Below are 72089 nucleotides of genomic sequence, written 5' to 3'. Positions count from 1 at the left end.
CCTTTTATGTCCATATATGGAGATATATATCTGTCTTTGTCTTTTTATGTCCATATATGGAGATATATATCTGTCCTTGTCCCTTTTATGTTCATATATGGAGATATATATCTATCCTGTTCCTTTTATGTTTATATATGGAGGTATATATCTATCCTGTTCCTTTTATGTTCATATATGGAGATATATATCTGTCCTGTTCCTTTTATGTTCATATATGGAGATATATATCTGCCCTGTTCCTTTTATGTTCATAATATGAACATACATATATGGAGATCCCTGATGCTATCAACGTATTCCCATCGTATAAGCATACACCGAGTTTGAAGGTCGGGCGTTACTAGAGATGTGGGAAAAAAAGAATAATGGAACAAAAAAGAATAATTGGGAAAAAGAAAGTGAGGGTCAAGCCGGCTGGCGAGCTTTCTTTTTGGGAATATATTCTGAATTCTACACTGTCTGACCGTCCAAAGACAAACATACATAATGAATTAATAATTTAAGAAATTTAGAAAAAAAAAAGAAAAAAAAAACTAAATTAGGTGTAGAGGGTCCCGCAACGTGACGCATTGCCAGCGAAGTCGTCTCTGTTTAAGGAGTGCGTACACGTTCACAGGCCAGGACATCCCTGTTAGGCACCTTGTCTTCCCAAGAGATGCAGAGTATTCGCCAAAGTGGAAGATGCCTTCAGTAGACCGGCCAAAAGCCTGCTTGAGGAGTACAGCAAAGAAAGTGCCACCATAGGGTGGGGGCGAGTACACAGCCTTGCTTTACTCCGCTGCGGGTGTCAAATGCCTCTGAGGTGGATCGATCATGTATGACAGTCCCCTTCATGTTGTCATAGAAGGACCTCACAATGCTCAGGAGTGTTGGAGGACAGCCGATTCTCTCAAGTACCTGGAATAGACCTTCTCTGCTCACCGGGTCTTTGTGAGATCGATGAAGGCCAGGTAGAGAGATTTCCCTTCTCTCTGCACTTCTCCTGTATTTGTCTCACTGCAAACACCATGTAAAATATGGACCTTCTAGACCTAAATCCCCACTCAGCAAGACCCTGGAAAGAGCAGTAGCTGCACAGCTCCATCAGCACATGTCCAACCATGAACTTTTCGAACCTCTTCAGTCTGGCTACAGAGCCCACCATAGCACAGAGACCGCCTTGATCAAGATCACGAATGATCTCCTCAGGGCAGCTGATCTAGGCCACATCAGTATCCTGGTTCTTCTGGATCTCTCTGCAGCCTTCGACACCATCTCCCACTCCATCCTCCTAGACCGCCTCTCCACCCACCTCAGACTCACCGGATCCGTTCTCTCCTGGTTCCACTCATATCTCACCAACAGGCAACAGTTTGTCTCCATAAACGGATCCAACTCCCACCCAGTCCCAGTTAACCATGGTGTGCCACAGGGTTCTGTACTTGGTCCCATCCTTTTCACCATTTACATGCTCCCGCTCGGTCAGATCATCTGCCACCATGGTCTACATTTCCACTGCTATGCTGACGACACCCAGTTGTATCTCAGCACCACACCAACCACTCCGCTACCTCCACAATCCATCGTCAACTGCCTCCATGAAATAAAGACCTGGATGACCACCAACCTACTCAAACTCAACAGCAAAAAAACAGAGCTCATGGTAATGGGTCCCAAGGCACAGCTTCAGAGGATTGGCGACTTCCTCCTCCATGTGGATGACGGCTCCATCTCTCCATCCCCTGAGGTTCGCAACCTGGGTGTTATCTTGGACTCTACCCTCTCCTATCGATCCCACATCAAATCCGTCACCAAATCCGCCTTCTTCCACCTCAAAAACATTTCCAGACTCCGGCCGTCACTCTCAGACTCTACTGCTGAGACCCTCATCCACTCTTTCATCTCCTCCCGCCTGGATTACTGTAATGGTGTCCTGTTCGGGCTCCCCAATAAAACCCTGGACAGATTGCAGTATGTGCAAAACTCAGCTGCCAGAGTGCTCACCCGCACCAAACGCTGGCAGCACATCACCCCCACCCTCAAACACCTCCACTGGCTTCCGGTCAAGTTCCGCATCAATTACAAACTACTCCTCCTCACCTATAAAGCCCGCCATGCCCTGGCCCCAGGGTACCTCTCGGACCTCCTGGACGATTACATCCCAGAGCGGGACCTGAGGTCTTCCGACTTGGGGCTTCTCACCACCCCTCGTAGCAACAAGCGGACCCTTGGCGATAGAGCTTTCAGCGTGGCAGCCCCTGACCTCTGGAACTCTCTCCCAATGGAGATCCGCCAGATGCAAACACTGGACTCCTTCAAGTCCGCACTGAAGAGACACTTATTTACTCAAGCTTTTGGCAATTAATGTGTTTATTGTGTGTACTGTAAAGCGTCCTTGGGTTTCTGAAAGGCGCTATATAAATCCAAGTTATTATTATTATTATTATTACTGTGACTCTCGCCTGCGGCCTGTGGCTGACATAAGTGGGGCAGTTTTCTTCTGGGTGGAACCAAGCCTCCTTAATGCCATGGTATTAATACTCTGATTTCTTAATTTATTTTTTTGAAAAAACATCCTGGAAATCTTTTCATTTTATTTTTCTTATTTTGTATTTCCTTTGCCAGACCCAGGGTGTCGGCCTACAGGAGGCTTTGTCGGTCGGTCGGTCGGTCTGTCCCTCTTTTCCTCCCCAGACATGTGCTGTGATTGGCTAGCCAATCACAGCGCGTCCTGCAAAGCTTAGCCTATGGGCGTGTTTTCCGCAGCATTGGGTCTGGCAGAACCAGGTCTCCTGGTCTTGTTTGTTTAGGCACAACGTTTAAACAATGACTCCATCCAGGGAGACTATTGTTCCTATCTTGCATGTAGAGTCCAGAAGCTCAGCTAGTTCCTTCATAGTGGCGTCTTTCAGTTGTTTTAGACTTTTGAAAATGGGAAGCTTGTAGTCTGCCCTCGCTTGGATGCCGTTAACACATTTCAGGAACCGTACCTTTTCTTTTGATGCATCTGGTATGAAGCACATGGCAAGTACCTTGTCCCTCAGCACCTGGTCCTCGAGCCGATAGCAGAAATGGTACATAATAAGTCTGCAGCTACCATCGTCCTCAGGCAGACCGTTTCTCAACTTTACCATGTAATCCTGACCTTCTCCACCAGCATTGTTCATTAAAAGCTGATAATTTTGAACAAGCGCTCTACCACTACCTTGAAAACACAGGACTATCGCCTTTCTCTGTATGGCCACCATCTCTCCGTAGATTCTATTCATCTGGGCATTTGCCATTTTGACTACTGTAGGTGGGAATATTACAGTATATAGTGTCTGCCAATGAATAACGCAGTGAGAATCTTGTCGACAGCCAATTTATACTTTAGTATCTGTGACATCACTTGTAATGCAGGTGTCCATATTTGGACATTGTGGTTTTGAGGATCTCCATATATGGGCAAAACATGACACGTGTTTCACTGATCAGAGAAGCCGTACAATACCGTTGTCAGGTAACCAGGCATGGCCGCTTTTCGCAGTTCTGCCTTAGCCGTGCAGTTTTTTACAAAAAACTTGGATTTGTATTATTATTACAAAACATACATTAATCACTTCAGCCCCATATACATTTCGGCCATTTGAAAATAGCCGATCTACAAGCTCACAATATGTCGCGATACGACGCATTGTGAGCTTAGATCAGCTATTTTCAAATGATTTGTATACATTTGAAAACTGGGTAATGGCACATTCTGCATAATGAGTACTTTTACTTTTGGTAATGTCGTGTAATTTGAGGCAGTAAACTGCGGTTACCAGGCTGGTAGTTGTAATAAAGTAGAGGAGAGGAGAAGACGTCAGGTTTCCAGGTTCTATCATGATTCGGTTTATTCAGCATCAACAGCATCATAGCAACAGCAGAAGGAGACAGAGGCAGAAGCCCCTGTCCACCCCCCAGCAGCCTCACGTCGTGTGTGACTGTACTAGTTCTGAGCTACATCTTAGTTCAGCTTTTATAGCACAATAGCTTCACATTAGAATGCAAACGGTTCATGTGGGGTGGGGGTCAATGAGAGCCCCCACCTGTTGATCAACTTCTTTGATCAGTGCCTTTATCTGATTAGCAGCTGTTTGTGAGGAGGCTTGGGTGTGAAGACAATGCCAGACCTGACGTCGCCAGGTTTAACGATAGAATATAAATGCCACTCACACCTGACAGCAGGCTTCCTCTTGAACAACAGTTCAGCATTAACATCATATGAATAGCCCAGACAGACTGTATCTGTCTGTGACTGTAGTACAATAACTTAAAACAACTTCTGTCATTATATGATTTTTACTTGCATACTGTTGTATAAAATATAAGGAAATAAGGACCAATATACGACAGTACTTTACGTACATTTTGACGCCAATACTTTTGTACTTTTATACATTTTGAATTCTGTACTTTTACTCGTAACAGAGTATTTCTACATTGCAGTATTGATACTTTTACTTAAGTAAAACATTTGAGTACTTTTTCCACCACTGGTCCCCAGCCCCTCCCTGCTCCTCTTTGGTCTCTGATTGGCTAGAGTGGACTCAGCTGCGGGTGGCAGCCGTGCCCAGTTGGCTAACGAGCCTCAGAGACTATTTAACTGTCGGTGACTGGTCACTGTGTTAGTTCATTATGTAGTGTCAGGTAATCAGTTCTTAGCCTGGTAAACCCTCCCTCCGGATATCTCATTTCCATTTGATTTCAAATGGAAATGAGATTTCCGGAGGGAGGGTTTACCAGGCTAATCAGTTCTGGGTTTGTCTGTAAAGTATTTCGCCCGGTGTGGTGTACTTTGTTTTGTATTGTTATTCATTGTCGTTAACTGGTTGGTTTCCTGAGTCTACTTTAATGTTGAGTTCTGCATACGGGTCCAGAGACACCTGGGTCCCTGACAGTTATGTTTAATTTTACTATCACAAAAAGATCACAATATAGAGCTATTTAACACTGTCACTGAACAAGCACTCTGCAAGGGAAGAGCAGTGGTGGCCATTTTGTGGTTCCGGAGATAGAAAGCCCATTAATTCCTTTTTCCACTAGAGATTTCTGAAAATATTTCTATAAATGATCTTATGCCTGAAACCAAGCCATCCAGCCTCCTGGTGAATCGTGACCATCATTTGACCATTCTGTGTCAAAAAGTAATCATATTCTATTATTTAATAAATACCCTTTTTGTTGTGGTTTTCAAATATGTTTTGACAGAATCAAATGTTTTATGGTGGTAGGTCTAGTGGAGGTCACTGGTTTTAGGTCCTCATCTGGAGAGAGGTGAGAGAAGGAGGACAGGCAATCAGGCATGATATGTTGGGGTTGGTATTGGGTCAGTCTTGATTAGTGGGAAGGAGCAGTGGCATGCACAGACATTTTGAGGGGCATGTGCTCAAGTAAATTATACTTTCTTTTGTTTACTTGTTCTGCTCTTTTTTCCCTCTACACCTATACCTCTTTGCCAAAAATAGCCGATCTACAAGCCCACAACGCCTCGCAGCGCGAGGCGTTGTGAGCTTGTAGATCTGCTATTTTTATGGTTATGGTAAAAAGACAAATCATATCACAAAGATTTGGCGGAGCCCCTGTAGTAACTCTGAGGACCCCCTAGGGGTCCCGGACCCCCTGTTGAAGACCCCTGCTGTAAACTGAAAAAAAAAGGGCACTTCTGGTCAAGAGGGCTAAGGGAAGGTGCTCTAGCACCACCTAGAGTCTATCTGTGCACGTCCCTGAGAAGGAGGACGAGAGAGAGTTGAAGTTCTCAAGAATCCCAGGGTGACGATAGAGCACAATGATGGTGATGGTGAGAGGGACCGGTTGTGTTATTGAAATAGCTTGACATGTGGAAAGAGAAAGGTGAGAGAGATATTCCATATATGGGACAGACAGACAGACAGACAGACAGACAGACAGATGGTACTACTCCGACCGGGCCGAATAACACACGAGAGTGAGTGTGGTGCCCGGTGTCAAATCGGTTGGCTTGGATGTTCTGTATCTGTCTGTCTCTTTCCTGTTTATGCCCATATATGGACATCCCTGATGTCATCAATATGACATCATGGTGTTGACATCAGTCGGGCGGTTGTTCAGGGATCTCCATTTCATCCATCCATATTTACAAAACAATTTTCTTTATAAACCGAACCGGTTATACCAAGTCTCACCCTTATCGTCTCCGGCAGGCTGAAAGGCATGGCGAGAGAGGATGTTTTGCACCGTGTCCGTCCGTCCGTCCGTCACAAACACGTCTTCCGATTAGCGTGGAATATTGCAAGCACACTTCCAGCTGCCCAAACGAAGATCTGGCACCCCGAAAGTTTCAAATGGACCTCGTGGAGTTGCACAACACCACCCTCGGTAGGCAAAGTGGCCTGGCACACAGAGCTGCCAAGTCTCACCCTTTGAGAGTGAGAGTCACGCAATTTAACCTCTTCACACGCCTCACGCCACACTTGCCATTTCGCACACTTTTTCCCCCTCTCACAGCAAAAAAAAACAGCAACTGTGTGGAAAACGGAACGCTCGTCCTAAAACACACTGCCCACATGACACAAAGTATCATCATCACTGCTCACACACTAGCAGTGGACACAAAGTATCATCGCTGCTCACACACTAGTGGACACAAAGTATCATCATCACTGCTCACACACTAGTGGACACAAAGTATCATCATCACTGCTCACACACTAGTGGACACAAAGTATCATCATCACTGCTCACACACTAGTGGACACAAAGTATCATCATCACTGCTCACACACTAGTGGACACAAAGTATCATCACTGCTCACACACTAGTGGACACAAAGTATCATCACTGCTCACACACTAGTGGACACAAAGTATCATCACTGCTCACACAGCAGCAGTGGTGGAAAAAGGTACCAGTAGATTTGTCAAAGCTTTCAAAATGGTGCTATAATAATAGAACCATCACAGAAGTGTCTGTGGAAGGTTTTTGGGTTCTTTGTAAAGTTGTAAAAGAAGAAAAAAGGGCCATAACCGTACCATGTGACCTGACCTACATGCTGTGTGTTCAGACTTATATGACAGGAGTCAACTCTGTTACTTGATAAGCTCTCAGTAGACAAGTGATGTTTTCTACTGTTTATCCATTTGATAACAATCTTGGAAAGTAATAATCTTATACTTTTTAATATCAATACTTTTGTACTTTTACTCAAGTACATTTTTAATTAATGTAACAGAGTACTTCTATCTTGCAGTATTGATACTTTTACTTAACCCATTTAGACCTGAGGCCAATTCTAAATTCTAAGTTTTCTGAAGAACTTCAAATATTTATTCAAACATTACAACACATGTATGTTGCTTTATACTGTACATAGCAACAGGAACCCCAAAAGGGGTTCCCATCCTGAAAGGAGTACTTTTTTCACCACTGATTGTGACAGGCCTAGGAATGGAAATAACTCAAGTAAAAGTAAATGTACTCGGTTACTTTCCTTGGTACTCTTTGCTCTCATAGACAACTGCTGCTGTTGTGTGTCAGAGGTGAACCAACCTTAAGTACACACCATGACACAGGAAAACATAAGTACTCACTTTGTTTTACTTAAGTAAAAGTAGCAATACGTAAAAGTGAAATTTAGCTTGAGTGTATTTGGCCACGGACCCCCATCTGAAATTATTTTCTGCCAGGGACCCCCACAGAAGATTTGCATTGTTGAAATATAAATGCAAAAATGTTTTCTAAAGTTCAATAGTTTTCTAGAATAGCAGATCTACAGTACAAGCTCACAACGCGTCACATTGCAGCACACTGTCATTTTGTAGATCGGCTATTTACTTTTGTAACGTCAAATCTTTTGTACTTTTACTCTCAAGTCAATTTTTTAACACAGGACTCTGCAAAGAAAATATTCCCACTTCCACTTCCACAAATAGCATATATACAAGCTCCATTTTGGGTTGTTTTAAGATTTTTTTTGCAAATCTTTGAAAAATATAATATATATATATTGTTTTAAAGCAAACATTTGTAACTCAAATCTTTGCTTCTGGGGGATAGCCTCTTAAATGATACGGTCATCTACTTATATACATAATGTACATAGCCTCTTAAATGATCAGGGTTTTAGCGGTTTATTATATCTTTAAATATATAGGAAATGACATACTTCAGTGTTTTTAATGGCACGTTTCTTTTTTAATGAAAACGAATAGAATAGGCACATCACTTCATTGAGGTGCTGGGTTGGAAAGTAATATGAAGAAAAGGAATAAACCCGCAATAAACACACTCATCTGCTCCAATGTACATGTTTACATTGGAGCAGATGAGTGTGCAGGTTTCTTCTTCTTCTTCTTCTTCTTCTTCTTCTTCTTCTTCTTCTTCTTCTCATTCTTCTTCTTCTTCTTCTTCACGTTTATTTTTAAACCTGTGATCATACTGAAAGCTGAGAAAACATAAACATAATGTTCACACAGGTGTGAGGCAACCACACTCCTGTGTGTGTGTGTGTGTGTGTGTGTGTGTGTGTGTGTGTGTGTGTGTGTGTGTGTGTGTGTGTGTGAGACTAAATCACTCTTAACCAGACAGTTCCAGACATGGACACACATGATACAGGACTTTGATTTGGAACAAATAAAGTAAGTATTTCTACATGGTGGGTATTATTGCTATACTTTTACTTAAGTAAACATAATAATCAGAGTACTTCTGCCTCTTCCTCCAGCGGTACAGCTGACTGGGCAGGGCGACTCTGACCCGGTTGTTACCGGTTGTGGCCAACCACATCTCAGCCTGCAGAACTGGACCGGCCAATCACAGGAGGAGGAGGTGACTGACTCGGCGGCCAAACAGAAAAACAACTCTGTGTGGGTGGTGTGGGCAGAGTATATATACTCAAGTAAAAATACTTCGAAGTATTTAAATGCTGTGGTGTAAGAAGTACTCAGATATTTAACTTAAGTAAAAGTACGAATACCACAATATATTCTCTGTTACAAGTAAAAGGCCTGTGTTCAAAATGTTACTTGAGTGAAAGTACAAAAGTATTGGCATCAAAATATACTTAAAGTATCAAAAGTAAAAGTGCTCATTATGCAGAATGTCCCATTTCATGTTTTCAAATGTATAATTAGCTTTTTTTGAAAATAGCAGATCTACAAGCTCACAATGCGTCGCATCGCGACGCATTGTGAGCTTGTAGATCGGCTATTTTCAAATGGCCGAAATGTACATACTGTCTGTAGGGCTGAGGTGGTTGAGGTATGTTTTGTAATAATACAATACAGTACAATATTTACCTCTGCAATGTAGTGGAGTAGAAGTAAAAGTATTGCAAATTGGAAATACTACTTGAGTAAATGTACTTACAGTAGTTACTTTCCACCACTGCACACCAAAAGGTAGATAGTGATCTATTAGTAGATCACAAAGGCTATGCAGGTAGACCACATGACACGCCCCTAAAAAATACCAATTAAAATATAAAAATTCACACCCTGTGTGAAGGTAGCGGCGCCTTTGATACATTTTGTCATCGATATGTGTTTATAATGTGTTTATAGCCACGTGTCACGTGAAGCTTGACCAATCACTTTGTTGACGTGACCAATCAGAACGTTGACGGTGAACACGGACAAAGTCAGGTATAGAGCAGGATCCGCTCTATACCTAAAGGTATAGAGCGACTAGCGCCGCTAAAAATGCATATTTATAAACAAAAATCACAAAACTAACTCTTTTTGTCAACTGACACTTGAATTAGTGCTGCGCGCAAACATCAGTAATATTACAAGTTATAAAAAATGTGCATGGCAAAAAATAACCCAAAAACCTACCACTACCATACAGAATGGGAGGAAGGACTTTTTTCTCCCATTATTTCCCTTTCCAAGTTCGTTTGTCTTATATGCAACGCCAGCGCTGCTATTCCAAAGCCCCCTCAGGTACATTCTTCAAGTATTTTCAGCAATGGGATAATACTTTTTTGGGGGTGGGTAGATCTGGTTGAACTGGTCATTTTAAAAGTAGTTCTTTACTAGTTACTTTGCAGCTATAAATTATAATATTATAGTGTGTGTGTGTGTGTGTGTGTGTGTGTGTGTGTGTGTGTGTGTGTGTGTGTGTGTGTGTGTGTGTGTGTGTGTGTGTGTGTGTGTGTGTGTGTGTGTGTGTGTGTGTGTGTGTGTGTGTGTTTTCCCCCATTTCATGCCATTTACATTATTCTTGGAATAATTAATTGGCTTCATACAAATGACCCATTCACATCAACACCTTATCTGCATATATAGCCTATCACCTGGTCATTGCATAATGCAGGCACATGACCCATTAATCAACACCTCATTGTAATGGATGTTTCATTGAATAGGAGTAAGTGCTCATCTTCCTATAAAGTGAGCTTGTAGATCGGCTACTTTCAAAATGTCTCATTTTATTTAAAAAATAAATAAAATGTGCCTCACCTTGTAAAATAACATCTAATTATTTAGGTATAACTTTATATCAAAATAGATGTTCATTGTCTACAGTTTACAATTAACAACACTTTCCTATGCATTTCACAGTCCCAAAGTTATGTATATAACTACTATTTATCCAACAGTGGATTAATCACATTGGTGCATTCATTGCATTCATCACAAGGTTGCATTCATTGCATGATGATGGACCAACAGTTTATTTTAGCTGTCCCATGTTTACATTTAAATTTAAATAGCTAAATAATCTGATTTACCAGTTTTAAGTATGCGAAGATAAATTGACCCAAACATTTTTTCAGATTCCAGCCAGGCTAGAACACACGACAAGGGGTTAAAGATTAACACTGGATGGGTTGTCAAAAACTGTATTTATTTGTGCTAAATACATTTACAAATTCCTAACAAATTCCTCAATATTGTACTTAATTCCTCAATATTGTACTTAAGCACAAATGTCTTCCTCAATAATAATTTGTGGAGTGAGTTGTGCAAATTAAATTTGTGGAGTGAGTTGGCCAAGTGTGTGGAGGGAGTTGGCCAAGTGTGTGGAGTGAGTTAGGCAAGTGTGTGGAGTGAGTTGGGCTCTGCTGTGGAGGGAGATGTCTGGAGTGAGTTGGGCGCGATTTGGAGTGAGTTGGGCTGTTACCTGCTTGCGTGCCTGCGTGACCACGTTTGACCTGTAGGAAGTCTATCTTAATACGCTGCCTGTTACACTAACATTGGTGACCTATGGAATTGTGTGGGGGTAGAGGTCGCCCTTTCCTGTCAGAGCATGGTATGGTAGCTTCCGAATAGTAAAAAAATACAACAACCCAAACATCCTATTTATTTACTTTATAACTACAAACCGCTTTACCTTTGATCTGATTGGAACATGTTCTGAGCTCAAGAATTCATAAAGGAATCGGGAAAATAAATCCAACAACTGAACCTTCACCGGGTGTATAATTTTGCAGCATTTTTACTTTACAGGGGTATTTCCCAATAATTCTCAGTACTTTTACTTCTACTCCACTACATGTGAGACAATGTTGTACTTTTTCCTGCCCCTCTGTTGAATTAACCTAACAGGTGCTGAAGTAGGCTACCTTGAGGAGGGTATCCGCTCCAGACAGTTAAATGGTAGCTTGCCTATAACTGGTCCACACGCAAACATCAGTGGATCTGAGTCTGACAGAGGAACAACACTGTGGGCATTGTAGATCAGAGCATAATGTGGGTGGATTGTGAGACATTGGGCTCCTGCACGGCACAGACCTGATGATCTACAAGCTCACAAATCTACACTCGGCGTGGAGTTCTACACAGAGGAAGAATTCTTTCAACTTCAAATGCATGCGTTCAAGTTCAAGAGAGTTTGGAAAAATTCTGTTCTCCTGAACGCTGCCTTTGGGTACGGGGCATGGAGATGAGAGGGGGGCATGGAGAGGAAAGGGGGGGGGGGGGCATGGAGAGGAAAGGGGGGGGGGGGGCATGGAGAGGAAAGGGGGGGGGGGGGGGGGCATGGAGAGGAAAGGGGGGGCATTTGCATTTATTTCACCATTATAGTAAATGCTGCATTCATGGTCTGGAGTGAGGGCAGTTTTTTTTTACAGACGGGTAAAAGGGTATGAGGGGCTCAACCACCCCTTTGATGTCTATGTGTGCACTGTGCACGGGCCTGCACTCACCCACATCTCTGTGTGGGGGGGGGGGGGGGGGCACAAATCTTTTGAAAATGGCCGATCTACAAGCTCACAATGCGTCGCATCGCGAAGCATTGTGAGCTTGTAGATTGACTATTTCCAAATGGCTGAAATACATACAGGACTGAAGTGGTTAATGTATATGTTTTGTAATAATAATCTAAATCTGCAAAGTAACTACTAGAGTAAAGAATTGAAAATACTCCGGTAAAAGTAAAACTTCCTCAAAAGTGTACTTAAGTACAGAACTTGAGTAAATGTATTTAAATAATTTACACCACCGGATATATATGTATATATATATATATTTGTATTTATTTTTTGGCCACGGACCCCCATCTGAACATATTTTGTGCCTGGGAACACACCAGCACAATAGTACAGTGGCTGATAGTGGGAAATGATGGCTTAAATAGTTTTATATAAAATAGGCTAAAAATGTACTTTGACATTTTTTTTAATTATTCAGATTTGTTTTTTTTCCCTAAATGTTTTGAAAATAGCAGATGTACAAGCTCACAACATGTCGCTACGCCTGTCATTTAGCTGGGGACCCCCTGGAACCTGCAATACAGAAATGGATATATATTTAATGTATTATAGATAATGTATTATATAGATAATACATTATCGATATAACACATTATCAATATAATACAATTCAAAGGGCTTTATTGGCATGAGAAAATAATACATTATCTATATAATGCATTATATAGATAATATATTATTATACCCAACTCTCAATGACTTCAATGCATTCCATCTGCAGTTTCACCATCCAGAAATGTAAACTGGGATCAATTGCTTTGCAGTGTGCATATCCGGTCTACAGCGGATACAGAAACTGCGCGCGCGCTTGTATTGTGAGCATGGAAATTACCAGATGTAGTAGGCGGGCTCTAAACCGGATGTGCATGCTGAGCAGTGAATAGAAACCACCACGGTGTGCTGCTGACGCAACATTAAGGACATGTGTCACACGCGCAATAAACATCCGGGGTGACGCTTTTCCGCCGAGTCACCAAACTCGGCGCGACAGCCGTCTCTCTCTCTCCTCCAACCACCAGAGGAGGGCGTTGGGCGCAGCGCGGCGCGCGATTGGCTCAAAGTTTGTCCACGTAGGGGGGGAGGCGCGGCGTCGTGGCCCAAACTTTTCAGACCAATCCACGCTCCGCGCGACCAAGCCACGCCCCCTCTCCGCGTAGTAAACGCCCCTCAGGGCTTTATAAACAAACAAACCAAAAACTCGTGTCACACAGAAAGTTGTTCCCCTACGTTCAGCGGTGTTCTCTCTCTCTCTCTGAAACATTCCACAGTTCTTCCTCGCCTCCAGGGTCTTCTGTTAGGAACCAGGCGGGTCTTCATCCATCATGTCTGTGGACAGTGTGTTCAGGACGCGGTCCCTGGGGGTCGCGGCGGTGGGCCTGCCGGACCAGTACGCGGACGGCAAGGCGGCCAAGGTGTGGCAGCTGTACATCGGAGACACTGACCCTGCGTTTTAACAGCGGGCAATACTGGGCGATTCTCGGGCGATATTGCCCAAAATATAAAGAAAGTCTATGAGAGCCGGCGATCGGGCGAAGCCGGGCGATATCGTCCAAAAGATGGATTTTCTTTATCTTTTTGGGCGATATCGCCCGGCATCGCCCAGAGTTGCCCGCTGTTAAAACGCACCGTCAGAGCCGCACCGCCGAGTACAAGAGCTGGGTGGTCCGCCTGCTGCGGGAGCAAGGGGTCCGCAGCGTGCTGGACGTGGCCTGCGGGACGGGGTGGGTAACTGCAGTCACTGCGTGTGTGTGTGTGTGTGTGTGTGTGTGTGTGTGTGTGTGTGTGTGTGTGTGTGTGTGTGTGTGTGTGTGTGTGTGTGTGTGTGTGTGTGTGTGTCTTATTTCATTGGTTCTCAAAGTGGGGTCCAAAGTGGGGACCCCCTGGGGTACTTGAGGGGGTTCCAGGGGGTCCCCAGCTAAATGATGGATAGGAACTAAATGATGGATGAGAGTGTACAAATGGAACCAAATGGACCCTAACGGGTCCATTTGGTTCCATTTGTACACTCAGAGTTACATACCCATAAGGGTCCATTTGGTTCCATTTGTACACTCTCAGAGTTACAGACCCATAAGGGTCCATTTGGTTACATTTGTACACTTTTAGAGTTAAATTAACATTGGTTTTATAATATAAATTGGGGTCCCAGAGATAGAAATGCCATTAAATGGGGGTCCGTAGCCCTAATGCATGTCAAACTGGGGGTCCTTGAAATTAAAATCGTTGAGAATAACTGCTAGAGCCGTAAACATCGTCTCTTATGGGGGGTCCCTGAGGCATATCGAAAAAGTTTGAGAACCACTGTCTTATTTAGCCCTGAAACATGACTTTCATACCATGACAGTCATGTCATGGAACCACTTGTTCCTGGTTTGCGAATTTCTTACATTTACAACTCGTACATCTACATAAACGTTCAGATTTCAAATATAAAGTGCTGACCCCAAGGCCACGGATGTAGCATGTTAAAACGCACGGGTATAAGTACCCGTAGCTTCGGCATTGTTCAATAAAAATCATTTTAATCCGATTGGTGGCCATTTTTTATACTTTTTTTCTGTAATGTATCATAGTGCAATATACTTCCCAACCGATAGGGGCTTGCAGTTGAAAGCATCGGAGAATATTCGAAGACAATGGCCGGCGATCGGATTAAAAAGCTTTTTATTGAACAATACGGAAGATACGGGTACTTAGACCGCTGCGTTTTAACCTGTTACATCCGTGGCCATGGGGGTCAGTGCTTTATATTTGAAATCTGAACGTTTATGTAGATGTAAGAGTTGTAAATGTAAGACATTCGCAAACCAGGAACAAGTGGTTCCATGACGCCTGTGACCGACGAGCGTCATGTGAACCATGGCTATAACTGTGTGTGTGTGTGTGTGTGTGTGTGTGTGTGTGTGTGTGTGTGTGTGTGTGTGTGTGTGTGTGTGTGTGTGTGTGTGTGTGTGTGTGTGTGTGTGTGTGTGTGTGTGTGTGTGTCGGGTCCATTTGGTTCCATCTGGCACCCTGGCTGAGTTAAAACACAGATCATTGTGGTTGACATGTGAGGGTCCATTTGGTTAAATGTTGTACCCTGCCAGAGGTACAACATTGATTATTACTATGGTTAATTTGTGAGGGTCCATTTGGTTCCATATGATCTTGCACACTCTCAGAGTTACGCTATATGATGAATGAATATATCAAAATGTGGTTCTTCCATTTAGGACCCTCAACAAATGGAATGAGTTCATTTTGTGAGGGTCCATTTGGTTCCATCTGGTACCCTCCTGGAGTAAAGACATTGATTACATGATTAATCTGTGGGGGTCCATTTGGTTAGATTTTGTACCCTGCCGGAGGTACAACATTGATCATAATGGTTAATCTGTGAGGGTCCATTTGGTTACCTTTTGATGTCGCACACTCTCAGAGTTAACACATTGATAATTAAAATATGGTTCTTAAATTTAGGACCCCCAGCAAATGAAATGGGTTCCATATGTGAGGGTCCATTTGGTTCCATATGGTACTCTCCTAGAGTTAGAACATAGATCATAATGGTTAATATGTGTACCCTGACAGAGTAAAAACATTGATGGTCATAAAGGTTCATTTCTGACTGAGGGTCCATTTGGTTCCATAATGCTTCTATTGAGACATGAATATGTACATGGATTGAATGGTGATCATTTCAACTCTCTATTAAACATGGTTCTTATTTAAGAGGATCCTCATAACCGCTTAATTTGTGAGACTCAGAGAATATTTTGCTAATCTTTGAATATATATATATTTTAAAGTGAACATTTGTAACTCAAATCTTTGCTTATGGGGGATTCTACTAATGTCTTCTAAACAGTTTTTTTTAAAACTCTGTGCCGCGCTTTGAGCTTGTAGATCTGCTATTTTTGAATGGCCAAAGTATAAAATAATGGATAAAGTGGTTACACAGATGCATTCCCGGTTTTAGTCGGTTAAGAGGGGTTTGATCCAGTTAGACAGACAGACAGACAGACAGACAGACAGACAGACAGACAGACAGACGGACGTGTTTATTACTGTATACATAGTTGACTGGGGTCCCCCAGGGCTATATGCTGGGCTCCCCCTATTTAACCCTCTACTCACCAAATCTCTTTGGCAAAAAACATCTAACAACAAGCTCACACCCGTTGTGATGCATTTTGAAGGTTTGTAGATCTGCTATTTTCAAAATATTTTTATACATTTGAAAACTTGAAATGGGACATTCTGGATAATGAGTACTTTAAGTACATTTTGTACTTTTACTCAAATCAATTTTGAATTCCGGACTTTTACTTGTAACAATATTGCAGTATTGATGCTTTTACTTAAGTAAAGAAATTGAGTACTTTTCCACCACTGCCAATTACATTACAGTGTTCCTGCAACTGTAATACACCAGTGTTGCCAAGTCTGCTTATTATAAGCTTCTTTGGGCTTGTTTCTGTAAAGTTAGTTTTTGGGGTCTTGTTTCTAAAGTGTAGTTTTGCTTATTTGGGCGTGCTCCACTTTAACCTCTTTAACCCTACAGTACTGTATATACATCGGCTTTTTGAAAATAGCCGATCTACAAGCTCACAGCTGTTTTCAAAAGAATCTTGAAAATAAGATGTGAAAGATTTGGAATGTTTTTGAAACATGTTATAACACAAATCTTGTCCCCGGCACAAAATATTTTCAGATGGGGGGTCTGTGGAACGAGCTAGTCATAGCAGTTAGAACTGCAGACTCACTCCTGATGTTCTGACATAATGTGAAGACTCTCCTCTTCAGACCCAACCTCAGCCCGTAGCACTTTACCTTGTCTTGATGACCTTGCAGTCTTTTGAAAAGGTTAAAATGTCATTTAGATTAGAGCATGTTAAATAGACAGATGCCAGGTTCATTTGTTGACCTGGCATCCTATAGTTTCTATAGCAGTGGTTCTCAAACCTTTTTCATGTCAAGGACCCCCAAATTGACATTTATTAGCCCGCGGACCCCCATTTGAAAAAGAACCCCCATAAGAGAAGATTTTTACAGCTCTAGCAGTGATTCTCAACCATTTCAATTTCAAGGACCCCCCAGTTTGACATGCATTAGGGGCTACGGACCCCCATTTAATGGCATTTCTATCTCTGGGACCCCAATTTATACTGTCAAATCAATGTTAATGTAACTCTGAGAGTGTACAAATGGAACCAAATGGACCCGTTACACACCCATAACTATCCATCATTTAGCTGCGGACCCCCTGGAACTCCCTCAAGGACCCCTGGGGGTCCCCGGATCCCACCTTGAGAACCAATGTTCTATAGTGTGAAACTGTCAATGTACAGATTATGATTTATTATTTTGATATTATGTTGTTTAGGCTGATGCTACTGAGACACTACACTGTCTCTCTGTGTTAAATGACTACATGGTGACATTGTACTCACAGACCCGTGAGGGTCCATTTTAGACCCCTGTGGGCCCCTCTGAGAAGCAGTAATGTAACCCCATGTGGTTGGAGGAGTGAGAGCAGGGTCCTCTCTGTGCGTGTGTGTGTGTGTGTGTGTGTGTGTGTGTGTGTGTGTGTGTGTGTGTGTGTGTGTGTGTGTGTGTGTGTGTGTGTGTGTGTGTGTGTGTGTGTGTGTGTGTGTGTGTGTGTGTGTGTGTGTGTGTGTGTGTGTGTGTGTGTGTGTGTGTGTGTGCGTGTCCTAGTGACCCCAACCCAGTCCTTGCTGGCTGGATCTGGACTTATGCAGGCTTTTGACAGGGTTACCATGGTTACTGGGTGATAGTGTATCTCTGTTCCCTTCTCAGAAGCAAGGTCATGTGCGTGTGTGTGTGTGTGTGTGTGTGTGTGTGTGTGTGTGTGTGTGAACTCTCGCACACACACACACTCCTAACTCGCTGTTGTTTTTATTTTTTTTACCTTAAAGGACCTGTCAGTCAGTGATTCTCTGAAACGCCTTCTAAATCCTAACCTTAGTTTTCAGAACAATTCTAATTTGTATTCTATATACTGTAGGTCTATATACTGTAGGTCTATATACTGTAGGTCTATATACTGTAGGTCTATATACTGTAGGTCTTCACCTGATTTGATTTGAGACCGGGAACATATCTGTGTCATTTTAGACTTTGGCTATAAAAAAACTAGCAGTAAAAAAAAATCTACAGTACAAGCTCATAGCGTGGCACCGAGTGCTTGTAGATCTGCTATTTTGAAAAATCTTGAAAATGTGTGCAAATCTTTGAATATACTGTATATATGTTTTAAAGCGATTTTTTAAAACTCTGATCTGTGCTTCAGGGGGTCCCTGGAACAACATATTTTGAGGTGGGGGTCCGCGGCCAAATACTTATCATTTTGGGGGTCCTTGACATGGAGAAGTTGCAGCACCACTGATATTATAGCAACGTTAGGATTTAGAAGACATTTGTAGAATATATATTCAAAGATTTGCACAGATTTTCACTATTTTTGAATAGACAAAGAAATCTAAAGTGACACAGACTCCAGACTGTCAGGCCATTCTATATCACACAAAAGTAGCAATTTCAAATGCAGATTTAGTTATTCTTATGTTAACTTCATGAACTTAAAGAACTTAAATAGAAATACATTGGACATAAAAAAGACAATATAATTGTACTACTAGTCATTAAGCTACTAATATAGACTGAAGTAATTAAAGCGGGTCATGTTTGCATCTTAGGAATCATAACAGCTGAAATCAATAATATATCACTATTCTGATATTAACCTGCGGGCCGCATTAAGTGAAGGTGGGGGCCGCATGTGGCCCCCGGGCCGCCAGTTTGCCTATGTATGACCTACCTTTAGACTTTGGCTATTCGAAAATAGCAGATCTACAAGCTCATAGCGCGGCACCGAGTTTGTACGACAAGCTTGCAGATCTGCTATTTTTGAAAAAATCGTGAAAGTGTGTGCAAATCTTTTGAATATATATATATATATTTCTAAAGGGGACATTAGTAACTGCCCTCTCTCTCTGCTTTGCTAATCGTGGATTATTCCAGCATGTGATGAACATTAAGGCTTTGTGTTCTTTCTTTAGACTTCTAAACGGAGCCACGGCTTACATTTCTTTTGAATACTTACTGTAGGCTGAATACTTACTGTAGGCTGAATACTTACTGTAGGCTGAATACTTACTGTAGGCTGAATACTTACTGTAGGCTGAATACTTACTGTAGGCTGAATACTTACTGTAGGCTGAATACTTACTGTAGGCTGAATACTTACTGTAGGCTGAATACTTACTGTAGGCTGAATACTTACTGTAGGCTGAATACTTACTGTAGGCTGAATACTTACTGTAGGCTGAATACTTACTGTAGGCTGAATTCTTACTGTAGGCTGAATACTTACTGTAGGCTGAATACTTACTGTAGGCTGAATACTTACTGTAGGCTGAATACTTACTGTAGGCTGAATACTTACTGTAGGCTGAATACTTACTGTAGGCTGAATACTTACTGTAGGCTGAATACTTACTGTAGGCTGAATACTTACTGTAGGCTGAATACTTACTGTAGGCTGAATACTTACTGTAGGCTGAATACTTACTGTAGGCTGAATTCTTACTGTAGGCTGAATACTTACTGTAGGCTGAATACTTACTGTAGGCTGAATACTTACTGTAGGCTGAATACTTACTGTAGGCTGAATACTTACTGTAGGCTGAATACTTACTGTAGGCTGAATACTTACTGTAGGCTGAATACTTACTGTAGGCTGAATACTTACTGTAGGCTGAATACTTACTGTAGGCTGAATACTTACTGTAGGCTGCTCGCAGACAATAGGAGAAAACTAAATGAAAAAAATCCTCAAAGGAATGCAGCCGGCCCACACATGAGGCGGGGGGGTGGGGGGGGGGGTTATTTTATTTGGTCCAGTGCTTTCATCCATGATGTGCCCCCCCCCCCCCTCTCTGTGGAAGCCCAAATACTTTTAATAAACCCTTTGACCCCACAGTAGCGGGTGACTGTATGGCCTGGTACAGTGTTTTACTAAAATGTGTGCTACGCTTAAAGGAGGAGTTCACCCAAAAAATGACTTATTTTCTATCAATTGCACACCCCATGAAGCCTTGAATCCATGGATTTATTTGTGTTTTTGTGGCATTCCTAAGCTAATAATTTGATTCCTGTCTCCTACCGGCTAATGTATCCAGTAGGAGACACAAAGTAGATTCTTTGTGTCTCCTGCCGGAAATACACCCGGGCATCAAATTATTGTCTTAGGAATGCGACAGAAAACAAAATAAATCCATGTATTCAAGGCTTCATGGGGTGTGCAATTGATAGAAAATAAGTCATTTTTTTGGGTGAACTCCTCCTTTAACCCTTTTAGACCTGGGATGCATCTGTGTCATTTTTAGATTTGAGCCAAAAAGCATTATTTTACACTTTGGGGCTATTCAAGAGTGCCGCGCTATGAGCTTGTAGATCTGCTATTTTTTGAAAAATCGACATTTTGAGATGGGTGTCGGCAGCCGAATCCATAAAGTTTTGGGGGTCCTTGACATGAAAAAGTTTGAGAACCACTGATGTAGAAACATAGGTTTTACAGAAAACTGTTAGGATTTAGAAGACATTAGTAAGAATCGACCTCAGGTTTTAATGGGTTAAAGCCACATGTACCCTAGCGTCACTAGTTTATGTCCACATAGGCACACAGACATGGGCGTAATAGGCATACTTACTGTAGGCTGCATTTGACCACCATACACATGCAGTCTCTTATGCAAAGGTTAAACTGTCATTTAGATCATTGGTTCTCAAAAAAAAACCCTAACCCTAACCCAGGGGTACTTGAGGGGGTTCCAGGGGGTCCCCAGCTAAATGATGGATAGGAACCAAATGGACCCTTATGGGTCTGTAACTCTGAGAGTGTACAAATGGAACCAAATGGACCCGTTAGGGTCCATTTGGTTCCATTTGTACACTCTTAGAGTTAAATTAACATTGATTTTACTATACGAATTGGGGTCCCAGAGATAGAAATGCCATTAAATGGGGGTCTGTAGCCCTAATGCATGTCAAACTGGGGGGTCCTTGAAATTAAAATGGTTGAGAATCACTGCTAGAGCCGTAAAAATCTTCTCTTATGGGGGTCCCTGGCATATCTTTTCAAATGGGGGTCCGCGGGGCTAATAAGTGTCAATTTGGGGGTCCTTGAGATGAAAAAGTTTGAGAACCACTGATTTAGATGCATGTTATTAAGACAGACGCCAGGTTCATTTGTTGACCTGCTGATGATAGTTTCTATAGTGTCAAGGTCAAGGTAAACTTTATTGTCCACAAGGGACATTTGGCTTGGGCTGTCACCCCTGCTGCAGCCACACACAAAACATCAGTGACAAAAGACAGAGAATACATAACAGGGGGGACACAACAGTACACAAGAGCACAGATAGTGGTCAATCTAATCTTCTCACAGTCGATGCCGTTTCAGAGCCTCGTTCAGCATTTTAGTTGACACCGGTACGAACCATAGTTCCATTTTGGTTCGCTGTACCTTCTCCCAGAGGAGAGGCCATCATTACAAACGTTCCATGTAGAACATGGGTATCATCACTGACTGTTTTCTGAGCCTGTCTTAACGTAGCCTGCTCGTAACTAGACTGCAGAGAGGGGAGTTGTCTTACTCCTATTATCTTCCCTGCAGTCTGCACCGATCGGAGTAATTTGGACCTCAGTTGCACTGAGAGATTACCAAACCAAACTGTGATGCCAAATCTGACCAGGCTTTCCAAGACCGCTCGGTAGAACACTAACATAAACTTTTGGTGAACACCTTAAACCCAGAGACGGCGGAGGAAATGCAGTCTTTGCTGTAGTTTACTACAGAGACTGTCCACATGTGTATTCCACGTTAGCGAGTTGTCAATGCTAATGCCCAAGTATTTATATGAGGAGACCTGTGGTCACCGATACTCCTAGGGTCCAACACCGTCTCCTGTGTCTTCCTCACGTTGAGAACAAGGTGGTTGTCATCGCAACATGTTTACAAACCTCTGAACCTCTAAAAAAATAGGTAGCTAAATCTCTATCCTTACCCAGTAGGGATAAGATGGCAGTGTCGTCCGAGATTTTGATAATTATTCGGGTTACCGCTTCTGCACTCATTGGTGTATAAGGTGAAAAGGACAGGTGAGCTGACGCAGCCCTGAGGTGCTCCAGTTCTCAGGGTTCTGGGCTCTGACATGGTACCATTCACACTGACCCTTTGTGTACGTTCAGTTAAAACAGAATGATACCACCTGATAATAAGGGGATGGACATTAAGGTCCCTCAGCCTCTTAATTAAGAGATGTGGCTGTATTGTATTAAAAGCTGAACTGAAATCTACCAGAAGAAGGTGTGCATAAGCAGTGTGTGGGGGTCCCCAGTTCAGTTCAAATAGGATTATTTTGGGGGGGGGGGGGTCCCCAGTTCAGTTCAAATAGAATTATTTTGGGGGGGTCCCGGCCTGAAAAGGTTGAGACACGCTGGGTTAGAGGGTCCTTGACATGAACATGTTTAGAGCATTGGTTCTCAAAGTGGGGTCAGGGGACCCCCAGGGGTCCTTGGGGAGGTTCCAGGGGGTCCCCAGCAAAAAAAGTAGTTAAAGTAGCATCACAATTATTTCAACCACTTTATCCATTTATAAGTTGGCTGTTCAAAAATAGCAGATCTACAAGCCTGCTATTTTTGAACACTTTTTGAAAAATCGTGTTTTAAAAGAAAAAACATTTTGCATTTCTTTTTTTAACAAATCTTCTGGGGGTCCCCCGCTCAAAACATTTTCAGATGGGGGAGGGGGGGTCCGTGGACAAATACATATACATTTGGGGGTCCTTGACATGAACAAGTTTGAGAACCACTGTTATAAACTGACTGGTTTATATTCTGGTTTATATTCCTTTTTTTTCGCTCCCCTCATGTGCTGCCTCCCTGGGAGGCAGGGCATGAGAGTAGTGCTTTTTTTCCCCATCCAACCTCCCCCCACCCGCCCCACCCACCCCACCCACCCCACACTCTCACTTCGAGCAAGAAGGGAAACTTAAGGCGGCGCCGACTCATGGCTGCAGCTGTGTGTGCTTTAGTATTTGTAGTTTTAAACTGCAATGATGAACCTGCACAATGAAGAATTTCACCCACCTTACTTGTAATTTGATGTGACAATAAAGTTTGATTCTGATTCTGATTCTGACTGGTCTGGTGCTCCTTTGCGTGTGACCCCCGCTCCTCGTGTCGGGGGGGGGGGGGGGGGGGGGGTCTTGGGGACATCAGGACCATCTGAGGAGGTGTCACCATGACATGCTGGGTGCTGGCAGCGCGCCCAGAATAGTGAGCCTCGCTATTTTTAGGGTTCACTGAACTGTGCACCCCCCCCCCCCATCCCCCCGCTCACTTCCTGTGTCATCAGATCTGATGTTATGTCAGGAATGAGCCATCCATCCTATAGGAATGTGACGTTCCATGACATCCAGGCTTCATCACAGAGGCTTCACTTTTACCACGTTAGACTGGTTGAACACACACATGTGTGTTTGTGATGTCTGATAGGATGGATTATTTTTTAGGATTTGTTTGAGCCGTTCCGGTTCCTTAACGATTCCCTCTTAACCAGGGATGGATTAACCCCCGCACGGGCCCCTGAGCCGGCAATCTTTTAGGGCCCCCCATAAAAAAAAGTTTTGGGATTTTTACTTTTTTTTTTAAACAAAATATATTTGTCGATGGCTGCGCGGCCCAGTTCCCCTGAAGGGCCCCTTAGAGCCAAGGGCCCCTGAGAGTCAAGGGCCCCTGGGCCACGGCTAATACAAAAATGGCTAATACAGCCCTGCTCTTAACGGATATGATTCCTTAACGGTTCCCTTTAATGATTCCTAGGGGGTTCCTAATGGACCTTACAGGTCTGTAACTCTGAGAGTGTACAAATGGAACCAAATGGACCCTTACAGGTCTGTAACTCTGAGAGTGTACAAATGGAACCAAATGGACCCTTACAGGCCTGTAAAGGCCTTTGCAGACAGGGTGTGATTAGTCAATCAGTTTTTAGCGCATGCGAAAAGGCACACAAATCGAACTGGGTTCAATTGGAAAGAAAACGCATCGCCGCATCTCATCGCCACACGGTAAATTGTGAGCCGGTATGCATGAGGTCATTGAGAACCATGTGTTCATTTAAATAATGATTTGGTCCGTTTTTTCTGTGTGAAAAATCTCACCCTGTCTGCAAAGGCCTTAACTCTGAGAGTTACGGTGTTCCCTTATATTTTAAAAGTACTGTTTGTTTCCTCTGGATCTCAACCCTAGTGACTGATATTGTCTTTCTAATGCATGTCATTTAATGTTTTTGTATCGTTTTGTACATGTTACAGGGTGGACTCTATCATGCTGGTGGAGGAAGGCTTCAACATGGTCAGTGTGGACGCCAGTGACAAGATGCTGAAATACGCCCTGAAGTCCAGATGGGACCGGAGGAAAGAGACGGCCTTCGACCAGTGGGGTACGACGGGCCCCGGGACGCTCTCTCACCACGTTAACACTGAGTTCATTTGATGTCCAGTTGGTTCTGACACTTTTTACATGATCAAGGAACTCCAAATTAACCCATTAAGACCGGGAACGCATCTGTGTAATTGTTTTGATTTCTTTGGCTATTCAAAAATAGCAGATATACAAGCTCATAGCACGGCACAGAGTGCCGCAAATGTTTGAATATATATATTTTTAAAGCAAACATTTGTAACTCAAATCTTTGCTTCTGGGGGATTCTACAAATGTCTTCTAAATCCTAAATTTCCTTCCTTGAAAAACATATGTTTCTGTATCAGTGGTTCTCAAACCTTTTCATGTCAAGGACCCCCAAAAATGTATTTGGCCGTGGACCCCCCATCTCAAAATATGTAGTTCCAGGGACCCCCATGTAGCAAAGATTTGAGTAAAAAAAATCGCTTTAAAAATATATATATATTTAAAGATTTGCACAAATTTTCATGATTTTTCAACAAAAAAAAGCAGATCTACAAGCTCATAGCGCAGCACTCTGTGTCGCGCTATGAGCTTGTAGATCTGCTATTTTTTAATAGCCAAAGTTTTTGAGCGTTTTTACTAGCCTTTCAAGAGACACAGAATATTTAGTTCCAGGACGATGGACACACAGAGTGTCTCAAAAGACAGAGAGTGTCTCTGCTTCCATCGGGGGGGAAAGCGTGTCACCGCCACCCTCCGGTCTTTAGTTATTATCTGTTGAATATCGCTCTAGCTTTTTTAGTATTATTTTAAGCCTAGAATCAAAGCCATCCAGGATCCTGAATCATGACATTAAAACATTTGATTCTGTGTTTTTTTTTTGTGTGGAATATTTCATTATATGATCAGGGGTGCACATAACATTTTAGGTCTAGTACTCAGAACTTGGTGCGCAACAAATAAATGGTCCCGTCCCATTTTGTCAACGGGGGGGAGGGGTACAGCTGCGCGAGGACAAAAAAAAAAGAGGACGCTCTGCTTGCAAATTCCGCCGATTTTCGCCGTTTTTTTTCTCTCACATTGTTTGGTGAAGCCCCCAAGGTTGGTGCCCTGTGCTGCGCTGCTTTTATCCGCCAGATTGGGACGTTCACGGCATATTTTGCACCATCACGGTGCGTTCATCATCGGTGACGAGTGCCTCTAACAGCCACTGCTGGCTGCGTGCACGCAGCGAGGCAATGCGAGGCACTCACACAATCACGTGCAGCATGCGTCCTCCATCTCCAGGCTTTTATGCTTTAGTTTTGCTAGAAAATAAAAGCTTGGAAATTCCTGTCCCAGCTGTTGGTACGCAAAAGCGCCTCGCGTCGTCTGATGTGGTGCGCATTATTTATTTTGGGTGCGCATGTTATGTGCACCCCTGTATATGATATACTATATTTAATAAATACCCTTTGTTTTGTGTTTTCTCTTCACTGACTGACTGACTGTCTGGCTAGCTCTTTAATAAATTCATTTTCAGGTAAGGATAACACTTTTATCCAATCAGGAGAGAGAACTCATACGGGTCAGGATATAGGACGTGAAATTGGAAAACAAAAACTAAAATGAGACAACATTGGAATTGGAACTCTATACAATTGAAGCTGATGAATGGGTTTTCTCTTGATCGGATGAAACTGGTGCCCACCTGAACATGTATTTTGTGTTTATTAACACATTGAGTGCCAAAAACGGTCCGGACCGTTTTTCATAATCCAAACGAGGTGTGCCAAAAAACGTTTTTGGGCAAAAATATATATAAAAAAAACACAGCACCAGGAGATATGATTTTTCGAAGATTTAGACTCCAATCCACTTCCTGGTTAACTAATGACTTCAAAAGCCTGTATCTCGGCTCCTGTGTACTTTTCTTTTTTAGTATGTATTTTTGACTATTTTCAACTGGCTGCAACTATGGAACGGATTACCGAATGTTTTTAATGTTTTTCCCCGGATTGTACGAGACCCCTATGTGTGTAATGAGGGGATCACCGTGAGGACGGTGATCACTGAAAATATTTTGTGACTACTTGAAAAAGGTCCAAAAATTGTTAAAATTCCAGGCACTGGAGGTACCCTGTTTTGAAAAACCCCTGGCACTCAATGTGTTAAAGAGCTGGGGAGGGGGTTCTCCTTCCATTCCGACATCTCACCACTCCGACTAGTGGCTTCCGCGTGCGGTTAGGGTTAGGGTTAGGGTTCGTCAACGTCGGAAAGGCAACATGTCGGAAAGGCGAAATGCACCCGCTGGGGAGACCCCTGTTACTGAACACACTATAGCAATGATCAGAATTTAGAGCTTTTACATCTAAAAAATAACACTTTTTTTATTTGAACCAAGAACATATCATTTACACCACTACCTTCTAACTGTTTGTTGTCAGAGATTGAAGAGGCCAACTGGCTGACGTTACCAGAAGACATCCAGAAACCAGGCCAGGGGTTCGATGCCGTCATCTGCCTCGGCAACTCCTTCGCTCACTTACCAGACTTCAAAGGTAGGTAGACCGCTGTTGCCATGCCTGCTTATTATAAGCGACTTGGGGGCTTAAAGTCACTTGTAAATATCCAGTTGCGGGTTTTGGGCTTGTTTCTAAAGTGTACTGTTTTTAGATTTCTTTGGCTATTCAAAAATAGCAGATCTACAAGCTCATAGCGCGGCTTGTAAATCTGCTATTTTTGAAAAAGAAATAAGAGAAGATTTGTACGGCTCTAGCAGTGATTCTCAATCATTGTAATTTAAGGACCCCCCCAGTTTGACGTGCATTAGGTTACAGACCCCCATGTAATGGCATTTGTATCTCTGGGACCCCAATTCATATTGTAAAATCAATGTTAATGATGAACTCTGAGAGTTACAGACCCATAAGGGTCCATTTGGTTCCTATAAATCATTTAGCTGGGGACCCCCTGGTATCCCCTCAAGTACCCCTGGGGGTCCCCGGACCCCACTTTGAGAGCCAATGGTGTAGAGGATCAAATAGAATGACATTTTTCGGTTATTGCATCCTCTATTTCTCACTTCAAATGTTTTCAAAAACATTCTTGAGAGCAACGTTTAGTTGTAAATGACATTGGTTGTTTGTTTACATGGCTGTCATGTTGGACAAAGCATAAAACTAAGCAGCGCAGGTTGATATGAGCAGATGTTCTGAGTCTCTGATTAGACAGCGGTCAGTTATAGAGCTCATCGGTCATTATCCAGAAATAATGACCGATGATTGACCAATCAGAATCGAGCATTCAACCATGCCGTGTAATAAACAACGTTAAACTCACCATCATAGCAGCTGTACACAAAGCATGGATTATCCTCTTAGATCTGCTAAGTTTTTGTTTCATAAAAATCCACCATAGATAAGTTATGAGCTGCTTTCTGTCAATACATTCTGTGCAGGTGATTATTATTATTATTAATTATTGACAGTATCTCATAACATGTCTACGGTGGATGTTTATGAAACAAAAACGTTGCAGACACAAAGAGGATAATTCAAGCTTTCCTTACAAAAGAAGATCTACAAGCTCAAAACCTGTCCCTTCACGTCGCGTTTCAAGCTTGTAGATCTGCTATTTTGTATGGTTTTGTGTGACGCTGTAGTGTAATCAAGTAGGGCGTTAACTTAAAAAAAAACTAAGTTCAAATATTGACATAACAGGTTTCTGCCCGACAGCAACGAAATAAAAACATGTTGTCCAACATTATGTGAAAAATGTAACATAAATGCAGTGCTACGTGATAGATACCTTGTTAGCTTGTAGATCTGTTCTTTTTGTCACATGACCCCTTCTCTCAGGTCTGTCTTGGTGCATTCATGATAGCACACCGGTTTAAGAGTTAAAAATGTGTGTTGTGTTGTTTTCAGGGGACCAGAGCGATCAGAAGTTAGCTCTTACAAACATCGCCAGCATGGTGAAACCTGGAGGAATCCTCATCATCGACCACCGCAACTATGACTACATACTGGAGACTGGACTGGCTCCACAGGGAAAAAACATCTATTACAAGGTATTAACCTTTAATAAAACACCTATAACCTTTAATAAAACATCTATTACAAGGTATTAACCTTTAATAAAACATCTATTACAAGGTATTAACCTTTAAAAAAAACATCCATTATAATATGTTAATCATAACTCTATAACAGACAGAGTAACAGTGTATTAGTGAACGCTGCTGCCAGCCAAAACGAGCGATTTTACTGATCTTCAAAAAATAATGGAATATTATCCGTGACCGCCGTCCTCACGGAAATTGCAACGCAAAAAAACATTATCCGGTTGTGGTAATCTGTTCCTTAGCTGTGGCCAGTTGAATGTGTCTCGTTTTTGCCTTAAAGCAACATGAACCGAGATGAACCCATTTCCCCACAGGAAATAAACAGGAAGTAAACAGGAAATAAACAGGAAGTAAACAGGTAGTAAACGAGAGGTTCTTTAAAAATGATGACAGATCCGGAGCCTTTGCAGACAGGGTGCGATTTTTCGCACGAGAAAAACGGACCAAATCATTATTTAAATGAACACATGGTTCTCAATGACCTCATGTATACCGGCTCCCAATTTACCGTGCGGTGATGCGATGCAGAGATGCGTTTTTTCCCAATTGAACCCAGTTCGATTTGTGTGTCTTTTCGCATGCGGTAAAAACTGATTGACCCTGTGTGCAAAGGCCTTAACTGTGTGTGTGTGTGTGTGTTTCCAAGATGGCGGCAGGAGTAAACACCGGTTCTCCAGCCAAAATGCACTAATAACACTTTAAAACACACCCGTCGTAACTGCCGCCGTCAATGCAGGGAAGAAAGGTTACTAATATGGATGTTACCAGATTGCTGTTTGCAATGTGCCTCATTGCGGTGATAAAGTTGGCCTTTAAAGCTGCTTTACCAACTGGTAGAATATATCAACAAAGGTGGCAGGTGTTCGACCCCACGCCAGCACATCCAGCGGGGAGAGAGAGCACCTGGACAACGTTTTCAGACTATGTCCGACCACTTACACCAGAGGAGTGGATCCTCTTTCAAAACGAGGAGAGAAACTACAGAAAAACTCTGGATGCAAAGCGACTGGAGGAGCGGCGAAACTTTGCCTTCTCAGGTGAAACACCTGCCAAATGGATTAAACTCATCAGCATTCTTAATGGATTGTACTACAAGAACGGGACCTTCACCACTCGCCATAAGAACGGAAGACCATTTGGACTACCGCTACTGAAGTACACACTGCGAGTACTAAAGAAGTTTCCGCTCTTTAGTCCGACCCTCCCACAAGAACTGTCTCGGGACTCCCTAGGGGAATGGATCGAGGCGCAACTGTGCTTCGTGAGAGACGCTATTCAACCAGCGCTCGGGAGACCCACTGAACATCAAAGGAGACCGAGACAGGTGGGCAGAGATAAATTGGCTTACCTATGGCAACATAGGAGAACTAAAGCAATAGAGATCATACTAAACAACAGCACATATCCAAACCCCCCACCCGCTGTTAATAATGTGGACCTTGTGCAGAATTACTATTCTGCCAAATGTAAAAAACCCAACCACGCCCCTTTAAATGACGCACCATGGCAACAGACGCTTGCATTCGAACCCCCAGAGTATATGCCAGAGACCGGTAACTTTACAGCCAGCGAGGTGGAAGAAGTTATCAACAGCCTGCCAAATAATAAAGCTAGTGGCGCTGACGGGGTCACATATGAGACCCTAAAAGCCACTAGGCAGGTGTCATCTCAAATCCTGGTAAATATATTTAACACTTGTTTGTTGAATAGAAAAGTCCCGGACTCATGGGCAGGTGCATTAATTTACAGAATCCCTAAAAAAGACAATATTCCTGACGACCCTTCTACGTGGAGGGACATTTCACTTTTACCGACAATATATAAAGTATTCATGAAGTGCATATTGGCCCGCATTCTGCCCTGGCTCACAGATACTGGTATTCTCTCATCTGAACAAAAGGCTTATATTGCCCGTCAAGGAATGAATGAGCATGTTTTCTGTCTGAAGACAGGGATTGACAACTTTAAACATGACTCTGCAAAGTTCTATTCCGTTTTTTTAGATTTCCGTGATGCATTCGGCACACTGCCTCATAATGTTATGATTTATGCTCTCAATGAAATACAATTGCCACAGCTGTATACAGATATAGTGAAAAATGTCTATGAAAAGTCCTACATTCAAGTTATATGTGGGAATACTCTGACTGATCCAATTAAACTTGGTATCGGAATTAAAACAGGATGTCCCTGGAGTGCGGTAAACTTTATTCTTGCACTCAATCACTGGCTCAAATGGATGCGCCAGTGCGCACCTGATGGAATAAGATCTCCAAACCCAGTACAAGGATACGCCGATGACGTTCAGATCGCGTCAAATCAGGAGAGTGTTATTCTATCCATGCTCTCCCGCACTGAGGAGTTTCTGCTGTGGTCCAGGCTGGAGGCAAAACAAACCAAATGCGCTGCGTTCTATGAAAGGCGCAGCGGTGGTAATCGGTGGTATGCATCTAAAGCCGATAAGCCCCCATCCTTTACACTAATGCAAAAACCCATCCGAGTATATTCAAGACATGAAGCATATCTGTACCTGGGACATAAATTTAATGTTGGAGGTGACTGGGAAGAACAAGTCCGGGAACTGTATGATGACTATTCTGTCAGACTGGATTTAATCGATTCCTCCCCCCTCCCCATCCGAATGAAACTGCAGGCCATCAGAGAATTGGCACTTGCCAAAATTCAACACCTATTCTCAAATGTCCATTTGCCACAGAACACCCTTACAGAACTGAACAACAAGACAGTGCGTCTGGTGAGGGGCTGGTTCAAACTTAATACCCATTCCACCCGCTCCATCCTCTTTCAGCCCATCAGGGAGGGTGGTTTGGGCGTACCGAATATAGAATGGGTTTACACCGCTACCAGAACCAGCCACCTCATCAACATGCTCAACAATGATGATCCTACGGTCAGAGAAATGGCCCGTGAATCACTCATTCAACATCTGCAGCGACGCAAAGTAACACCCGCGATGGATAATGAGCCGCAATTCCTTGGATTCAGGACGAAGGGAAATGGAAAACTGGACATTAAAGCGACAGGATTTGGTGTGCGGTCCGATTGGATGGACTTAAACGACCTGTGCCATCGTTCGGGATTGGAGCTAAAGTGGGCGGCGCCCGATGGAACAGCTGTGGCGATCAATAACCGCATCGTCACAGATCCGCTCGTTTATGCACGCGCGATCTACCAGCAGGACGGTGTTGAGCTGTCAATCAAATCCGCGACTGCGAGAGCCTCCATTCTGGGAGTGAATCGATCTCACAGTGCACAGCACTGGACCAGCCTGAAGCTACAGGGGAAACTGGCTTTTATTCCTTTTGCAAATCACTCACTGTCCCATTCTGTCCTCTCAAATAACACTATTGGTGAGGACATTCTAATCTTCACCATTAAAGCACGTCTACAAGTGCTGCCGACCAAGTTTAACTTGGCAACCTGGTATCCATCACAACATGACCCACACTGTATTCTACACCCAGTACCACATGACAAAGAGACAGTCGCACACATCTTAAATGGCTGCAGCCACTATAAAGGACTGTACATTGCCAGACATGATCGTCTGGTGGATCTGGTCTCAGACAGAATCAGAGAAGTACAGGAAAGGACAACAAAAATGTATAAACACAGTACTGTAAAACTAGACTGGTTTGATCACAATGACACACATGTCAATTCACTGCAAGATATTCCAAATACCCCAGATATTGTGTTCATTAATGAACGTTACTATCTTCCATGCCCATTTGATTTGTATATGGACATTTGTTTTACATCCAAACGTATGAAATATCAACCTTTGGTGGAACGTATTATGGCCTTGGGATATAACTGTCAACTTATTGTCCTTGTGTTTGGGAGTCTGGGCCACGTCCACAAACTTGTGCTCCGCGGCATGCAATTAGGTGGATTGCAAAAGACAAATGCAAAAAAGTTGGCTAAATACTGTTCTGTCTCAGATATTATGGGCAGTCTGTCTATCTGGAGAAGGCGATGTTTCATTTACCCTTGAGTGGCAAAAAAACAAAAAAAACAACAACTGTTGAATCTCTGTATATAGTATGTCATCAATTCGTTATCTTTTTTTTTTTTTCCTCTGTGTGTTAAGCATGTGCAGCAGTTGTATCTGGTTTGCCCGTATAATGTGACCTTCTTCTGATCAATGTTTGGATCTATCATGTATTGCGCTTTTTGTGCAGATCCAAATAAAAGAATTCATGTGTGTGTGTGTGTGTGTGTGTGTGTGTGTGTGTGTGTGTGTGTGTGTGTGTGTGTGTGTGTGTGTGTGTGTGTGTGTGTGTGTGTGTGTGTGTGTGTGTGTGTGTGTGTGTGTGTGTGTGTGTGTCTCTCACAGAGTGATCTACCTCAGGACATCTCCACGTCGGTGCTGTGGGTGAACAACAAGCCTCACATGATCACCCTGGATTACACCATCCAGGTCCCTGATGAGAAGACCCAGAGCCCTGACGTCAGGTACACACACACACACGCACACACACACACACACACACACACACACACACACACACACACACACACACACACATGTCCACATTCACTCCAAAGGGACAGCAAAAATAGCAGATCTACAAGCTCAAAACGCGTCGCAGCGCGACGCGTTTTGAGCTTGTAGATCTGTCATGTGTTTGAGCTTGTTGAGCTTGTAGATCTGTCATGTTTACATGTTTGGAATTGTAACAAGTCAATAATATATCAGTATTCTGATATTAACCCATGTATGACCTACAGTTACAGTATAGCTGTTGTGAAGAGTCTTTACACATCTGTGTTGGATGAGTCATCTTTAAATGCTTGTTCATTGTTGTTAATGTGTGGTTGGGCAACTTGCCAACTTTACTCACAAGTTCTCTCTTGTTTGAAAGTAACTTGTAATACAACTTGTGTCGACTGTTCATTTAATACACAGCTTTATCTAATATAACCTGTTCAATACACAGCTTTATCTAATATAACCTGTTCAATACACAGCTTTATCTAATATAACCTGTTCAATACACAGCTTTATCTAATATAACCTGTTCAATACACAGCTTTATCTAATATAACCTGTTCAATACACAGCTTTATCTAATATAACCTGTTCAATACACAGCTTTATCTAATATAACCTGTTCAATACACAGCTTTATCTAATATAACCTGTTCAATACACAGCTTTATCTAATATAACCTGTTCAATACACAGCTTTATCTAATATAACCTGTTCAATACACAGCTTTATCTAATATAACCTGTTCAATACACAGCTTTATCTAATATAACCTGTTCAATACACAGCTTTATCTAATATAACCTGTTCAATACACAGCTTTATCTTATATAACCTGTTCAATACACAGCTTTATCTTATATAACCTGTTCAATACACAGCTTTATCTTATATAACCTGTTCAATACACAGCTTTATCTTATATAACCTGTTCAATACACAGCTTTATCTAATATAACCTGTTCAATACACAGCTTTATCTTATATAACCTGTTCAATACACAGCTTTATCTAATATAACCTGTTCAATACACAGCTTTATCTAATATAACCTGTTCAATACACAGCTTTATCTAATATAACCTGTTCAATACACAGCTTTATCTAATATAACCTGTTCAATACACAGCTTTATCTAATATAACCTGTTCAATACACAGCTTTATCTTATATAACCTGTTCAATACACAGCTTTATCTTATATAACCTGTTCAATACACAGCTTTATCTAATATAACCTGTTCAATACACAGCTTTATCTAATATAACCTGTTCAATACACAGCTTTATCTAATATAACCTGTTCAATACACAGCTTTATCTAATATAACCTGTTCAATACACAGCTTTATCTAATATAACCTGTTCAATACACAGCTTTATCTAATATAACCTGTTCAATACACAGCTTTATCTAATATAACCGGACCGACCGGAGGTCTCCGCCTGACTGCCGTGCCGACATCAGAGTTATAATATATTTGCGACAACAACTTTGCAGCAACAACAACAACTCTCTTCTTCTGGTCTTACCTTCACAATAAAGTGTCTCCCATTTACCTACCTATGCAGCACATTTTACACAAACAGGTGCAACTTAAGAGTCCCCAGCATGTGTGTTTTAGAGAGAGAGAGAGAGAGAGAGAGCAAGAGAGGTTTAGAGAGAGAGCAAGAGAGGTTTAGAGAGAGAGAGCGAGAGAGGTAGAGAACACAACAGAAATAAATGCTGTGTCATTGTGAAGATGTCAGGAGAGATTTATATTTTCCGGTGACGCGACCTCTGGTGTGTGTGTGTGTGTGTGTGTGTGTGTGTGTGTGTGTGTGTGTGTGTGTGTGTGTGTGTGTGTGTGTGTGTGTGTGTGTGTGTGTGTGTGTGTGTGTGTGTGTGTGTGTGTGTGTGTGTGTGTGTGTGTGTGTGTGTGTGTGTGTGTGTGTGTGTACTTTGTATTCTATTGTTGTCTTCATTAGGATGGAAAGATCATGTTATGACTGCTCAGGGTTAGAGCGGCTGTTGACGGCTTTCAGTCTGGTGTCTATGTTTCAGCCATTCAGAAATGTTTTAAAGCAGGGGTCTTCAACGTTTTCAGGCCAAGGACCCCCTAGCTGAGAGAGAGATGAAGCAGGGACCCCCTCCTCTATATTGTATGAAATTGGGTTTCAGATCATTTTTTGCTGCTCTTTTTTCCCCTCTACACCTATAACTCTTTGCCAAAAATAGCAGATCTACAAGCTTGTAGATCGGCTATTTTTTGGCTAAAGTCCTCCTCAGAAAAGGGATTCTAGGGTTCAAGTGGTTAATGTAAAAAAAGAAAGAAAAATCACATCACACAAAGATTTGGCGGACCCCCTGTAGTAACTCTGAGGACCCCCTAGGGGTCCCGGACCCCCTGTTGAAGACCCCTGTTTTAAATTATTATTATTTTTTATATTATTATTATTATTATTGTTTTCAATACTTTTATCCCCGTCTCTCCGGTTATTCAGTAGTCAGGATAAAGGAACAGGATAAACAAATGAAATGGGACGTGATGACACTAAGAAGTGAGCAGACAAAAATTAGAATTGGAATAATATTAAATTGAAGCTGATGAATGGGTTCTCGTTCCTGAAGGGACGATATTGGCGGCTCACTCTTTAGCAGTGATTGTTATGAGAATATAGAGAGCTTTAACTTTGTCTCAACACAAAAGGTTTAAAGTAAAACTATCACTTAAATCACCCTTTACAGTTGAAGCTTTGACCGACTGTTTTTCATTCTGCGGTCTCTATCGCCCTCACATGGACAAAGTGAATTCTGCACGTGAGACTGGACCATTATAAAGCAGGCTCAGTTCAGACTCTGGTTTATTTGCAGTGATGGAAAAAGTACTCACATGTCTTACTTAAGTAAAAGTATCAATACTGCAAGGTAGAAATACTCTCTTACAAGTAAAAGTCCGGAATTCAAAATGTACTTGAGTATAAGTACAAAAGCATTGCTATCAAAATGTACTTAAAATGCAAAATCAGAAAGTACTCATTATGCAGCATGTCCCTTTTCATAAGTTTTCAAATGTATAAAAATCTTTTGAAAATAGCAGATCTACAAGCTCACAATGTGTCACGATGCGACACATTGTGTTAACCACTTCAGCCCTATATACTGTACATTTCGGCCATTTGAGAATAGCAGATCTACAAGCTCACAATGCGATGCATTGTGAGCTTGTAGATCTGCTATTTTCAAAAGGTTTTTACACATGTTGTGAAATGGGACATTCTGCAGAGTGTGTGTGTGTGTGTGTGTGTGTGTGTGTGTGTGTGTGTGTGTGTGTGTGTGTGTGTGTGTGTGTGTGTGTGTGTGTGTGTGTGTGTGTGTGTGTGTGTGTGTGTGTGTGTGTGTGTGTGTGTGTGTGTGTGTGTGTGTCCTGACAGTCTAGGTCAGTGTATCTTGGTTCATGTTTAACTCTTATGTAATTCAGTGTTATTGTAAGGTCAATAAGTAAAGCCAATGGAAAATCCTCTACAGTCTACAAACATGTGTTAGAGCGTGCGTGCGTGCGTGTGTGAGTGAGTAAGGTAATTTAAGGTCAAGGTTTAGTTATAGTGTCCTATACACACAAAAATAATTTTAGAAAAAAAGATAAAAGTAAATAAGAAATAACAGTAAAAAAGCACCACCAGTGGGCTCTGCTATTGGTTCTGTTCCCCATGGGGGGGTTATTATATATCTATCTGTGTAGATATCTATATCTATATGTGTAGATATCTATATCTATAGCAGAGCCTGAACGCCAAGATAAAATATTACATCCACACTTGTATTCTCATTTTATATATACCGGTAGGTTCAATATATATTCGGTCTATAATGTTGGTTCAATCTAGTTTTGCTCTTTATTTACCCAGGGTAGTAGCTGAGCACAAGTGCTCATTTTCAGCAACGCCCTGCACATAGAAACACACAGACAGACAGACAGACAGACAGACAGACAGACAGACAGACAGACAGACACATTAAAACCAACCACAGTCTTATGCTGTTGGCCACTAAGCAGCTCCACTGGAGCAGTTGGTGTTCAGTGCCTTGCTCAAAGGCACTTCAGCGGTGTTGGGGAAGTGTTGACCATTCACTTCCCCACCCAGATCTTTTTTCCTGCCGGTCCGGGGATTCGAACCGGCAACCTTCCAGCAACGAGGGCGCTCCTCTAACCTTTAGGCCAGTGGTTCTCAAACTTGTTCATGTCAAGGACCCCCAAATTGACGCTTATTAGCCCGCGGACCCCCATTTGAAAAGATAAGTCAGGGACCCCAATAAGAGAAGGTTTTTACGGCTCTAGCAGTGATTCTCCACCATTTTAATTTCAAGGACCCCCAGTTTGACATGCATTAGGGCTACGGACCCCCATTTAATGCATTTATACCTCCTTTGCTTGTTGCTTTTTATCTGGAGCTTTTTAACAGCTAAAGGGGAAAGGTGAACAGTCCATGATGCCCTGTGCTCCATTCTCCTCCATATGATCCTAGTGTAACCAACCTCCAGGCCCACAAGGGGCCATGTCCCTGCTGCTATCGGACAGACAAGCATTGCGTTCTGTATTCACCTGTTACAGCCCATGCCATAATGATCACTGATGACCACTGGTAATATTACTTAGAAACAACCAGACTATCCTGTGAGCCAGTCTGACATAGGGATATCCTTGTCTGCCTGACACTGCATCGCTACCTATGTCTGCCCACTGTCAGCAGATTTGGATCCAGTACCCCTTATTACCCCTAAAACCATGTATGCCATAAAACACAATTTGGCTTCAAGGTTAAGATTTTTGGAAATCTGACCTACATGTAGACTAATTTCGATTGTTGCCATTTTGGAAAATGGGTAAAAAAACTAAAACATTTCAATCTGGTTTCTTGACAGTCTAACTAAAATTGTTCTATAGACGCTTATCTTCAAATTAGAAGTGAAAAGTAAACTTTCACAACAACTTGAAATGACTGCCTGTCCAGGCCTAATAGAAGTTAGGTGTAATTTGAAGTAATTCGATGTAAATGGCAGCCATCTTTATGTTTTTCCACACCAGAATATTCAAAACATCAATATTTTAACTCCAGTTGATTCCTCACACAGTATTGACTTGATATAGCAATAAAAAAAAATATTTCACAGCAATTGTGGGAAAATTAAGAAATGTATCAAAACATCATAATTCCGATTTTGGCCATTTTGGAAATTGGGCAAAAACAATATATTTTTTTTCAATCTGGTTTATATATCTTCGAGCCAAATTGTTCTATAGACCATTATCTACAAATTAGAAGTGAAAAATTAACTTTTACATGAATTTGAAATGACTGAGTGTCCTGGCACCCCACTATCTGGGACCCCAATTCATATTGTAAAATCAATGTTAATGTAACTCTGAGAGTAACGGGTCCATTTGGTTCCATTTGTACACTCTCAGAGTTACAGCCTCATAAGGACCCATTTGGTTCCATTTGTACACTCTCCGAGTTACAGACCCATAAGGGTCCATTTGGTTCCTGTCCATCATTTAGCTGGGGACCCCCTGGAACCCCCTCAAGGACCCCTGGGGGTCCCCTGACCCCACTTTGAGAACCAATGCTTTAGGCCATCACTGCCCACATTTTGCACACGTATATTGTGAGTTATCTGACCTGAACGATGATTATTTCAGGGTGAAACAAACGTGTGTGTGTGTGTGTGTGTGTGTGTGTGTGTGTGTGTGTGTGTGTGTGTGTGTGTGTGTGTGTGTGTGTGTGTGTGTGTGTGTGTGTGTGTGTGTGTGTGTGTGTGTGTGTGTGTGTGTGTGTGTGTGTGTGTGTGTGTGTGTGTGTGTGTGTGTGTGTGTGTGTGTGTGTGTGTGTGTGTGTGCGCGCGCTCTCTGTCCTCAGTAAATTCCGTCTGTCCTACTACCCTCACAAGCTGGACAGCTTCAAGTCTCTGCTGAACGAGGCCTTCCATGGCAAGGTGCAGCACAGCGTCTACGGGGACTTTGACGCCTACAAGCCCGGCCAGGCCAAGGCTCCGTGCTACTTCATCCACGTCTGCAAGAAGACCTCCTAGACTATGAGGAACAGGAACACCGTCTACACTTTAAAGGGCTAGTTCACCCCCTAAATGACTTTTTTTCCTCCTATGGATGAGTCACCTCATGGAGACTTGAATTCATGGATGTTTTTTTTTTTAGTTTTTGTCTCATTCCTAAGACAAGGATTTGATGACCGGCAGCCGTTCCGGTAGGAGACACAAAAGAGTCTCCTTTGTGTCTCCTACCGGAAACCGCTGCCTACCGGGTCCGCTGGTCATCACATTATTGTCTTAGGAATGAGACAAAAACATAAAAATATCCATGAATTCAAGTCTCCATGAGGTGACTAATACATAGGAAAAAACGTTTTTTTTTTGGGTGAACTATCCCTTTAAAGGAACAAGGCCCCCTGCTACCTTCATCCACGTCTGCATGAAGACCCCCCTAAAAGAGTACGGCTCAGACCCCCGACATCGGCCATTATTATAAAAAAATACATTTACTTTATCACAACGTCTGTATCGGCTGTTATGCAACCGATACGATCCCCGAAGTCATTTTTATGTTGGGTTGCGCTCGGGTTTTGCGCTCTGAAAATAGCAGATCTACAAGCTCACACCACGTCGCGCTGCGACGCGTTGTGAGCTTGTAGATCGGCTATTTTCAGCACTCAACCAAGTGTAAAATCAGTCATTACGACCTGGCCGTTACTATTTTGGCTATGATGATGTTTGTAGGCCAAAAAATGTTCAAAGATTAAAAATAAAAAAAAAATAGATTTTTTTTAATAAAAAATAAAATAGCCTGTCTACAAGCTCACACTCTGCTGCGTTGTGACATGTTGAGCTTGTAGATCAGATATATTTTTTTGGAAATATTTTATAGGGCTCAAGAGGTTGAATACAAAAAAGAAAAACGTTTTTTAAACTGATTCGAAAATGTTTGTGTTTTGACTAAAATACCAGTTAAAAGACCAGTTAAAAAGACCAGTCCAAACACATGGGTGATCAGTGGTTCCAGGACTTCGGCATCAGAACCCCAAATCTCTGCCGTGGGTTTAGGTTCCACCTACAGTACCAGCCTTTTAATAGAGCTGTAAACCCTCATGTCCTCCTGGCCCGTGTTGAAGAACCAGTTTCAGTTGGACTTTAACCAAAGCCCACATGAGTAGGAATGTTTTTTTAATCCATGTTTTTGTGAATTCATTTCTGTCCAAAAACACATTTCGTATTTCAAAAAAAAAAAAAACGGTCTTTGGAGATTTGAATAGTTTTATGTCTGCAGGCTTTGCTGAGTCCTGAATAATGTGAGCGCTGGTGGTGAGCCCACAGCGCATGGACGTGCATTGTGGCACATGCGCAGGTCGGCTATTTTCGCGACTTTTGCGCGACACTCTTGAACAACATAGGGCATTGATTTAAGACGAAAATAATAGATCTACAAGGTACTTGATACATTTATATGATTCATATATATATATTTTTTGAAAATGCACAAATTCCCAATCCAAAAAAATATGATGTCAAAAATTGCATCGTGCAATTGAGATTATTTTCCCCCCACAAACTATTTAGAATAATATATTTCTTTCAAAAAAATGTTATGCAACTTTACATGCATCTGCCACGTACAGTACAATGATGCAATGGCTTTATTGGTAGGCAATCTTTATTTTAGTTGGTTGGTTGGTTCAGGGAACCCCAGGGGTCCTTTTGGGGATTCCAGGGGGTCCCCAGCTAAATTTTGGTAAAATACAGTAGCGTCAAAATCGGTTTAAACCACTGTAAACACTTTAAATAGCCATATGCTGTACATTGGCTATTTGAAAATAGTCGATCTACAAGCTCACAACGCGTCAGGATGCAACACGTTGTGAGCTTGTAGATTGGCTATATGAAACCTTTTGAATGTTTTTTGAAACATTTTACACATGTTAAACATATGTTCAGGGTTGATTTAATGTGTGTTAATCTCTACTGTACACTTGGTCCTTACCAGAAACTTGGTATAAAAAAAAATACAATTTGTTTTATTCTTAAAGATGTAAAGGAGAACTGGGTGAAATGTTTTTTGAAATGTTGGCATAATCTGTAGGAATGCTGTTCAACGTTCTGTGCTTTCTTAGAAGAGAAGATAAAGAGTTGATTTTTGCCTTAAACTCATATACCGGTAGTTATGGTCCAACTACAATACATTGTGTTTTAATAAATGAAAAGTTAAATCTGACAGAAATTCCACCTGTTGAGAAAACCAGAATTACCACAACTTGTGTTTGCGTATAGATAAGACGGTATGTTACAATACAATGATGTAATAATAGATTTGGGACAAAATGATTAGTTTGAGGTCAGCTGTTTAGTTCACAGTGTGGTAGTGATGTTAAGTTTTTATTATTTTTATTGTTTAAGAATGCCGGATGTTATATCAAGCAGGCATGCACAATTATAGAACTGGAAGAGTCTTAAAAAAAAAAAGGTTTAAATTGTTTACAATGGTTATTGCTCATGTGATTATTATTCAAATTGTTTTATTTAAAATACAAAAGCTTTTAAATAAAAGAGGAAAATCAGTTTTGTGTCTTGTGTTTCATATTCATGTAGATATTATTCATATAATAGGATACTGGACACGGTGTGTTAAAGCTGCTCTACGTAACTTTCCTCTTGTACCTCGGATTTGAACCCGGTTTCCTGTGCAAGTGCTGACTTTTTTTTCTCCATTGAGCCAATAGAGCCTGCCTGCTTGCTCAGGGGATAAATGTAATCTTTGACCATCGGGTCAAGATTGGTGTCAGATCCTGTGTCTAGGTGAGACGTGACCTTTGACTCAATAGAAGAGCAGGGAGACACAATGTAACCACACCAATTATATAAGTTATATTGTATTAAAGGAGTAGTTCACCCAAAAACGTACTTATTTTCTATCAATTACACACCCCATGAAGCCTTGAATCCATGGATTTATTTGTGCTTTTGTGGCATTCCTAAACTAATGATTTGATTCCTGTCTCCTACCGGCTAATGTATCCGGTAGGAGACACAAAGTAGATTCTTTGAGTCTCCTACCGGAAATACACACGGTCATCAAATTATTGGCTTAAGAATGCCGCAAAAACCCATATAAATCCAAGGCTTCATGGGGTGTACAATTGATAGAAAAATAATAATAATTTGGGTGAACTCCTCCTTTAACATACAATATCTACTTTGTAGATTTTGATTATTATTTCAAAACATAATATTAACAACTTCAGCCCTATATACATTTCGGCCATTTGAAAATAGCCGATCTACAAGCTCACAATGCGTCGCGATGCGACGCATAAAGAGTATTTTTACTTTTGGTACTTTAAGTACATTTTGATACCAATACTTTTCGTACTTTCAGTGACAGTGAAACCTGCTGTTTGGTCGCCATCTAGTGAGTAGACACTATGAGGATAAGAGTTACTGCAGGGGGTCCGGGACCCCTAAGGAGTCCTCAAAGTTATTCATTATGCCTGCATTGCGGGCACAATGAAACACAGGATAGGAGTTAATCTACTGATAAGAGCAAAATTTATAATGAATGAGTTATATTGACCCTTTAAAGACAATGGGTTCATTGACTGGGCTTTAATCTTGACATTTTACAGTTTAAATATAACTTTAAATCACTTTCCAAAAGCTCTATGGTTGTAGGCCTGTTGCTGATTGTGTCCACTAGAGGGCGACAGAGATCATAGCTAGAATAAAAACGGAGGCATCCTGACTCAGGATGCGTCAAGTGACACGTGAGCAACCACGTGAGCACTTCCGCTTTCTCTTCAAAATAAAACTACGTTTAGTGTCAAGCTTCACACTGAACACAACGCGAGCGCTTCAGCTCTGCTTTTCAAAATAAAAGTATTTTAATGTTTATGTTATGCTCTGTTTTACGACGCGGACGGTGCGCCGAAAATAGCAGATCTACAAGCTAGCAATGCATCTCATTGTGAGCTTGTACATTGTAATAGCTTATATTATATAAACTAGCGCCATATTGCGTCATCTCGTTTTTAATATTTCATTAAACTGAGAACACTGGATTTATTGAAGACTTCCACTTCTGTCCACATGAGGGCGACAAAGGCCTTTGAATAAAGTGCTGCGATGTAAACAAACACACTTACATTTATCACTTTATTAGTTTAATGTATTTATATCAGGATCTCAAACTGTTTTATTCCACGACCCCATCTTATGGTGAACTGTCTGTCTGTCTGTCTGTCAACTTGTTGAGTGTTATACTGTCTGAACCAGGTCCAGTTCTCTTGATTGATTGATTGATTGATGTACTTTATTTAGTAAGACATGAGAACAACAGTACATGGAAGTACAAATTCACAATACAAGATCTACTAAACTGGAAGACTCATAAAAGCACTGAGCTTGTTTCAAATGAGTTCCCCACGCACACAAATCCTTAATAAGGATAAGGATAATTCCTTTTAACAGGTCGTTTATGAAAGTCCTTGCGGTCTTGCCTCCAATGAGAACCTGTGAGCAATTAGGGGTTAAAAGTGTTGCTCAGGGACAAATCTCATTTCATCGACACATATGCTGACCTGGAATTGAACCTGGGGCAACCAGAGCCTCTGGCTCCTTAGTCGGGTTCACTAACCATTCAGCTATGGCCGCCCATGAGGACTAAGTTTTCAGAATGAGAATTCAATGTGTCCATGAGGTCAGCTGTATAAATAAAGGTTAAATAAAAAATAAAGTCTATCAACAGCTTACTGAGGAAAAGGGGGCGTGTCAACTAAGTATACGCATCACTTCCTGTTGTCAGACATTAATTTGAGGGATCAAATCAGTCAACAATAATGTGGGAACACAACCTGACAGAATGTGTATATATATGTTTAAAGGGTCTCATTAGTATGCATACTCACCCTACAAGATCTCCTTCCACACAGCTGATTCTAATGAATGATCAATGTTTATTATCAAGAGCTGAAGTCACTTAATAACCATTTAATCCTCATGCAGAGATGCAGGTTCATGTACTGATAAGAGCAAAATTATAATAACAATTATAACGAATGAGTTATATTGACCCTTTAAAGACAATGGGTAAATTTAGTGGGCTGTAATCTTGACATTTTATAGCCATCAAGTTTAAAATGTATGGTTTTGGCCTGTTGCTGATTTTGTCCACTAGAGGGCGACACAGACCATAGAATAAAACAATACAGGCATCCTGACTCAGGGTGCCTTTATTTTTTATTCTCTCTGCTTATTATGTTTATTATTAAGAGCTGAAGTCTCTTAACAACCATCTACTGCTAAGAACAAGGGTCAAGAGCAGTGGTGTAAAGTAACTAAGTACTGTACTTAAGTACACCTTTGAGGAATTTTTACTTTACTGGAGTATTTCACATTTTCAATACTTTTACTTCCACGCCACTCAGAGGCAAATATTATACTTTTACTCCACTACAATTATTTGAAAACTTTAGTTATTAGTTACATTGCATATATAAATCATGATATTATAAAACATAAATTAACCACTTCAGCCCTATGTTATACATAGGCTAATTGAAAATAGCCAATGTACAAGTTCACTGTGAGCTTGTAGATCGGCTTTTGTCAAACATTTTAGGACTGTTACTTTTGGTACTTTAGTATATTTTGATGCCAATAGCTTTGTAACTTTAGTCAAGTAACATTTTGTAACGTTTTGAACTGTGGACACAGTGGCGTAGTCGGAAGCGCTCTCACCTCACTGCTAGAAGGTCTTGGGTTCGATTCCTGCCGGAGACGAAAAAGTACTGTGCGTGTAATGTATGTTTTCGTAGACCTGGTTGCTTGTTGCTCTCACTAGATCTGGCAACACTGCCCACACAGTGTGTTTGACAGAAACACAACAAGCTCTCTGTTTAGAAGTAAAAAGCCTTATCACTTCTTTTGGGCTTGTTTTCGTAGATGGTTCCTTGTTTATCTCACAAGATCTGGCAACACTGCCCCTCCCCCCACACCTGCACACAGACATGGTGTTTGACACAAACACAAACACAACAAGCTCTCTGTTTAGAAGTAAAACGAGTGAAATAAACAAGTTAATGTAACATTGTTTAAGACATAGGAGAGTCCAGGGAGTGAGAAGAGTGAGTGTTTAACCCCTTAAACCCCAGCATTAGTAAAGCTTTAATGAAAGAGAAGAGAATGATCCGTGTTGTTTAACTGAGTGGATTGTCAGTGAGTTTATCTGCTCAGTAACACCTAAACATTAGAGCTGAAATGTGAGTAAATGTTACTTTCATTGTTTTACTTGTTAAAGTAAAAAACTATAGTCGGGATAATCATTGTTGTGTTGATGATGTGAAGTGAATGATGTTGTTGTGTTGAGCTGTGTGTGTGTGTGTGTGTGTGTGTGTGTGTGTGTGTGTGTGTGTGTGTGTGTGTGTGTGTGTGTGTGTGTGTGTGTGTGTGGTATGCAACATGCAGGCCTGTTGTGTGTCTGTCTGTTGAGTACAGGTAGGCTATGACAGGTAGTAACAAAGTACATTTACTCAAGTACTGTACTTAGCCGATCTACAAGCCGATGTGACACATTGTGAGCTTGTGGATCGACTATTTTCAAATTACTTTTATACATTTTAAAACTTCAAATGACATTCTCCATGAGTACTTTATACTTTTGGTACTTTAAGTACATTTTGATACCAATACTTCTGTACTTTTGCTCAAGTACATTTTGAATTCCAGACTTTAACTTGTAACAGAGTATTTCTACATTGCAATAATAATATTTTTAATTAAGTAAAACATGTGAGTACTTGCTCCACCAATGGCTGTGTGTTGGAAAAATGCCAGATATGTTGTTATTGTTGTTATTATTATTATTATTATTATTATTATTATTATTATTATTATTATTATTTATAAATGTAAATGAACAAACCATGGTGCTGCTGTGTGCATGGACATATATATTTAATTGTTTTATTTTTGATATTTAGGAGAAGGAGAAGGAGGAGAAGAAGAAGAAGAAGAAGAAGAAAGCTGAAGGTAGGAACCTGTTTTAATTTCTCTGAAGCTGCAGCTTGTATATTTTATTTATTTAGTTCTCCTAGTTCATCATGTATTTAACCACATCAACCCTATAGCAACACTATTATGAGGGAAAACATTCTGTGAAAATCACACTATGGTGCAGTGTGAGCTTGTAGATCGTGAACTCACCAAGTACAGTTACAACTCAGGTCTGTTTTTACTAAGTCTAGAGGGTCTAAGTGGTTAAACTGAAGTGATATTGATACATTCTAAATATTACCAAGGTATTCTGCAGCACCCTTACACTTGAGCCTCAGCACCCTAGTGGCACCCATTGAGAAGCCCTGTTGTTGTAGACAGTAAAGAATAGTGTATTTAAACCTGTGTTCAGTGCTGGGTCAGAGTCTATGATATGTATTTAAACCTGTGTTCAGTGTTGGGTCAGAGTCTATGATATGTATTTAAACCTGTGTTCAGTGTTGGGTCAGAGTCTATGATATGTATTTAAACATGTGTTCAGTGCTGGGTCAGTGTCTATGATATGTATTTAAACCTGTGTTCAATGTTGGGTCAGAGTCTATGATATGTATTTAAACATGTGTTCAGTGTTGGGTCAGTGTCTATGATATGTATTTAAACCTGTGTTCAATGTTGGGTCAGAGTCTATGATATGTATTTAAACCTGTGTTCAGTGCTGGGTCAGAGTCTATGATATGTATTTAAACCTGTGTTCAGTGTTGGGTCAGAGTCTAGATACTATGCAGTGTATTCATATAAGGTTGAATGTGACTACAGAGCCATCATTATAGAAATAAATAAACTAAAGGGTGTCCAAAAAGTAACCACTTTGAGCCCTGTTTCACAAATGTATATAGCCAATCTACACGATTGGCTATTGGTGCCAAAATATAGTAATATGGTACCAATATTGGTACCATTTTATAATGAGCAATGGTGAGGACCAATTATATGAATATAGGTTGAAAATGTGTGGAGTGTTCCTTTAAACACATGACAATAACATTGAACTTGAACTTTAATCTGTCTTTTTATTATCCAGTGCAAGCATGAAAATAATGTGTTTTGACGTTTGCTCCCCAAACAAACACAGAAGAATATAGCAAAAATACAAAAACATAAAGTAATATTAAAGTCCTTCTGTGTAAACCTTTCAATTAAACAAACGTTATGTTGATATAATCTCTCACTGGTATATTTTTCATAATAACCATTCCACTTAAATGTGTATTTTTTAATACTATTAAACACTATTTCTATCCCTGAGTGTCTGCCCCATCACATGTATTTACATATTTACATATACATATACATAAGTTATTTGACAAATTATTATTATTAGCTCGTAAATGCATTCTAATCAATTGGATTAAGGATAAACCCCCCCACCATACAACTTTAGATTTTTGGTGTACTCCCCCACGAAAGACTGTGTGCAGTTTACAGAGGCAATGAGGCCTCTTTTCTGAAGTTGTGGGCCCCGCTAATAGATGACTTCGGAGGGTGGTGACTTGTCTTAAGTACCTGGTTATGCTTTTTTTGTTTTTCTCTCTATTTGTTTTTATACTGATGGTGTTGATGAACAATGGAACTGGAAGACAAATGGGATATAAAACATGAAATGATATATTGACTCTACAAACACAATATTGACTGTGCTATGCACAAAGAAAAAAAGTGTAAAAAACAAATGTAGTCAACAGTCTTCACATTGCTCACATTTAAAGTTCATCACTTTGATGCAGGGCGTTGCTGAAAATGAGCACTTGTGCTCAGCTACTACCCTGGGTAAATAAAAAAAAAAAAAAAAAAAAAAATGCTGATTGATTGATTGATTGACTTCATTAACAAGACTATTAACAGTACAGGTAGTACAGTCAAAAGGTTATGCTAGAAGGATAACTCAAAAAGCCCCAGGGGCTTGTTTCCATTGTGGTCCTTTGTACTCAATTAATCAGTAATACATATAATACATACAATACAAATACAATACAAAACCTATTGGAATAAAGCTGAGTAGAATCATAAGGTATATTTACAGAGAAAGCAGAGGACTCTACTATCAAAGATGTTTAAGGAGTTAAACTATATGTTCACTTGTATTTTGAGAACAGGAATTATTTTAGATATACGTAGTAGAATGCATTTTTACCCATTTTTCTGCCGACTTTTGGGTGATGCTGTATACATTTCTGTGTCCAATCAGAGGTAGTGGGGGTAGATATCCGGGGAGAAACCAAACATGCCCCCCTGAGGTCATGTTCATGAAACAGCATGAAAAAGCCAGTGTGTGTCCATGCAACAGCCAAGCTCCCTGTTGAAGTGTACTTGAGCAAGGCATTGCACCTGTCACTGCTCGTTTACTTTGCAGTTGCTCTGGGTGACCGGCAGAAACTCTCCATAGTTCATTCCCCCCCCCCCCCATTAATTAATGTCATACTTCATCATACAAGAGTGTCGCACAAAAGTAGAGAAACAAGGCGATCTAAGCTCACAATGTGTTGAATGGGTTTTGGACATACAGTACAAGGTTTCCATCCAACGGTGACGATATAAAATATAATGATACAACTTCAATGTGACCAACTTGTCTTTTCATCTTCTGAAAGAAAAAAAGAAGCGGGAAGTTTCCTGCATACTGAAGGTATTTTCAGTACATCTGTACAGTTTTACATCAACCCAAGATGTCCAGAGAGGAATGGGTCGGTTTCAGAGAGAATCAATATCATGCTCGCACTTGCAACAAGTCCTTTTCTCCTCACTGTATCGATGACAAAAGTTGCCTTTTCATGTTTCTGCTGCATCCCTTGGGCCGTCTCCATCTCCACCTCAGATAGCATCCTCCTCTCGAAAAGTTTGTCCACGACACATTTGAGATTGGGAGCTGAAATGCTGTCGATGAAGCTTCTCCGCACAGAAAACAGCCTGTCTTCCACTTGTTGATCCAGTGAGTGCTCAACTTGGTGTCTTCTTAAAGCAGGAGCTGAAAGACATACAGTACGTTCCCATGCACAGTCTGAGGTGTTATTGTCTCCTACAGGCATTTCCTGTGAGTGGTGAAGGGGTTTTAGATGCAGCATAACATCCCTAAACCTTTCCTTTAAGATCACGTCAAATGTTACCATGTAATTGGTATAGGATGATTTATCAACTTCAAATGTTGCCTTCTTTGGTTGAATAAAGATGGAATCTTCTTGAGGGGAAGTGGAGAGGCTGTATTCTTGCTCTGGGATTAGTTTACAGGGAGGGACTTCAATGTACATCTCTTCTCCGTGTATGATCCTCCTTTCATTCAGCACTTCATGCACCACAACATTCGCAGGCAGCAGCAATACTTTCAGGACTGAACGGGGATCAACATCAGTTGGTGGTGTATAAAACAGCAGCACCAATGCACGGATAGGATTGGGGTTAAAAAATAATTTGACCAACTCTTTTAGACCTGTAATTACGACACCAAGGGGCGAAAATCCAGTTATATTTATGATGACATGAGTTTCTGTGATCACATCAGGCTTAATGAGCTCTATGCCATCATCATCCATCACATGGACAACAAACAAGGACTTGGCTCCCCATGGAGAGGATCTCACAATGTGGAAAGTGTAACTGACACACAGAGCCCTGAGTGCATTTGATGTCAAACAGTGGTCCAGCAGGCCTGTTGCCAAGCTGGGCTAGAAGCCTTTGGTTCCAGTGGACTGTCCTGTAAGTCACATCTCCCTCTGTCTTCGTCTTAAACACCAGGCCGGTAACGTTGCATTGGAACAGTCCTGCTTGGGTGCAGTGGAACCTGTAGCTTTCCTTGTTTTCTACGACAATGATATCAGGTGTAATTTTCTGTGTTTTGTCCAGTAGAGTAACATCATTTAAGCTGTGGGACCGCTTTGCTCTGAAACTTCTCTTGTTCTCTGTACATGGAATTTGTCTCAGTGAGGGTAAGCTTCGAGAACGAGGCAGGGAGGTGAATTTTCCCATCCTACTATCACTGAAGGATGAACTTAGATCAGTTTCATCTTGGAACTCCACTGAATGGGGGGCAAAAAAAAAAAAAAATCACATCAGGACCACCTCCCCCCCTGGTAACTAAGGGTGCGTTCGGAAACATAGCATGAGCGCACTGGCCAATACAAACTAATAGGCGAGGACGCTTCCGGTGCGCATTTCCGAACGCACCCTAAATAACGAACACAGTCCCTTACTATTATAAAATTACTATGTGAAATTAAACCACTACAACGTCTTTCCATTAAAATAAAAAAAAAATATATATATATTTTAAAATTCTAAAACGGCGGAAATAGCTGATATACAAGCTCACAACGCATTGCTACTGTCATGTGACAGTATATAGGGCAGTATATAATGTGTTATATAAGTGGTTAAAGGAGCATTTCACCCATTTGCAATCTTCATATAATTGGTCCTCACTAATGCTCATTATAATATGGCATCATTTCAGTTTACTCACTCTGTGTGTCATTGGTGGACAGTTCAGAAACCTGCCTACCAGTGACATCATTGGTAGGCAGGTTTGGTCATTTCAGAAAAGATTTCATTTTTCTTTTCTTTTCTTTTTAAATGAATGTGAGAACTATGGCTTCTCTCATAGCATGATAACTTTCCAGGAAGAGAAAGTCTTCAGTTTCTATTAGCTTGGATTCACCCATTGATGATGTCACTGGTAGGTGACGATGTGAAAAAGTGAGAAAAAAACATATTTTTCAATTCACTACTTCTTTAAATGTTGAAAACAAACCTGTTGTTTAACATTTCTTCTTCTTGCTGTATACTTAACACATATACTGCCAATCCCGAGATATCTCGGGACATTAAATCCACCCGTTACCTGCGTATCCCGAGATATCTCGGGATCGTCTTTTTATGTGGTTTAATAACGAAAACATTTTTTTTTGGTACCATCCTTGATTTTTTTTTTTCCCCATAACGCTTCCGACCCATCCTATGAGAAAATTTCCGACAACCGTTTCCGGTTCGTTTTTTATCTTGAAAAAACAGTTTTTCCCTGGTTTTGGCTAAAGATCATGGTTTTCACACGGTTTAAAAAACGAATGGTAAGCTCCGGTTGTATTTTCTTTTCTTTGATCGACGAACAGTTATCCTCTTTGTGTTTAAAAACGATCTGATAGCCGATCGGAGGCTAAGCTAATCTAAGATGGCCGGTGGGGAAACGTCACAGCCACGTCACAGCCAAACGGATATGACGTTTGCAGCCTCTTTCAGCGGCCGATACCACAGAAGAAGAAAAAGGAAAAAAAGTGTAAACATTATGAGGGCTCGAACGTCCGTCGTTGCTGTTTATAAACACCATCCGATCGCGGATTTTAATGGATATAATTTTTTTGTGAAAGGCTATAAAACTCAAAAACGCTGGCAGTGGGTGAGTACCTTATGAATAAACTCTGGCAGGGAATGTGTTAAGGAGTCCTGAGTTTCTAGACCAACCATCTAGAAAGTATCTTTTTATCCACAGCAGAATCATCACCCCAACACCAATACCACTAACACTAACCACAGTAACCACAATAACAGGGCCAACAAAAAAACCTCCACTAATAAAACAACAACCAAAACCAACAAACATACCACCAAAAATAAAACACGATACAGAAACATAATCATCAATATCACTAAGAATATAAAAAACAACTGGAAGAATAACAATCCAACTAACTAGGAGTGACTTTAAACGCTCTGCAAATACAGCAAATTTAACAGGCATTCCATGTAGAGGCAACAACCAAATAGTTGAATGCCTTAAGCTAAACTTGGCCCTACTTAACATCAGGTCACTTAATAACAAATCTTCCTCTGTAAATGATATCATCTGTAAAGAGAAACTAGATATTATCTTTCTAACAGAAACCTGGCTTGGTTCTGATGGAGCGGTGCTCTTATCTGCAGCATGCCCACCAAAGTACAGTTTCATTCACTCAGGACGTGAGGGAAAAAAAGGAGGTGGTCTGGCGAATATCTTTTCTGACACTTTAAAATTCAAACCTCTGACAAACCTTGGCAGTTTTAAATCATTTGAATACCAGGCCACCATATTGGAGAGTCAATCATCTGTGCTTATGATTAGTATATATCGACCTCCAAAGTGCAGCAAAGCCTTATTTCTAACAGAAATATCAGAACTTTTATCTGGCGTGTGTGCAGGTCCCCCCCCTACTTGCTCCCTCAGTGAATGATATGGTTCAACATTTTAATCTCAAATTAGAGTCAGCTCTCGACATAGTGGCTCCTATGAAAACTAAAAAGAAACTTAACTCTAGAGTAACACCCTGGATCAACGAGCACATGCGCTCACTCAAGAAAGAATGTCGTAGAGCTGAGCGAATTTGGAGAAAAAACAAACTCACTGTCCACCTAGAGATTTTTAAGAAGTCAACAGTGGCCTATAACAAAGCACTGCGCTTGGCAAGGCAGGCATATTTTTCAGGCATTATCAATGACAACAAGCATAATGCCAGAGTCTTATTCTCTACCATTGAACATCTCTTAAACCCCCCCAGGCTTACAAGGAGTCGCTCCCTGCTTCTAAAGCTAAGTGTGATGAGTTTGCATCCTTTTTTGAAAACAAAATTTTTAGCATTAGAGCTGGTATTATGAATGCTGCTGCTAGCACTGCAAATGCGGCAAATGGTGCATGGTGCAAAAATGTATGTCACTCCAGAGGAAGTCTAATATCATTCTGCGCAATTAATGAAGAGGAACTCCGTAAAACTATATCACAGATGACATCATCATCTTGTTCACTGGATGCAATACCCACCCCATTTCTCAAAGAGGTTTTAGACAGTGTGATTGGAGATATCCTAAGAATTGTAAACAGCTCTCTACTTTCAGGCGTCTTCCCAGAATCACTGAAAACGGCTGTAGTCAGGCCGTTACTCAAGAAACACAACCTTGATCCATTGGTGCTGGGTAATTATAGACCAATCTCTAATCTGCCATTTCTGGGCAAGGTCTTAGAAAAAACTGTCTTTCATCAACTGGATGTGTTCCTACAGAACAATAAGGTTCATAACAAATTCCAATCTGGCTTCAGGAAAGGTCATAGCACAGAAACAGCACTTGTAAAAGTAATTAATGATCTTAGGGTGTCCGCTGACGACAAAAATGTATCTGTTCTCCTACTCCTTGATTTAACCGCTGCTTTTGACACGATTGATCACAAAATTCTACTACAACGCATGGAGTACTGGATTGGTTTGTCAGGCACAGCCTTGTCTTGGTTTTACTCTTACCTAACAGGCAGAAGCTATTTTGTCAGCCTAGCTAATTTTGACTCAGACAAACATGACATCTGTTCTGGTATTCCACAGGGCTCAATTCTGGGTCCCTTATTGTTCTCCCTGTATATACTACCACTGGGAGAACTCATCGCCGATCACGGAGTGAACTTCCATTTCTATGCTGATGATACCCAGCTGTATCTTTCGGTAGCTCCAGACGACCCCTGCGCTCTAGACCCATTGTTGACCTGTCTGTCCAGTATAAAATGCTGGATGAGTGAGAACTTTCTTAAGCTAAATGAGGATAAAACAGAAATACTCATAATTGGCTCCAGTGAGCAGAGAGAATCAATAATAAGTAGACTTGGTAACCTGGCTGTAGAAAGTAACACCACAGTAAAGAACCTGGGGGTTATTATCGATTCTGAATTGAATTTTAATGCACACATTAATCATGTCACCAAGATTGCTTTCTTTCATCTTAGAAATATTGTGCGAATTAGAGACTATCTGTCGTTAGACGACGCAAAAACGCTGATTCACGCTTTTGTTTTCTCTCGGCTTGATTACTGCAATGCACTCTACTCTGGCCTGCCTAAGAAAACAACTGACAGATTACAACTTGTTCAAAATGCAGCAGCCAGAATTTTAACTAAAACTAGAATGAGAGAACATATCACTCCAGTTCTAGCTTCACTACACTGGCTCCCGGTTGTTTTTAGGATTGATTTTAAAATTCTTTTAATAGTTTATAAAGCTCTAAATGGTCTGGCACCTTCCTACCTCTATGACTGCCTAGAGAGACATGTTCCAAACCGGACCCTCAGGTCTTCAAGTGCTGACCTACTCGAGGTGCCTAAAATGACATATAAAAAATACGGTGAAGCAGCATTCTGCTTTTACGGACCAACAGTGTGGAATAAACTCCCATTACACCTAAAACAGGCAGCCTCTGTCGATAGCTTTAAAGCACAGCTCAAGACCTATTTCTTCACTCTTGCTTTTAGCTGACTCTTTGGTTGATTTTTAAGTCCTCACTGTATTGCCTATTTTAATGTTTTATGCTTTTGCTTTTATTTTATTTTATTTTTTGTTTGCTTTATTGTTAAATTGGTTGTAACTGTATTTGTATTCTTGCTCTGTAAAGCACTTTGCGCTGCATTTCATGTCATGAAAGGTGCTATACAAATATAGTTTATTATTATTATTATTATTATTATTTATAAATGTAAATGAACAAACCATAAGATGCTGCTGTGTGCATGCATGGAAATATATATTTAATGATTTTATTTTTTATATTTAGTTGAAGGAGAAGAAGAAGAAGAAGAAGAAAGCTGAAGGTAGGAACCTGTTTCAATTTCTCTGAAGCTGCTGCTTGTATAATATATTTTGTTTATTTAGTTCTAGTTCATCATGTATTTAAACCACATCAACCCTATAGCAACACTATTATGGGGGAAAACATTCTGTGAAAATAGCAGATCTTCAAGCTCACAACGCATCACACCACGATGCAGTGTGAGCTTGTAGATCATCTGTTTTGTTGGTAGAGAGTTCTAGAGGCCTGTGTATTAGCCGACGCATTGTGAGCTTGTAGAGCGGCCGTTTTCAGAGCGCAACACCCAAGCGCAACCAATCATAAAATGACTTGTCTTTTAGTTCTACTGGATCTCTTCTCCACTAGACTAACGTTTTAGTCTAGTTTTTATTTGTTCACGAAATTGTCAGTATATTTAGTCTTAGTTTTAGTCATCGTAGCTTTTTTTTAATTTTGTTTTTATTCAGTTTTCGTCAGTGAAAAAAGACAGTCGACAAACATTTTTCGTCATAGTTTTAGTCGACCAAATCAACACTGGTGCTGAGTCAGAGTCTATGATATTCTATGCAGTGTTTGCAAATAACGTTGAATGGTTGATTGCAGAGCCGTCATTATAGCAGGGCGGAATTTTGCCGTTTTCAATACACGATAGTGCACTTGGTGATACAAGCGTGAAATTTGGCACAGATGTCCTTCATATGACTCTAATTGATAATCAACCTCTGGCCACGCAAAAATCCTAAGATTTCAAGATGGCCACCACCAGTTTTCAAAATGGCTGCAACTGGGCCAACATTTTGGACTATATCACTTTGCTGGGGCTGTAAATCTTTGATTTCCCTCTTATTTTAATATAGGAGAATATGTTCTGAAGGTATTTCTACCAAGTAAGATAAAAAAATAATATTAGGTTCCAATATGGCGGCATATTTTCCAATATGGCTGCCGATAAATTGCATAAATGTACATTCACATGAGCTTGAAGCACATGTATTTGTATTAATTACCATACACAGAATCGATTTATAGCACATTTTAAAGTGATTTGGTAGCTTTTTAACGACCTAGGGCAACTAAATACAAAAACCTAGATATATATAGGGATATTTTCTCAAACAGGTGCTGGCCTTTTTCTCTTTCCGTGGAAGGACAAAACTGTATGGCATCTGCTGAACGCATGAAAGAAGCAAAGACCTGATGACTTTGATCCAATAGCTGATGCATTTTCATGAAGGGGGATCCATCTGAGGTCCTTCGACAGCTTTTTCAAGCCAAGTCTTTGTGTCTGGGTTGCTCAGTCGGCAGAGCTTTCACCTTCGGATCACATGGTCATGGGTTCGATCAGGATCAGTGTATGAGTAGGTACGGTGAGTGTGGCGCTCCACCTCAGCAATACCAGGGGGTCTATAAGACCCCTGAGTTCTCAGCTGATACTGACAATAAGTCTCAGACTTATTTAATTTGAACAAGTGCAACTGCTATGACAACAACGTCAGTATCTGAGCTGCGAATCATGATGTGTCAGATGCTATCCTCTGCAGCTCTGCCTCAGATACTGACATTGTTGACATAACAGTTTCACTTGTTCAAAGACTTGGCTTGAATTAGCTGTGGATTGCCTTTGGAAGGAGGGAAGGATCTCAGATGGATCCCGTTCATGAAATTGCATCAGCTATTGAATCAAAGTCATCAGGTCTTTGCTTCTTTCATGCATTCAGGGGATGCCACACAGTTTCGTCCTTCCATGGAAAGGGAAAAAGGTCAGCATGGCAGACAACTTCTCCAAATTAGGTTCAACACCTGTTGCAATAAATGATAAACATATGCAAGTCATTGAGGAGTTCATAGTACTCATGTACGATAGAACTTCATAGAAGTAGTTCCTACAAGGAAGTGAATGCAAGTGAAGTGCATTCCAAGCAGGACATATATGGGGCCAGTGACTCTTGTGCAGTCCTGTTTGCCAAATTATGCCAGAAGCTGACACGATGTGGATGTAAAATAGCATGTTCTGGACACTGCAAATGCTTTAAGTTTGGACTTATCTGCACACCCCTCTGTGGTTGCAGTTGCTAGTACACTGGCCTGTCACTTGCCCAGCCACCATTGTAAATGAAAATGTGTTTATAATGACTTGATAACAAAACAAAAAGTAAGCACTAAGCTTTACCAAGCTAATAAATCACTTTCAAATGTTCCATAAATGGATTCTGTGTATGGTAATTAATACAAATACATGTACAACAAGCTCATGTGGATAAACCATAAGCAGGTGCACATTTCTGCAATTTATCGGCAGCCATATTGGAATACATGCCGCCATATTGGAACCTAATGTTATTTTTTATCTTACTTGGTAGGAATACCTCCAGAACATATTCTCTTATCGCTTTGCCCCAGCAATATAGCGATATAGCCCCAGCGATATAGTCCAACACATTGGACCAGTTGCAGACATTTTGAAAACTGGTGGTGGCCATCTTGAAATCTTAGGAATTCTGCGTGGCCAGAGGTTGATTATCAATTAGGGTCATATGAAGGTCATCTGTGCCAAATTTCGCGCTTGTATCACCAAGTGCACTATGGTATCAAAATTCCGCCCTGCTATTATAGAAATAAATAAACTGAAGGGTGTCCAAACATTTACCACTTTAGGTCCTATTTCACACACATAGGTTTGATTGATTGATTGATTGATGGATTGAATACTTTATTAGTCATAAATGTAAACAGCACAGAGGTACAGTCAGACATTAAGGCTAAAAGGAGAACACAACAAAGTGCTGGGGACTTGTTTCCATTGTGGTCCTATGTATTCATTAATCAGCATAACATAAAACATAACTAATAAGGAAAACGTCTGCAGTGAATATCACCTCCTTTCTATGGGAAAATATCATTTAGCTCCCCTTGTGGTCTCCTGATAGATGTTCAGGCCTGTCTGAAAGAAGCCAGTGATACACATCTTTTAATGGACATTATGGTGGCAGAGCAGTAGAATGAGAATGTTCCATGTTTGTTCTATAAGTGGTAATACCAGATCATGGTGGCTCCCTCTAGTGGTGTGGCTGTGAGTGTCACTCACTGTGGAGAAGTAGTTAGTCAGCTATGAGGGTATTGAGGACTCTGTGTCTTTGACTGTCTTTAAATACCAATCCCATTATGAATTGCTTAACCCTGTCTTCTACCCTGAGTCATCCCAGACTAGCAAAGTGTGATGGTATTAGGTGGGTCATGGGCTTTAGGCTGAGACTTAGTCGTATCAGTTTGTTTTGGGAGGTCTGAAGCTTAGTGTTTAGTGACATTGAGATGTTGGAGAACCAAGAGGTGCAAGCGTAGTCAAAGTGACATTGAATGAGGGCTCCAGCTAGAGTCTTCAGAGCACTTTTGTTGATAAAAGAGGAAATTATGCCTAGAAATCTTTGTTTGTTGATTGTCTATCTTGATCACTTCTGATGCATTTTTTTCAGCTGTCAGTTTGTTGTCAAGAAGCCAATAAAGTTAACCTCTTTTTTGCTTGAGATTAGTACATTTATATCCTCAACTCTAACCTTGAAATCATTTGAAAATGTTGAAAATGGGTGAAGTGCTCCTTTAGGGCAGAAAGCCACAGTACATGTTTTACATTGTATTATAATACACATGACAATGAACTTGAACTTAAACAGTGCAATCAAGCAATGATGTGTCTTGAATGATTGCTCCCAAAAACAAGCACAGAAGTATAATATTAAAGTCATAGCGTGTTACCTTTTCAATAATACACAAGTTATTTTTTATATAATCTCTCACTGGTATATTTTTCCTAATAACCATTCCACTTAAATGTGTATTTTATTTAGACAACTTATAAACACTATCAAACACATTAAACAATACATTATTTGTATCTGTGATTTTATTTATTTATTTATTTATGCATTTTAAAGTTCATACAGACGTTGTTGCTTATCCAAAATATGCTCAGGTAATGTACTGTACGTTGTCCATGTTTTTGTTTTGAACTGAATCCGTCGCATTCTACCTGGGTCACGTTTCCCCCCCATTGTTAATCCCCATAGACGTGTTTAATATAACGTCATATAAGAACTGTGTTCCAAAAATAAACAAATGAGCATGGCGGCCTAACTCATATGGATATGAAGCATCAAGTATGGTAAACGATACAGAGCCACCTCCCTGACAATAGCGCCGGGACAATTGATTTTATTTTTGGGCCACAGTTCTTATATGCAGTGGCGTAACGGAGGGGTAGCAAGCGATGCGGTGCGGGGGGGCCACCAGCAGGGGGGTCCCGCCTGCGCTTGAGCAAGGCACTGCTCGTTTACATTGAACTTGTAGTCCATGAGCCAGAGCCCCAAAATTGAGCAATGATTATCGAAAGAGTGGGCAAAACCATACCTATGTTAAATAGTTTATAGGGTCAATATAAGTAAATAAATATATGATGATAACCTTTCCACATGAGCAGCTTTTTGATATTTATCACACATTTTGTTATTTTCCCCATACGCACATGACAGGTGAAAAAATTACAACATTTTAAAAAGAGTTATCATAATGAAACTTCCCCAGTTGATTACTTACATGAAGACAATGATTTATCGTATTACAAGTTTTCTGAAATTGTATATTTAAATATGCAAATTAGGCATTTAGCCCATGAGCCAGAGCCCCAAAATTGAGCCAGATATTGAATATTCCCTCGTTAAAAACCTTTGACTCCAACATCTTAACAAAATGAAATAAGAATGTTGAATCTGGCTTTGTCCAATGTTCCAATGTTGATTCTGGAAAGTTATGCAAATTCGGGTATATTTTCCTAATGTCTAATTTGCATATTTAAATATACAATTTCAGAAAACTTGTGACACGATAAATCATTGTCTTCATGTAAGTAATCAACTGGGGAAGTTTCATTATGATAATATTTTTTTAAATTTTGTAATTTTTTCACCTGTCATGTACGTATGGGGAAAATAACAAAATGTGTGATAACTATGAAAAAGCTATATTGACCCTATAAACAATTTAATATAGGTATGGTTTTGCCCACTCTTTCGATAATGAAATCTTGTCTGGCTCATGGACTATTGCTCTGGATGACAGCATCATAAAAAAGTCAAAGATAACAGTATAATGATCCAACTTCAATGTGTCCAACTTGTGTCTGCAGAAAAAAATAAGCAGGAAGTAGCCTGGATACTGAAGGTATTTTCAGTACATCAGTACAGTTTCACATTGGAGACATTGTCTGTTACTGGTGTGAAATTACTGTAAACCACTACAACGTCTTTCCATTCAAATAATATATATATATATATATATATATATAATATAAAAATTCTAAAACGGCAGAAATAGCAGATATACAAGCTCACAACGCATTGCTACTGTCATGTAACATCATATAGGGCAGTATATAATGTGTTATATAAGTGGTTAAAGGAGCATTTCACCCATTTTCAATCTTCATATAATTGGTCCTCACTAATGCTCATCATAATATGGCACCGTTTCAGTTTACTCACTCTGTGTCTCATTGGTGGACAGTTCAGAAACCTGCCTACCAGTGACATCATTGGTAGGCAGGTTTGGTCATTTCAGAAAAGATTTCATTTATTTTCTTTTTAAAGAATGTGAGAACTATGGATTCTATCATAGCATGATAACTTTCCAGGAAGAGAAAGTCTTCAGTTTCTATTAGCTTGGATTCACCCATTGATGATGTCACTGGTAGGTGATGTTGTGAATAAGTGAGAAAAACACTTATTTTTCAATTAACTATTTCTTTAAATGTTGAAAACAAACCTGTTGTGTAACATTTCTTCTTCTTGCTGTAAACTCAATGCGTCCTGACTTGGTGTCGGCTAGTCCACACTCTGGCATCACATTGCAATGTGTAGCATTTCTTTCTGTAGATAGATAGATAGATAGATAGATAGATAGATAGATGGATAGATGGATATACGTGATAGTTTCCACAGTACAATCACCATACTGTAGAATAACAATGAGAAACATCATCTTATCCATTAAAATGTAAACTTACCACGTTGTCTCTGACGACACCAACCATCTAGGAAGTATCTTTTTATCCACAGCAGAATCATCACCCCAACACCAATACCAATACCACTAACCACAGTAACCACAATAACAAGGCCACCAAAAAAAACTCCACTAATAAAACAACAACCATAACCAACAAACAAACCACCAATAATAAAATAAATAACAGAAACATAATCAACATCAATATCACTAAGAATATGAATACCAACTAGAAGAATAACAATACAACTAATAATGAGCATACTATTACTATCAGCAAGAGCAACATCATAAAATAAAGCATAACTATAATGCGCAAAAGCACCTACACACCAAACACCCAAAGTAACACCACTAACAACGAAAGCAGCAACACCAGCAGCAACACGAACAGCAATAGCAACACTAGAAGGATGATATCGAAAAACATCCTCATCCTCATTATGAAGACCAAATAGATGAGCAACACCAGCCCCAACTAAACCACCACCACCACAAACCATATAACCAAATGGATAACCAACACCACCAACCAAAACATTATCAGTAACATCACAAACCAAAACACCCAAAACAAAAGTACCAACAATTGTAAGAAATTCATTTAAATTCAATTTCAATTCAAGTTCAACAAGATGCCAACCTACCAAAGCCAAAAAACAAAAAAAAGACAAAACAACACCACCACTAGAAACAGCAACAAGATCACTATAAAGTGAAACTAAAAAACAAACATACAATAAAGACATAACTTTGATAACAACCTTACGAACATCATTAAAAAAAAAAGCTAAAGTTGCACCATGAACAACAATACCATCAACACCAAAGCCATGAACTATAACAGTAACAATAACAACACCAACAACAAAACCTAAAGGGATCGTTTTTGAATGAAATCCTCCACATGTAGAATCATGTGAGTGATCTCCTGGTTTTATTAGATCAGGTCTTGTAGTTTTACAGCTGGAATGACAGAGAAGAAACATTTTAATTGGTTCATGTTCATTGTATGAATGTGTATGATGAAGGTTGGACTGTAAATGACACTTACTGTGTGTGTGGTTTACAGGTTGTAAATGTACCATCAGAATATGTGTCACCAGTACAGTCAGCACACACTTTATCTGTAGAGGATGTTCCTGTAGGAAAACAAACACTATCATAACAACACAAAGATAATACATTTCCAGTAGGCTTCATATTCCATGTCATAAATAATTGCAAGGGGAACATACTAATAGTTCAGTATAATTGTACAGTTGTACATTTCTCATAGCTTTATTCTTCAACTTTATATAAACTTAATGTTGAATCACGTCACTCAGTGTGAATTCACCTTTAGTTCTGACAGTAGAAGCAGTCAGTGAACTGAACATGTAAAATTCTGTTTTCATTTTCTCAATATCAAAATAGTGAGGAATGTTCTATGTATCTGCTGAAAGGATTCCTGTGTGATGATAAATCATGATGGCTTCTTAACTACAGTATGCTCTCTCCTATCATGTTAAAGTCAACGTGTAGACTAACCTTTGTGAACAACATATTGACCAGGCTTGCAGCTGTTGTGTTTCTGTGTTTTAAAACATCCATTCTCTGTTGGGTCGACACAGTAGAATCCCTCTGATGGTTCACACACTGCATTAGATGTTGGTGAACATGGACTCTTCACCTTCAGACCAGGACCTGTGATTACATTGAGTTGAGGTTAAACATGAGAGCATTATGCTTCTTAAATGTAAACTAAACACAATTTAACAACAACAGCTATATAGAGCTCTGATTGAATAAGTTCTATTTAATATGTGAGTAATGTGCTGAATTCCATACGTGTCACATGGGAAATAATGATGGTTGGAGTCACATGGTACCAAATGTGTTTAATCTGTGGATGGTTTGTCTTAATTATTTCACAACATTATGTAATTAGATCAATCCAATTTATTAAAGTGATATTTCACTTAAAAGACACTTTTTTTCATCGAGTCAGGCTTTTGTCAGCCCCCCAGACAGTTTTGCTTGATTTAGTATTTAGATATTTAATATTCATTTTATCAGATCCCAAACCCATTGTAACCTCAAACTCCATTTTATTCAATTCAATTCAATTCAATTTTATTAAAGTGTCAAATCACAACAAGTTGTCTCAAGACACTTTACATGTAGAGAAGAGACCCAACATCCCACCCTGAGCAAGCAATTTTGCGACAGTGGCAACGAAAAACTCCCTCTTAATTCAACAGGAAGAAACGTCAGGCAGACCCTAGGCTCTAGGGCGGGGGCCTTCTGCCTCGACCGTGTTGGGGGAAAGAAGAGAGAGAGAAAGGGAGAGACAGAGGAGAGACAGAAAGAGATACAGTGCAAGCAGTAACAATAACAATAATAGCGAATATAATAGTGTAAGATACTAGCATATGATAGTATAATATAGTACAGCAATAGTGTGTATGCAGTATATAATGGAATAATATAAAAATGTTTAAGATAATATAATATACAGTATAGTGTAGCGGTATAGTGTAGTGTAGTAGAAGTCCACGGTCGTGTCCAGGTCGTGCTCCATGGAGAGAGGCCCGGTCCGGTCCGCAGTCACAGTCTTGAGCCGCAGCTGGGGGTCCGTAGTAACAGTCCATAGACTCCATGGAGAGGCCCAGGCCCGGTCCGCAGTCACAGTCTTGAGCCGCAGCTGGGGGTCCATAGTAATAGTCCATGGACCTGCGACGTGGGTGGTAGAAGAAACCCCGGGGAGTACTCCGGGGGAACCATGTTAGATTCATCGAAAATACCCGTCCTTGGTTCTGGTGACTCATACTGTCCTCCTAATACGTGAGTGGCCCGTGTTTTTTCGATTACTGTTTTCATTTATTTAATGATTTTTTTATTGTATTTTATTCTTTTTAACTTTCCAAAAAAACATTATTAAAAATAAATGATTTTCTTTTGTTAAAAAAACTTGGTCTCCCCTCATATTAGAAGGACAATATCAGTCACCAGAAACAAGGACGGGAGAGAGAGACGGGGGAGAGCACCCCACCCATTTGGTTTCATTTGGACACTCAGAGTTACTCAAGTACAGTACTTAACTCACTGCCAAGGACGTAATTAACGTAATTTTTTATTTGATTTGATTTTATAAAAGATCTCACTCTTCGTTATCACTCTCACTGACTACTATCACTGTAACTCATCCGGATACGGAAATAACGTCAATCCAAGATTTCCGTTTCCGTCCGCTCCCTGTTTAACTCTGTCATTGAAACGTCTGTTTCTCGGCTTTCCTTTTTTTTCGCCGTGTACCGCCAGACGCGTTGTTTACAAACTGCTGCTACAGGAGAAAGAAATGTCGCGGATTTAATATTTGTTCTCTGTGCCACTCACACACCCACCCTGTGTGTCTACAAACAGTTGGTTACAAACGATTGGACTTGTGATCATAATGAACATATATTCTTTTAAAGTTTTGCTGAAAGTTAAAAACATACGAAAATAGCTGGCAGTGTGCAAACACAGCCAGAAATAAATCTGGCAGTGAATGAGTTAAGTACAAATTTGAAGTTTTTGTTTTTTGCTTGAGTGTGGCAATTTTTGCAGTATTTATATTATATTATATTTGTTATTAGTGTCTATATGTCCTCTGAAACAAAGAGGTTTATTTTGAGAACTTACTTAAGCTTGTATAATTTCTTATACAATTATTAGTACTTGAGAAACAGTCTAGTTGTTGTTTAATATAATCCACAAAATAAATTATTAGTATAGACCCCCCCCCCCCCCCCCCCCCGCATTGTCCCGCAAAACAGGTTCAAGTTGTCTGAAGTCCGCTTCAGACAGCGCGCCTCCGTCTGTGTCCGAAAACAAGCACTCCTGATGCACCCCGATCATCCTGGGGAAACATCCGCTAGGCCCCGTCCACGGCCCCCGGCCTCGAGTAACGGCCCCGTCCGCCGGGCCGTTCTTCTCCTCCAAGGGAGCAGCTAATTTGGTTTGTTGTTGTCAGCTGTGAGCAGAGCGCTCAGTTTATACCGCGGCGTCATCAAAGCCTCCTGCTCGCTCTGTCTCACGCCAAAAAACAAGTGTACCTTTTTCATTCTGACTTTCCGGTTTTCTAATCATACTGTAGCTTATATATAAATGTACCTGCATGACAGGTGATGCATGTTTCACATTGTCTTCCTCCATTATGAAGAGGCTGGAAGAATCCCTCAGGACAGCCTTCACATGATGTTGATGTGAACTCTGTGCAATGTTCAGACACATGACTTCCTGTTGGACACACAATGTTTGGACACATGACTTCATAGATATAGAAACTTAGATACCTCATTGGCCTCTGCAGTTCGTTGGAGCGACTGGTTTATCCTAAATCTATCCTAAAACTATCCTAAAATAAATAAATATATATATATACATACACACACACACACACGCACGCACGCACGCACGCACGCACACACACGCACAAGAAGCATAAAACACCCAGACAATTCAAAGATGTAGTTCTTACCAGGGCCACACAGGGGGCAGCATCTCCCCTCTATATCATACTCTGAACTGGAACATGTGACATCACATCCAACATCCATGAGCATCATAAACATCTATTGAACAATGAAACATATGAGCATTACTGATACAGTTTGGTTTCTTTAATACAATGTTAAATGTCACAGATAGAAATTTAGATTTTTTTTAGAAGTTTAAATTACAAATCTGCGTGTGTGTGTGTGTGTGTGTGTGTGTGTGTGTGTGTGTGTGTGTGTATATGTGTGTGTGTGTGTGTGTGTGTGTGTGTGTGTGTGTGTGTGTGCGCCTACCAAATGAAAGACAATTAAACATGTAGTCACATCCATCATGAATAGTCCTGTCCAAAACAAATGGGTGTCTGGAAGAATAAAGAAAACATGATAATCCATTATTGCATGAAACGTTGTATGGCAGGGGAATAATAGTGCTTAAAGTCTTTACTATCACATTGCATTATTCATTACTAAAATAGTAGTTCTGTAAGATGTTGAGCTGTTAGTTTATAGTGGAGTGTGTGTGTGTGTGTGTGTGTGTGTGTGTGTGTGTGTGTGTGTGTGTGTGTGTGTGTGTGTGTGTGTGTGTGTGTGTGTGTGTGTGTGTGTGTGTGTGTGTGTGTGTGTGCGCACTGGCCGATTTAAGAAGTTAGGGGCTCCAAGCAAAGCTCAAGTTGCCCCCCCCCCCAACTCTACAATATATACTGAAAAAGTATCATAATTGAGTATGAACTTGATAATAGACAGTGCAGTGTAAAAGTGACGTTTAATTAAAGTTTAATCATACAAATGAAACATAATATCAGCAATCCCCCATAGATATACAAAACTATTGATTGTTGTGATGACGTAGACAAGACGAAGCCTATTTGTTGTTATTTTAGTTAGGATTCATTAAATTACCTAACCAATCATTTTAGAGTTTTATATTAATTAATGGAGAGCACATGCCCTTTAAGAACACCTACTACTTTCAACAACTTTTAAGGAGATCTTAACTCAGGTACAGACAGAAATACATTCCAATGATTTATTTTTGCTATTTTCCCGAAAAATGCTCATCTACAAGCTCAGCATCTATAGGTCATCATATTTTAATGTGTTCATGACAAAATATATAGCCTACATTTGCAAACATTTCAGTGCTGAGTAGACCACTTACATTTGTGCAACAAGAGCCAATGCCACATTAATATATGAGCATTTTAAATATCAACCGTTAAGATAACTGTATTTATGACGGCAGACAGTTTAATTGATACAACACGACCCATCACTGCATGCAGTGCAGAATGCAGTGGTGGAAAAAGTATTCACATTTTTTACTTAAAGGGATGTTTCACTTTCAAAAAAAGTTTGGGTCATTTTATCGGCTTTTGTGAACCCCCCAGACAGTTTTGAAGTTGCTTGATAAAGTATTTAGATATTTGATATTCATTTTATCAGAATTCCTATACAAACACATTATAACTTCAAACTCCATTTTTAACATGTTTTATTCATCAAAATTGCGATGAATTCTTTTAAAAATGTTTGTAATAATAATCAAAATCTACAAAGTAACTAGTAACTAAAGTTTTCAAATAATTGTAGTTGAGTATAATATTTGCCTCTGAGATGTAGGGGAGTAGAAGTAAAAGTATTGGAAATTGGAAATACTCCACTAAAGCAAAAATACCTCAAATTTGTACTCAAGTACAGTACTTGAGTAAATGTACTTAGTTACTTTCCACCACTAGCAGAATGTATACTGTACAGTTCTGTGGGCAACTTTAGCCAGCATTACTCACACTGCTCCAAAGGATGATGAAAGAGAACACACTTTTGTTCCATAGGCGTACATAGTCATGGTCACAGAGCATGGTAAATATGAACTAGAAATGAGTTTCCTCTCAAAATGATGCGCATTTTATTTTGAAATTGTACTGCTGGAAATAGAAGTAGCCACAGGCAGCCTACAGTTGAAACTACTTCATACTATTGGGAAAAATGAACTGCTAGGAACGGGCACTGAATGGTTGAGTTTTAGGGGGCAGCCCAGAATTGAAGAACAATTCTACCATTTCATGACTTGTAGTTGCACTCATTCAGTTTTTCAAAGTGACCGTCCCACTCTGCAGTTATCCATTGGATTTAACATTCATTTGCTGATTCATTAGTGGCAGACTGTTGACAGCTGATTCATCATTAGTGACTTACTGTTGACACTGCATTTACTCCTGTTGGATTATATGTTGAATGATGTGCTTCTATATACAACGTTGCTAGCCGCCAAGGAATCTATCTAATTTATCAAAACAAGCGGCAAATGATGGATCGATCACTTTGTAACTCCTTTTAAGTTTCATTCATTTTTGTTTATGAACAAAGGCTTTGAAATGGTAGTTGTTACAGACAACAGTTCGTCCCATAGCTGGGCAGCCCCGTAACCATGGCGACAGTGTTTGACACAAAAACGCTAATAAGAAGCTGAGATTTGATGAAATTGAAAAACGGGCTTCAAAGTTGCGTTCAGATGGTAATGGTCAATGGCTGTGTGCAAAATCAGAGCAATTGGTCCAGCCAGTGAGGAGAACCGGGTATCTTCACTCACATACTGTACTCACCACTACAGACGGACAGAGGTTACTAGAATTATAGTAGGATATCCTGACGTGGGCTTCATCCTACCGTAGGCTGAAATCTCACGTCTGGTCGAGACCAGTTGTTGACGTTGGCTGCGTCCGTTTATTCCATTCTAGACCTGCGGAGCACCATTGTCTGACTGTCTGACAAGCATCTAGACACATAATCCACTCCTAAATGTGTATATCTACACTAATAAATAATCGCTGTGAAAATATATCATTTTATAAAGTAATTTAAACAAACTGCTTTAACAGTCATTCAGATAAGATTGTAGATCTGTCTGTATTGAAAATAGCAGATCTACAAGCTCACAACAGGTCGCATTGCGACGCGTTGTGAGCTTGTAGATCTGCTATTTTCAGCGCAGCAGTGCTTCTGCGAGAGAATTTTCGGGAGCCCCGACCATCTTTTCACTGACAGTGAGGTCTACAAACTTACAGTAGCTTGTCCTATGTTATGGAGTTAAGTCATAGAGAGTTATGTAGGCTACACAACCTTGCTGGGTTAAGGATATAAACCCGACGCTCCAATATTAACGTGGCGGCACGGAATCACTGCATTCCGCCCGAGTCTCATGTACCGCTACGCTACGGACACGGACATGAAAGACAAAGTTGGGCGGGCGCGTGTATGTGTGTGCGTGTGCGTGTGCGTGTGCGTGTGTGTGTGTGTGTGTGTGAGAGAGAGAGAGAGAGCGAGAGCGAGAGAGAGAGGCGTGTATGTGTGCGGCGAGGCCAGCGGGGGGAACTGTTTCTTATTGGCTTTTCATGTCTTTGGTCGTATTCTGGTTCGTCTTCATGTCGTAAAATCGGGGCGTTTTGAGAATATTTTAAGGGCGTGTTATTCAAATGACGCTCGGTTTCAGCCGTGACATTTATCAACGCTGGGACCAAGTGTACGCTCGGATCAGCTGTGTAGGATGCGTTGATAAATGTGACTTCGACGTTGGTGTACGGCCGAATATATGGAAAAATATACGCCGGTTTATACGCTGCGTTGATAAATGAGGGGCAATGTGTCTTTAGAATTCTGAAGAAGGTCTATGACCTTAATAAAAGTTGACCTTATTGTGCAAGTGAAGATGGTGTCTGGGTTATTATTCTATATGTCTGATCTCTACCTATCTGTGTCTGAGCTGATCAGGTGTGCATAAGACCTTGTTTATCCTGTCTTTAAAATTCTAAAAATGTTTTTCTGCAAATGAAACATGGACACTTTATACCAAAGCAGACGGTGAGCTTGTGGTCAGGTGGATCAGTCTCACCTCCTCTCCCCCAGGCTTTACACTTTGGACAGACTGTGGATGTGTTCTTTATAATCCTATGACAACATTCACATCCATTATATAAGTCTAGCTGCTGATAACAGGCCGTGTTCTTGTTGGGTCACAACAAGGTTGTCTGGACTTTGTAAACTTAACACCGTCCATAAATAAGTAGAAAACAAAGCACTCACGCAATCTCAAAGCTGTCAATCTGTCAATCTCTGCTTGTCTGCCTGTCTGTCACATCAGTGCAGGTACAGCTTTAATCGGGCCTAAATATTTGAGCCCGGCCCAACCCAGCCCGACAGAACGTCAGCGTGAGCCCAACCCAAAGCATGTTACATAATTGATAAATTGGCTCCGACCCACGGACCCCGCCCGTAGCCCAACATTTTTATGAACAGCAGCAGGAGACTTTTTCTCCTCATTTAATATTATTGGCTAGGCTATTCATGAAGAACAATTCTACCATTTCACAACTAGCAGTTGCACTCATTCAGTTTTTCAAAGTGACCGTCCCACTCTGCAGTTATCCATTGGATTTAACATTCATTTGCTGATTCATTAGTGGCAGACTGTTGACAGCTGATTCATCATTAGTGACTTACTGTTGACACTGCATTTACTCCTGTTGGATTATATGTTGAATGATGTGCTTCTATATACAACGTTGCTAGCCGCCAAGGAATCTATCTAATTTATCAAAACAAGCGGCAAATGATGGATCGATCACTTTGTAACTCCTTTTAAGTTTCATTCATTTTGGTTTATGAACAAAGGCTTTGAAATGGTAGTTGTTACAGACATCAGGTAATCCACACGGCAGTAGAAAACGTTTTGATTTAGCCTCCTTCGATTTAGACTGTTAACGAAGTCTGTCTGGCCCCTAGGCTCATAATATAAAAGGCTTTTTGGCTGCATTGCTATTGAAATGTAGCCTATAAATGTACAGCCCGGCCCGGCTCAACCCGTCGGGTCCAGGCGGGCTTGGGCAGTAAACTTAATGAAACTCTAGTGCACGCCACACTGCACAGTAAAATCCTCAGTGTTAATTGTTCCATTCATAACTCAGAGACTCTCACATGTTACCAAATGAACCCTTTTGGTGTTGAATGTTGTTCACAGTGAACTGGAATGAATAATTATACAAGCACTAGACGGTGCTTCTGTATAAACAGACCATAAGACCATATAGAAGACCATAGTTCATCACAGCCGTTGAACAGGATGCATCAGACTTTATGCGCTTCAGCTCCGTCAACACTTCCTGTCCTCTGACAAAACTGTGTAACAAGTCTTCAAGCACTGTTGTGTGATGCTGACGCAACATGCAGGCCTGTGTGTGTGTGTGTGTGTGTGTGTGTGTGTGTGTGTGTGTGTGTGTGTGTGTGTGTGTGTGTGTGTGTGTGTGTGTGTGTGTGTGTGTGTGTGTGTGTGTGTCATCATCATCATCATCATCATCATCATCATCATCATCATCATAAAAGAGAATAGACTCTGCACACGGTGATGCTGAAAAACCTCCGCTGTATACAGCATCAGCATCACCAGTATACAGACTCTATTCTCTTTTATGATACTTTTACAAGTCTTGCACCTGGGCCACTGATGTTCATGCACTACCTTCCTCATGAGTCATCCTCACTCTGCGTCTCCATATAGGCCCCGGCCATTTGGCGCAGATCTTCCGCCATTTTGTGTTTTCTTCAAAACACACTTTTTGCTACAAACTCCTACAAATGTATTTCTAAAAACAGACAAACCGAACCAGATAAACATGATCTCTGGGGTCATGTGATAAACATGATCTCTGGGGTCATGTGATAAACATGATCTCTGTGGTCATGTGATAAACATGGAGGAGTATGAAATGTACAGATCTCATTCTGGTAGGCTACGACTGGCTTTCAAAGTTTATGGGCCTTGGTTAGGCAACCCGGCCTGGCCAAGACCTGAGCTCTGAGCTACTATACAATACACAACAAATGTCTTAATATTATGAATTATAATCTTACTTACTTCTGTGTGTGTCTGCTGTCTGATCTGTAGATGAGTATAGCCTCCATCTGCGTCGTGTCAAGTTCCTATTTCCTATTTCCTATTTCCTCACACTTTAACGTACGTCACTGTCACATGGAAACCTCCTATGTCCAACAAACTGTACTTTTGTAAAATGTAAAATGAAATAAAAAATGTAAATGGATCTAATGTAGTTCTTATTTAGACACAAACTCTTGTTAATATTTGTAATATTTATAAAACCCATATTATACACAATGAACCATTTTCACTTTCATGAAAAAGGTAAAAAATTGCAAAACTAGTAGATCCACAAGCCTAATGTGATGCAACTTGTAGATCTGCTATTTTTTGTGCTACTTTTGTGAGACTCTATTACTATTTTTTTGTGAGACCGTATATTATGATGAAGTAGGACATTATTAATTTACCCCAAAAAAAGGAGGGAAAAACATACAAAGTTGAGATATGGAGTTACAAGGTTTCTGCCTGATAAGAACGATATGCTGGTGCATGAAACCACAGAGCAGAGGAAATCTCTCTCTCTCTCTCTCTCTCTCTCTCTCTCTCTCTCTCTCTCTCTCTCTCTCTCTCTCTCTCTCTCTCTCTCTCTCTCTCTCTCTCACACACACACAAAAGAGGAAGTCAACAAAAGGAAG

General features: G+C 40.6%; 1 protein-coding gene across 1 annotated transcript; it reads left to right on the top strand.

Annotated features, from left to right (window-relative positions):
• Positions 1 to 13428: 13428 nt before the first annotated feature.
• LOC311035816 (glycine N-methyltransferase-like) lies at positions 13429 to 41900 on the top strand. The gene is made up of 7 exons (XM_084044274.1): positions 13429 to 13642; positions 13833 to 13921; positions 24581 to 24708; positions 27101 to 27214; positions 28583 to 28725; positions 33140 to 33258; positions 39195 to 41900. Exons 1-7 carry the CDS (start codon positions 13523 to 13525, stop codon positions 39364 to 39366), a joined length of 885 nt encoding a protein of 294 aa, XP_083900400.1. The 5' UTR covers positions 13429 to 13522; the 3' UTR covers positions 39367 to 41900.
• The last annotated feature ends 30189 nt before the right edge of the window (positions 41901 to 72089 follow it).

The sequence above is a fragment of the Gymnoscopelus microlampas genome (assembly GCF_963454915.1).
Source record: "Gymnoscopelus microlampas genome assembly, chromosome: 20".
Taxonomy (NCBI): Eukaryota; Metazoa; Chordata; class Actinopteri; order Myctophiformes; family Myctophidae; genus Gymnoscopelus; species Gymnoscopelus microlampas.
This window is presented reverse-complemented; position numbering and strand designations above follow the sequence as displayed.

Bases quoted from the DNA above. Each gene is read 5' to 3' on its own strand.
- LOC311035816 (XM_084044274.1), top strand. From the start codon at position 13,523: ATGTCTGTGGACAGTGTGTTCAGGACGCGGTCCCTGGGGGTCGCGGCG. The intron at 28,726-33,139 runs GTATTAACCTTT...TGTCTCTCACAG, and splicing joins GAAAAAACATCTATTACAAG to AGTGATCTACCTCAGGACAT. The intron at 33,259-39,194 runs GTACACACACAC...CTCTGTCCTCAG, and splicing joins ACCCAGAGCCCTGACGTCAG to TAAATTCCGTCTGTCCTACT.